The 71,884-nt window shown below is 40.2% G+C and overlaps 2 protein-coding genes across 2 annotated transcripts in view; one reads left to right on the top strand and one right to left on the bottom strand.

Moving 5' to 3' along the window:
• The first annotated feature begins 18,575 nt into the window (after positions 1–18,575).
• Positions 18,576–49,105, top strand: LOC128379871 (kinesin-like protein KIF2A). The gene is made up of 21 exons (XM_053339511.1): positions 18,576–18,637; positions 19,587–19,681; positions 23,246–23,365; positions 26,382–26,436; positions 27,204–27,329; positions 28,401–28,501; positions 28,608–28,703; positions 30,362–30,416; positions 33,246–33,408; positions 36,286–36,376; positions 36,464–36,527; positions 36,638–36,729; positions 37,821–37,963; positions 38,472–38,676; positions 40,712–40,822; positions 40,925–40,992; positions 41,958–42,063; positions 44,060–44,218; positions 46,578–46,679; positions 47,711–47,846; positions 49,020–49,105. The coding sequence occupies exons 1-21, from the start codon at positions 18,577–18,579 to the stop codon at positions 49,103–49,105; spliced, it is 2,235 nt and encodes a 744-aa protein (XP_053195486.1). The 5' UTR covers position 18,576.
• A 10,974-nt stretch (positions 49,106–60,079) lies between these two features.
• LOC128380729 (membrane-associated phosphatidylinositol transfer protein 2-like) overlaps positions 60,080–71,884 on the bottom strand; it is a 55,256-nt gene continuing 43,451 nt past the window's right edge. Inside the window, exons 18-27 of the mRNA XM_053340607.1 lie at positions 71,179–71,340; positions 70,769–71,050; positions 68,780–68,928; positions 66,536–66,652; positions 65,652–65,768; positions 65,362–65,510; positions 65,083–65,232; positions 62,501–62,684; positions 62,282–62,410; positions 60,080–60,454 (exon numbers count right to left, since the gene is read on the bottom strand). Coding sequence (XP_053196582.1) covers positions 60,086–60,454; positions 62,282–62,410; positions 62,501–62,684; positions 65,083–65,232; positions 65,362–65,510; positions 65,652–65,768; positions 66,536–66,652; positions 68,780–68,928; positions 70,769–71,050; positions 71,179–71,340 — 1,808 coding nt within the window. The 3' untranslated portion in view covers positions 60,080–60,085. The remainder of the gene's footprint in view (positions 60,455–62,281; positions 62,411–62,500; positions 62,685–65,082; positions 65,233–65,361; positions 65,511–65,651; positions 65,769–66,535; positions 66,653–68,779; positions 68,929–70,768; positions 71,051–71,178; positions 71,341–71,884) is intronic.

Genomic DNA, 71,884 nt, shown 5'->3' with positions numbered 1-71,884 from the left:
TTCCTCCTTCTTTTCTTGCTTCCTTCCTCCCTTCCTCTTTCCTCCCTTCCTTCCTCCCTCCCTCTTTCCTACCTTCCTCCCTCCCTCCTTTCCTTCCTTCCTTCTTCCCTCCTTTCCTTCCTTCCTCCCTCCTTTTCTTTCTTCCTCCCTCTCATCCTTCCTTGACTCGAGGACAGCAGGAGGGTTAAACAACATTAGCATTCATTTGGAGTCGCGTTTCTGTCCACTCGATGAATGGTGAAGAAAAAAATCACTCTCTTCTTAGTTCTGGTTTGGTCTCCAGCAGCTCCTGAGGGAAATATCTGGCTGTTTAGCCGCTAAATGCCCCACTATGTTCACCAGCTGGTCGTTAACTTTGTCTGTTTGCTGTTTGGCACTGAGCAGGTAGTATAAAGTAGGTTAATCAGAGTTTTTTTAGAGCTGAAAACAGCTGCTTACTATGGTTCAAAATCAGATTTATGAGAGTAAAATTATAAATGAAAATGTTTGGCTGTAAAACTGCTAAAAAATTGTGTTTGTAACTACAAGCGACACCTTTCACATTTCACATTTCATTTAAGCATTTAAGCGTATAAAACTATTGACCTTTAAATTGACAAAATAGGAATTAAAGGGGCCGTATCATGCACATTTTTAGTTATATATCTATATTCTGGAGCTCTACTGGAATATCTTTATATGATTTCCAGTTAAAAACTACTTGTTTATCTTATTCTGGCCCTTTATCAATCCTCTGTCTGAAACAGGCTGTTTTAGCTCATGTCTCTTTAAGGCCCCCCTTCCAAAAGCTTCCACTGGTTCAAGGCTATGTAAAGAAACATTTATAGCAGGATTTCACTTCTTTTTCTTGTTCTTCCCTACATGTTAGAGCCTAAATCAGATCCAAAATATGTGAGTGGACAACAGAAACAACCCATGGAGCAACCTTAGCAACAAAGACTGCAGAGAAGAAGTAGAGGTAACTCTGTAAATATGACTGAAGCCCTGGATTTTGAGCATTTTTAACATATATTCACCTCATGTTTTATACTCTGACTCAGAAATCCAGCATCACAACAGTATAAAAATAACAGAAAATCACAAAAAGTTTGTCATGTCCACATTAAGTATAATAAAAAGTACATGAAGTAGAAGAAATATAACAAACGTAACACAATTTGCTGATAAAACAAGGCTTGCATCAAGTGTTCTAGCAGTTGTTGTTTCAAGCCCAGCAGTGTCACAACACAAACACCAGTCTGAACACACAGTAGCTTTACCGTCACCTTTTTCTCATAAATGTCACAGCAGTGCAGCTCAGAAAATACAACCCGACCACGCTCAACACACATGCTCATACTATTACAAATGTATGGCATTACTCCTGCACTCAGCGTTTCGCGTGGCCTTTTGCAGGCATCCTCAGAGACGTGGCATTGACAAACCTACAAACAGTAATTGGGCCATTATGACTCCCTGCGATGGTATTGATTCCTCTGTTTTAGGTGCAGGCGGGTAATGGGTGTCTAGACAGAAGGGTTCATATTGCAGGCAGTCGGGCCTGTGCAGTATTAGATACAGTAATCTTAATGTTGTCCATGACTCAGGTGTGTTGTTTTGTGTATCTCAGTCCATTTGCTGGACTTTCAGCTCATTGGAAATGATGTAATTTAGTAGCACATTTGAGCACATAACCTGATTGCACAGTATTTCTATGCGTTGAAAGCAGTTTCATTTCGCTGTGAGCTGGTATTTCAGCACGGCGGGAGTTGCTTGGGACAAACCTATAGACTGAGATGAACTCCATATGGAAAGAAGAAGGCAGAAAACATGAAGATGGAGTCCTCTTTTTCCCAGTCCAATTATCACCAGAGTTTGAACTAATCCCAATGGCCAGGAGAGCTGAATGATGACAATCTGTTCCAGGTGGCTTCCCAACTTTGAAAATCCAGTCACCTGGAGAGCAGAAAGCATGTGTGAGGGATCTCATCATAGCCTTGCAGCTGATCTAAATCAAATATTACTGAAGCTGGGTTTCCATGGCAATAATGCACTGCCCCCTCCATGACATTTGGGGGTTTAGCTGTGAAAGGAGGTAGCCCCTCCCGTCCTTGTCTCTCTGTCTTCTCGGTCCAAACGTGAGAGGAATAGATGAGTAAGCAGCATCTCGACCACCTTTTCACCTTGTGTGAATCTACAGAGTTGTGTACACAGCTCTCCCCATGGGCTGCACAGGACCAGGATCCCGCCGTGTGTGGCAAACACTCTCCCTGTACTGCAGAATGCCGTCGGTCCACAGAGAAATGCTGAGGCCATCGATTGCTTTCTCCACTGTGGCACAATGTGCAACCCGTGAGCCCACAAAATGTCAGTGGATATGAATTGTGTAAAGAACTCCTGATCCCCTAATTCAATATTGTAAAGCTTCACAAAAGGTCGTAGTGTACGGTAAAATAACAACAGCAAGATCTAACACAGGCGTTGTGTTTTTGCAAATATGTTTTCAGAGGTGCTAGTATTAGACTTTTCACACTTAATAGAAAATGCAGAAGTACAACAACGATATAATGCAAATAAAGAAAATATAGTAAATTACAGAAAACCCCATTAAATGCAAAAACACAATGAAATACAGACAAATACCAACCAAAATACCAAATACAAAACTATGCTGCAAATACACACAATGCAAGAAAGGAAGAACACCAATAACCACAAACACATAAACACACCGCAAACACAGATAACATAACTACAGAAATGTGCTGCAAATGCGTAAAAACACAACCAAATACATGCAATTAGAGACAATGCAATGAAATACAATTGTGCTGCAAATACTGTACACCCATTTAAGATATGGATAAGGCATTTTTACTAATCATAATACAAATTGTGGACATTGTAATTATATTCTCACTAGTCATAATCAAAATTGATATGATGGATATCTGAAATGCCTTTTCATTTTGGATATCAGAAATCAAAGTTATGACAATTGGATTTTAGATGTATGAAATGGGAGTTTTTCTTTGTAAGATTTCTATTGCTGATATAAAAAAAAAAAGTAGGATATCTTAAATTGAAAGTCTAATACACATAAATGCCTAAAGTGACGTCATTTGTCCCAGGAATAATGTCATTGTGAATGTCTGAAATCATCTTTTTTTTTTACTAAGAACAATTAGATTAGCGATATCTGCAATACATACATCCATGTTGCTATTAAATGTGTAAAAAGCCACTTATACTTTTTAAGGATTCTTAGATTTTTTTATCTTGAAATACAATTTCTACTAGTAAGAATGTTATTAGGGATTTCTTTAATTAATTTCTTTAATATTTTGATATGGCATAGTGCACTTTATTGCTCTTATTGAATACTTCTAATGTTTTTTTATGTATTCAATTGTTTTTAATTGTCTTAAATGCTTTTATGCCTCAGAGAGTGCTATATAAATGTAGTTATATTGTCATGTGACCCTCAATATAATGACGATAAAGCTATTACTACTACTCGTACCACCATTTCGACTAATAGATATTTAAATTGTAATTATCGATAGGAGTATGGATCGATTAAATGGAGTACATGATCATGAGCTACAGCCATAAGAGCGCAGACATGGGGTGGAAGTGCATCATTTCCTTCTCAGTTGTGTTTTTGTGACAAAACGTGGTTTTAAAGCCAGACAGACTAGTCATGGATTGGTCTGGCTGAAAGATTTTTGCAATGTGTGAACCCCCGTCCCCCGTCCCCCTCCTCCCCTCCCCATCCGTCACTGCTCAGTCATATACAGTTTGCAAACCACAACGACTTCAAGACTTCCGACTTACAAGACAGAAAGTTGTGTAGTGCGAAGAGTACAGAGCGATCTGACGACTTTGAAAGTCATGTAGTGCGACCAAGCCATAACAACCAGATCGGGCCGCCTTCCCACCTTCTGCCTGCAATATTCATCTGGGAGAGCGCTGTCATGATGAAACACACGTTTTAATACTTACAAGAACACTGCCCGGGGCTCTTTTCACAGCATCAGTCACCTAACATCAAATCAAAGCTGCTTCTGAGGGGTGAAAGTATGAACAGGCCTCATATAGTCTACACCATATAAAACACTGAGAATAGACACAACAGCCGGACTAGAGAGCAGTGAACATTTAGCTGCTCGGCTGTGAGTAAACATACTGGTATTGGCTCAGTGTGATGACGGTCCAGTTTGGACACTCGGCTCCTTTTTGTTTAGTCTATCGCAGATGTTTCTGCCTCCGTGCTTATATGGAGGAGGAGGAGTGTGCGGGGATAATTTTCACCGTGGTCGACTGATCTCCTCGCAACATTAGACTACGTCACTCTGGTGATTACTGCCAAAGCTGCCAGTTGGCCAAAATGAATGTCTGAGGAGGAGATGGGGAAGCCAACATGATGCATATATATTTACAGGCCAGGAGCAAAACAACACAAAGCTGGAATGAGACTATACAGCGTAAAAGTGTTTTATGACAGCACTGGAGCGGCATTTCCTTGACTTTCCTAATGTTATATTCATAATTTGTTGTTGCGGTCCCTATGAGTTATGTGTATTAGCTGCATTATCATAATTATTAGCTGCGATGCGAGCCGCCAATTAAAGGTTGGATGCGAGCTGCGTGAGGCTCACGAGCTGCTGTGGATTAATATTTTTCTGCTTTTTAAAAATACACAACAAGACCTATTTACCATGAGCTTAACCCCCTTCCAAAAGATTAGCAACCATAACTGGGCACGGCAGGCCTGTCAAGCTTTGGATTTCTACACTCTAGTAAGTGTAATATTAGCATTGAATAGTTTAAGGTAGTGTCTGTTTTTATCCTTTTCAAACCCAAAATTAAAAGTGTAAACAACGGATTAAACCGTGCGTTTGTCTGCTTTAATGATTGCAAAAGTTAGCATGTGCAGCTTATTAGTTTATTAGCTACAGTAGAAATCAAGCGTTACTTCCAAATCCAAAAAGCATAATTAACTAACTATATTAGTTTGTCTGTTATATGTTTACTTTTTCATAAAAAGCCAAATTTAGGGCAGACACATCTACTGTATCAAGGCCTAGATGTTTAGCGTTTAGCGTTTGCGTTTAGCATTAGCGTTTAGCTTGAAATAACAGTCTAATCATACATTTTCCCTTATCATACTCATAATATTTGTAATACTGTATTAACATTTCTTTTACAGGGTTTGCGTTTCAAAACAACATTAAAAAGTCATCAACATACACCGTTTCTAACAATTAAGTGAGCTAGTTTAATTAGCTAGATGGCTAAACCTAATTAAATCTGCCAACAAAAGCTAGTTAACATCAAAAAGCTGGCTATTGTCCACTTCTGACCGATACCAAGGACCAATAGTTTAATAAATTAAGCTTTTTCAGTAGTAAATCTACCACTGTTATCATTTTAAACTACAGGTGTTGTGCTTAAACATAAAGATAGTCACCAAGGTGGCAGATTTTCAGTGTAAAACCCATTGATATATTGAATTCATGGCTATTTTTTTGTAATATTCTTGTTAAGCACCAATTTAATACACAGTCACGTTATTTTACTTTGTTCTATTTACATTTTTCAATATATTTTTTGTGTGTTTGAATCTGTTACTAGCAAATACTATACTTTTTTTTTTGCAAACTTATTTCACTTTTCTCTTCTAGTGTTTTCACAATTGAACAAACTGCAGGTGGTATAAAGTAATATTATTGTGTATTCATTGAAAGCGCCCCACATCTCAGACTCATGTTGGTGGTGATGAATTCAGAAATGTTGGACTGCTGCCAGCACAGCTCAATACTAGAACAACAGGAGCTGCATCATATAGAGTATACTATATATATTATAATGGGAACAAAGATAACAATGGTAGCCTACATACTCAGCAGTGTCATACTTACAGGTCCAGGGTGCATTCATATTAAGTGCTTTGAGTAAATAATATAGCTATAATAATCCTTTTTTCACACTGGTGCTAGTTTGTACTGTGCACTGTTTATAATGTGGGCATTGTTTTTACTTTACGGTGATGTAATTCTGGATTTAAGCATTTTATTGTTTAGTTTTATGTCAAATGTCTCGTGGTTTTGATCGATTTTCATCATTTAGTCTGTTGTTGATTATGTTCTGGATTAATTAGTTAGTTGTTTTGTCAGAAAATGTCACTGTTTCCCAAAGATGATGTCCTCAGTTGTCTTATTTTTATCTTGACCAACAGTGAACAACTCAAAGATATTCAGTTTTGTTTTTAGTAGATTATTAAATATTCACATTTGAAAAGCTGGAATCAAATAATTTTGACTTTATTCCTTAAAAAATGACTCAAAACAATAAAAATATAATATATAATATTATAAATTATCAGAATATTAATGTTAGGGTTATTAATTAATTAATTTAATAGTTGAGTATTTGTTGCAGCCCGCCCCTATTCGTCAATATTCAGGATTATATATATATATATATATAATACTATCAATGGGTATGCTGCTCAATACGTCTGTTCACAGATTGATTAATTGACTTATTGTTGCAGCCCTAACCCATCAAAATTTTAGATTTTTTTAATGTTTGAAAAAATTAAATTAAATTAAATTGCATCATAGATGTTTTGATAAGGAGAAAAATAAAAGTAGTGAATGTATATCCAGCTGGAAGAGAGATAAACGGATGAAGTGAATGAAAAATGAGCGTGTATGTGTGTGCAAGCGTGCATTTGTGTGTGTGTGTGTGTGTGTGTGTGTGTGAGTGTGTGTGTGTGTGTGTGTGTGTGTGTGTGTGTGTGTGCTGGGGGGCAGTATAAATGAATACACAGAGGGCCTCATTCTGTCTGGTCCATTGTCTTAATTGTCATACATTTCTGTTTTGCAGACACTGTCCTGTGATCACTGGAGGAGAAGCTGTATAAACATAAACACACACACACACACACACACACACACACACACACACACAGTTCATGCATGGCTGACAGCACCACTCACAGGTTTAAATGTGTAAATGCATCCACTTAATATCAGCTGCAAATTTTTACCTGCAATATCAGAGCGTGTGAAATAATAAGTTGAGCACACGTCACACTAATAAAAGGAGAGCCGCAAGCTAGTAGCAGGGAGGAAAAAAAGGAGGGAAAAAGCATCACTTTCTGATCATTTCTTAAGAACAAGTGACTGGCTCAGGGTCTTAAAAGATGTGGTTGTCCATCAGTGTCCAAAAGCCCCCCCCTCCAACAAACAGTGTAGACTCACTGCTTAAAAAATCCCAGAGGTTTATGGTTATTAATTATAGCAATTCAGGCATCTCTAATCCAGGTGTTGGTGATTAATAGTTGTCTGAAAGGTGGAGGACGACGAGGCCTTCAGCAGGTTCGTTATAAATCTACTCCTCCCAAGGAAAGACGGACAGACAAATGCATCGCTGTCTTAACTTATATCAATCAATCATGGCATAAAATATAGCTTTTTTACTTTATTTTTGTGAACTTTTATGTATCGTAATTATTGATTTATTAGTGTATTTCCTGGATCGATCCTGCAGACTTTCACACAGGACCGAGATCCTGCAGATTTATTGCGGCTTGTGGCTCCGTTTCATGTATCCTCAGACTGAGCTCGAGGATGTGGGAGGTTGGTCATGCAGAGAGAGGAATTCTCCGCTCTCTCTCTCTCTCTCTCCACTTTATTCAATGTCGTGAGTTTTTTCGGGGAAACCAAATGCATCTGAATGAAGATGAATTATTCCTAGCAGAGGATCCGTGCTTTGATTTCTCCCTAATCGAACTGAAGTTTGGCTGCGCCGAAGTTCTCAGGCACAACAACACATGCATTTTTCATAAAAGACGGATCATGGAAAGCAGTTCAGAGTAAGATAGCGGTGACATATTTTGTGCTGAATACACCATGCATATTTCATAACGAAAAATGTTTTCTCTCCACCAGCTTTGTCGATGCACAGACTCAGAGGATTCGAGTGGGATTGAGCACTGTTCTCCCACCTCCAAATGTGAGAAAGTGCAGTTATTCGTCTGAGGCTGTGTAGTTAACCATTTGTTATTGTTCCTAAATAATAATTTTAATCTTAGTCATCTTAAATTACACAGTTAGAAACAAGTATCCAAGTATATATTTTAAACTATTTTAAATCACCTTACAACTCCGAAGAGTCCCTAAAAATGCAGATACTGTTGATTATTTACAGAGAAAAACATGATACATAATTAAATCTATCACTTTTTTTCCTAGGTGTCCATGAACTATACATACTTTATGTATGATGTATATTACAATATTTATACTGAAATCAATATAATAGATTAACTTGAACCATCAGCTCAACCTCAACAGATCCCATGAAAACCACTGTAGAAGCTAATGGTCAGCTTTAGCATGACTAATTTAACAGTTTTCCCCTTTGATGACTAGTTTTAGCTATACCTCATTTAGTTATGTGAAATATCAAAACGAGTCATCAAAGTTGATATTTTTCAAGTACAGATGAGAGTTATGTAGAGATTTAGCTCAAGCTCATTTTAATGGCTATCATTCTTGCTTTATCTGTCTAGTTAGGTTAAATTATACATTGTGATGATGTCATAGTTCAATCCACCATTTTGGACCAGACTGAAACATCTGAACAACTCGATGGATTAAAATACACAATTTTGTATGGAAAATCACGGCACCACTAGAGGAGTTTATAGATTTGCTGATTTTCCCTCTAGCGACACCAGGACGTTGATTTTTTTTGGGGGGGGGTTTTGTGACACGTCTCAACTACTATTGAAAATTTCGCCATGAATTTGGTACATTCATGTTCCCCTAAAAAATTATTGTACTGAATTCAAGGTCCACTAGCCAGGTCAGAATTTAAACACGTATAAATCATAACATAATAAACTAAGATGGTGACATGATAAACATTATACCTGCTTAGCATCAACATAATAGCATTGCCATATTGAGCACGCGGACATTAGCATTTAGCTCAAACTCTACCTACTGGCCGTACACCACACATCAGCTAGCTTACTTTAATTTTTCAAATCTTATTAACGGAGCAATAATTTCCTAAATGACCACTAGCACACTTATTAAAGGGTCAACATTTAGCAATTGAGACCATAATTACATGTTAAATAAAAGGATAAAATCAGTGTTTCTAGAGAGAAATTGATGCTTTCTAGATGGGAATCAGTTGGAGGAGACATCTAGTGGACATTAGTGGCATTGCACTCTACACTACCTCAGCATTGACTTCAGCCTCAGATGCTTTGTCTTATTTATATGATAAAACAGACATCAGACAGTCAGATCATGGACTTAACATTGACCAAATATGTACCATTTGGCATGTTGTCATTTGACTTTGTGGGGCATCATATTTAAATACATACATTTACATGTGAAGTGAAATACGATGCGGTACTTGTATATCAGTAAATCCCATTTGCCAACAGTGCAGCACAATCGCTCCCCATCATCTTTCAACTGTCATCTGCTGCAGTTTGTCACAATCCATAGCATCCCACTGACTCGCCGGCTGACAGCTCTGGGGCCCCACTGAGGGGAATCAAATGGATTGTGAGCACAGCTATGTGTGCCAAATTGAATGGCACACCCGTTTGTGAAATATACATTTTCAAATAAAAATTGACAAAGAAATTTAATCTCAATTCAGGGAGCGGCTGAGGCGTTGTCACTAGAGAAAATTAATTGTTACCCGCTCAGCGACTGCGCCTGACAGTTTTTGAATAGGCTAGATAAAGGCTTTATCATCTCGCCATGAAACAGCCATATTGAAATAAGTGACAAGCAGTGCAACAGGAAGGGCACACGACGAGCTGCAGATAAAGGACGGGTTGGCAGAGTGGAATCGATGGAATCACGTTTAAAACAGCACGAAACATCATCTGACAAGACATCAATTTTCAGCGTGTTGACAAGTCTCAGAAGTAAAAACGATAAGATTTCATAGCTGCCAGAGACAAAAGACTGCACTAAATTTAGCCCAGTTTATGGCCTAGTTGATAGTGGATTGGTGGAGTGGATGGCTGGGAGTATTGGATTTCTGTGCCACATGATTCTAATGCATCTCATTACTGAACGCTAGTCCAGATAGATTTGGTTTAGAGTGAGTATCAGGTCAAAAAGGAGTGCATTAGATGGACTCAATCAGCTCACAGAGTGTCTGACTTAAAAATAAACTCCCCCTGTTTTATGAAAGCTCTAGCAAGCACTTCATTTTAACCACTGGATGGTACCCCGAAAGTCGAATAAATTATTCTTCTACTCATTCTTAATGGCTTAAACAGGCAGTTTAATACAATTTATGTGGTACAAGTTGTAAAATAGTTTCAGAGGTTAGGTAATTATTGCCTATTACCAAATGATGCTGTATCTCATGACATTTTTGTGTCTCATTACATTATCCATTATGTTAAAAAGAAAAAAAACAGTACCATGGTACCTCTTGATGGATATTTAAGTGAACAAATACATTGATTTAAAGACAAATAATCAAGAAAATATGCAATATCATAAGATAATGTCAAACGTCTGCAAGACATCGTTAAAAAACAAAAGAAAAGACAATTTTGCTGATTTTTTCTTTGGCATTTGTGTGACATAATTTGAATAAAATGCAGGGCTTAGATAAGGAGGCAGGGACAAAAGAAAGAAACATTTAATGCGGGCAAATGAGCATGAAGAAACATAACATGAAGCTAATGGCTCAAGCTCATTATTGGGCTTAAAGAGAGGCAGACTGAGCTGAGGTACAGGCTTGGTTCACATGAGCTAACTCGCTACGACTTGTCAGCGAGGGAATCACAATAACACATTCTTAACATGTCAAGGTATCACCCGGATTCAAAGGAGTAGTTTTGATGTCAGCCACATCAATCCATGTCGACAGCCGACCTGAAAATACATCTCTGCCTCATTCCTATTCCCCTGGAGTTTGTCTCTCCTGGGCCGAAAGATTCTACTCAGGCGTCTCGAAGCAGCCCATGAAAACATAATGAGCAAACATGGCAGTAAAGAAAGCCTGATAGACTCAGGATTGTGGAAGGGGGGGTGGGGGGGATTTGGTGCAGCACACAGTCTCACCACCACACTTCAAAGTAAAGCACCCTATCCCTGGAGAAGTCTTTCTCTCTCTCCTTCACCCTTAAATACTGCAGTAGCATCCAGCCCCCGCCTTCCTACCCCCCCCCCCCCCCCCCCCTTCTTCCTACTCTCACCATTTCTGCCCCTCCAATTAAAAAACCTCCGGCCCGTCCGCTGACAATCACTGTAAAGGAGTAGCTTTTTAGTTTATTTGTGGCCATAATGCAGCTCTCATATATGAATTTTAAATGATCCAATTTCACTTCCGATTGACCTATGCAGTTACACAAGGACATTGTTTAGCTGAGTAGACACACAATAGCCCAGATTTTTTTTTTAATGCATAAAAGAATAGTGCATGAGGTTAACGAGAAGCATAACTTCTTTTCATTAAATGACATCAAGAAAAGAGAAACGATAGCTCTAACTGCCAATGAAACCCTGGGGGGATGTTGCAGCTCCAGTGAACAGGACTAAGGGCCCCGTCGTTGCCAGAAACCATTACCCACTGAAGCTGCTCCACTGCCACAGCCTCCACTGTGGAAATGAAATCAGTAAAATGGACGGTAATTTGATTGCCTCCTTTGTCCTCGCAGAGGGAGCACCGCTGGTTTTTTCGGCTCAGATGTACAGATTTGACAGTGATTATTAATTAGCAGTGGAATAGCTGCCATTAGAGGGCATGCAGTGGATGACATGTGCTTGCGTGGGTCATATCGGAGTCAACAATGTGCTGACCACCACTGACATGGCAGGCAGGTCGTCACATCTCGCATACAGTGGAGCAGAACTGCAGGCTGGCAGCCATGCTGTGAAAACTCATTGGGAGCTGAATATTAACAACTTGCTGTCTGAGCTCACAGTCTGGACAAAGTAACACAAAGAAGACATTTTTATAGCTGTAAAGAATCAACTCTTTACTCTTTCAGTGTGTTTGTTTGTTTCAGTTTATTCTTCCCGGTGTCAGTCACATACAAGAGTGAAACTAAAGTGAATCTTAACAAGAGATTTAAAAGCTGACAGTGAGTCTTTCTGCTTGAGATCTCCAGCCAGGAAGTTGCACAGCTGAGAGCCCAAACAGCAGTCAGCAGTAAAGCAAGATTTAATATTTTACAAGCTGTGAAATCTTAAAATCAATTGTTAAACTTACAGGTAACCATTGAAGGGCAGCAAGGATTCTCTTGTGTGCATGTTAAAAACCTTGCAGCAGCGTTTTGTACCAACTGCAACTGTCTTGTTACGCCTGCCGATACCAGAGTTCATTGCAGTAATCAAGTCTGGAGGAGATAAAAGCCTGGATGACCTTTTCTGAGTCAGCAGATGAAAGGAATGACCTGATTTTTGTTTAGCTGTTTCTGTTTGGCGAAGCAGAATTGAAGCACTTTGGTCACCTGAGCATCAAAAATGACTCTAGGTTGCGGGGCCTCTTCTCGAACATTATTAGATAAGGCGCCCGGACTAGAGGACAGATTGTTAATGCAGGCCTTAGGCAGAGAGAGGGGGAGGAGGTTATAATGTTTTGAAGTCATTCAACTGCAGGGATTTCTTAGACTTCTGAACATAAAACATGAAACATAACATCAGTGGTATCAAGTTTTAATGCAACATACAATTCGGTGTCATCCGCATAGAAATCAACTGAAATTAGAAATCAATGCCACATCTACGCATGATTTCCTGCATGCAGATTTGTTCCTAGCAGTATTTTTTAGATGTCTTAACCCTTGTGTCGTCCTCCCGGGTCAAATTGTCCCCGTCTCTTTTGACTGTTCCTTCTTTCCTCCCCTCTTTCTTTGCTCCCTCCTCCTTCCATCCTTCCTTGCTTTCTTCCTTCCTCCTTTCCTTCCTTCCTCCCTCCCTACTCCTTTCCTTCCTTCCTTCCTTCCTTCCTTCCTTCCTTTCTTCCTTACTTCCTTCCTCTTTTCCTCCTTCCTCTTTTCCCTCCTTCCTCTTGTCCTTCCTTCCTCTTGTCCTTCCTTCCTCTTGTCCTTCCTTGAGGACAACAGGAGGGTTAATACATGCATTCAATATTTTGGTAAAATGCTGATAGTTTTTCAAGTTGTGATGTATGTATTTCGTGAATATGAATACCACACATCATCATACACATTTATAAATCCGGTTTGTATTTTTAGATCATGTAACACACATTTTCCACCATTACTCAGACTAATTTCTCTCCATACATACTTACAGGTGAGTCATACTGTCTGATTGAAAAATAACATTACCTCATAGTGTGAATTCACAGACAGTGAAACACAAAAAGGAAGCTCTTTTACAAAGTGAAGGCAATGTGGAGAAAAAAAAGGGAATTTCCCCGGTCCCAAAACCCCCTTCAAAAGGATATATTTTCATATTTTCATATGCAGTGTCTGTGCAGATCATGAATTATCCATGATTGCAAAATAGCTCCCTTGCAGTAGCTGCACTACATGGAATATTGGTATGTAAAATAATGCGAATGTTCCCTCAGAAATGCATGCGTAGCTGGTCTGAGCTCACGGGTTTGCAGTTCAGTCAGTTATTCCTACCAGACAAATTAGCTCAGGAACACGTTTCCTGTGACAATCAAATGTCAGAGTACTTTGGTAAAAGGAGAGGAGTTTGAATCCTTTTATAGCTCCATAATTGCTCTTGATAATGTTTTTCATTTTCATTGTGCAACCACCCCCACTCCCCCCGTCCCCTCCCTCTATTCATACATACACCTAGACACCAGCACAATAATGTGTGTCCATTAATCCTCTAGAAACCAAAGCAAACAGAGAAAAGCACTCTCTCAAGTCTGACAGGGGAGGCTGTGGTTGCTGGGGAAACGCCTGCGAGAGACAGTGATGGCCGACACCTCGGGGACCGGATGGACTGATGGGTAGCGAGGGGATGTGTCAGTGTTTGTCCGTCTCTCTCTCTCTCTCTCTCTCTCTCTCTCCCCCTCTGTTTTCTATGTAGAGGGAGAGGGAACGTGTGTCGTTAATGAAGGAGTGAAAAAAGGGGGGTAGGGGGGTGTGAATAAGTTGAGGAGCGAGTCTTTAGGTTGTGGGTGGTTGTTACATAGGAGTTGGAGGGGGGTGGGGGTGGGGGTGGCACAGACGGGGAGTGACAGCTTAGGGCAGACTTTTTGGGGGAGGTGGGTGATAGATGTTTGGATGTGGTTCCTCTGTTGTGTCACTCTTTCTACGTTCTCCAGAGTAAACACAAACCGGATTGAGCAGAGTGTGTTTCTGGTTATGGTTCATACAGACCACGCTCAATTAGTGTAACAGATGTTGGGATCTTAAAGAATAAAGGCCCGGCGTCCACACCAAGAACTATAACTATAGAAATAACTATAAGCACATTAATGTGGACCTTGGGTTTTATTTAGTATACTGTTCTTAGTATCTTTATTCTTATTTAACTTGTATTCAATGTGTATCTATCTATCTATCTATCTATCTATCTATCTATCTATCTATCTATCTATCTATCTATCTATCTATCTATCTATCTATCTATCTATCTATCTATCTATCTATCTATCTATCTATCTATCTATCTCCCTCTCCCTCTCTCTCTCTCGATCTATCTATCTATCTATCTATCTATCTATCTATCTATCTATCTATCTATCTCTCTCCCTCTCTCTCTCCCTCTCCCTCTCCCTCTCCCTCTCCCTCTCCCTCTCTCTCTCTCTCTCTCTCTCTCTCTCTCTATCTATCTATCTATCTATCTATCTATCTATCTATCTATCTATCTATCTATCTATCTATCTCTATCTCTCTATCTCTCTCTCTATCTATCTATCTATCTATCTATCTATCTATCTATCTCTCTCTCTCTCTCTCTCTCTCTCTATATATCTATATATATATATATATCTACAGTATCAATCTATCAGTCAATCACAATCCTTCCTATAAACCGTACAGCAGCCTGATATTTACAGTAAAACTTCAAAAACCTGCAAATATCATCTGAATTATGAAAACTGACTGATGACTTATATTTATGTATTTTAATGCAGCGTTGCTCCTCTCTCACCACGGACTGACGTTGCTATAAATTGGAGCAGAATGACACCTAGAGGAGATTTCTTTAGATCAGGGGTGTCAAACATGAGGCCCGTGGGCCAGATCCGGCCCGCGGAGGGGTCCAATCCGGCCCACTTTCCTTATTCCTCCCTTCCTTCCTTTCTGTCTTCTTTTTTCTTCCTTCCTTTCTGCCTTCCTTCCTTCCTTCCTTCCTTCCTTCCTTCCTTCCTTCCTTCTTGTCTTCTTTTTCTTCCTTCTTTCCTTCCTTCCTTCCTTCCTGTCTTCTTTTTCTTCCTTCTTTCCTTCCTTCCTATCTTATTTTCCTTCCTTCCTTCCTTCCTGTCTTCTTTTTCTTCCTTCCTTCCTTCCTTCCTTCCTTCCTGTCTTATTTTCCTTCCTTCCTTCCTTCCTTCCTTCCTTCCTTCCTTCCTTCCTTCCTGTCTTATTTTCCTTCCTTCCTTCCTTCCTTCTTTCCTTCCTTCCTTCCTTCCTTCCTTCCTTCCTTTCATCTTTTTAATGATCCGGCCCATGTGAGATTGAATTATGAAGTATGTGGCCCTTAAATGAAAATGAGTTTGACCCCCCTGCTTTAGATAGGTTTGTCTCTCTTTATTATACAGAGATGCTGAAGCTTTGTTCTCTATTATAATGTGAGGCTTCAGATCTGTGCTCACAACATGTGTTACTTTAGCACATCGCTCTTCAACGTGTGCTGCTGCGGGTCAGTTTGGTCTGTAAATACTGAAACATAACAACAGCTAGTGTCTGAAATACGACACATTGAATCCAAGTACAACATACAGCAGTAACAGCTCATCAAGATTCATATCCATCAACACCGCTGCTTACAGGATGCTATAGTTCAGAAGTGTTGATGCTCACATTCTTATAGTTATCTTTCTGTCCTCGAGTCAAGGAAGGAAGGAAGGAAGAAGGAAGGGAGGAAGAAGGGAGGAAGAAGGAAGGAAGGAAGGAAGGAAGGAAGGAAGAAGGAAGGGAGGAAGAAAGGAAGGAATGATGGAAGGGAGGAAGAAGGAAGGATGGAAGGATGGAAGAAGGAAGGAAGGAAGGATGGAAGGGAGGAAGAAGGAAGGATGGAAGGAAGGAAGGAAGAAGGAAGGAAGGATGGAAGGGAGGAAGAAGGAAGGATGGAAGGATGGAAGAAGGAAGGAAGGAAGGATGGAAGGGAGGAAGAAGGAAGGAAGGGGGAAGGAAAAATGGAAGGATGGAAGGACGGAAGGATGGAAGGAAGGAAAGATGGAAAGGAGGAAGGAAAGATGGAAGGGAGGAAGGAATGATGGAAGGGAGGAAGAAGGGAGGAAGGAAGGGAGGAAGGAAAGATGGAAAGGAGGAAGGAAAGATGGAAGGATGGAAGGGAGGAAGGAAGGAAGGAAGGGAGGAAGAAGGAAGGAAGGAAAGGAAGGGAGGACGGCCCTTAAGTCTCATGACATTCTATATTTTTGTTATTGTCGACATGAAAAGACCAAACAATAAATTGATATCGACTGTATCATCACACCCTGTCACAACGTGGTAGAGCAAGGAGGCCAAACAGCCCCCAGCTGCCCTTGGACCGCCTACAAGGTCTGAGGTAAACCCCCGGATGTTTGGGACTAAAGCCCCAGATGGATTCAAGTCCTAGAAACGCCCCTGGCTACAGAGAGGGAAGACAAGTCGGAAAGTATTGAGAGACAGACTGAGCAATTTGGCTTTAGTGTTTTCATGGTGGTTTACAACACCTGGAAAGACATGGAAAGATGGAAGGAAGGAATGATGGAAGGGAGGAAGAAGGAAGGAAGGGAGGAAGGGAGGAAGGAAGGAAGGGAGGAAGGAAGGAATGATGGAAGGGAGGAAGGAAGGAAAGATAGAAGGGAGGAAGGAAAGATGGAAGGGAGGAAGGAAAGATGGAAGGGAGGAAGGAAAGATGGAAGGAAGGAATGATGGAAGGGAGGAAGAAGGAAGGAAGGGAGAAAGGGAGGAAGAAGGAAGGAAGGGAGGAAGGAAGGACGGAAGGATGGAAGGGAGGAAGAAGGAAGGAAGGAAAGACGGAAAGATGGAAGGAGGGAAGGGAGGAAGGAAAGATGGAAGGAAGGAAGGAGATAAGTGTTAAGTGTGCATGAAAAGCAGTTTTAACTTTCTTACAGCAAACTTGAGAGGCTGAACTTGTACAACCGACTATTATCATTTTGGGGATTATCAATCTTTCATCTGATATAGATCCAACTGACAGAAACCTTCATCCGCAGACGTGTGAGCTGATAAAATGGACAGCTGACTGATGATGGTGAACTTGCAGAGACAGCACAAAATAAAGTGAACCACAAAAACAGATGGACACAAAAGTACTGGAAAATAGAATAAATGCCAATAAATTACATTAAAAGAGGAAGATGACACAGCAGCACAATGCACTCAATAACCCGGGTTCTGTAACAGAGCTCTGCTGCCACCCTGTGGTCAGACAGAGGAATTACAACAGATTAGCTCAGTATTTTATATTCTGCTGTATGTAAAACAAATAATGACTCTACACAATGTACACATCATTATTTTATTCATATACAACATACAGTTTCAAAATATATTAAATAGTATCTATAGCAGCTCTAACTGGCTGGCTGTTGACCGATGTTGAGATTGATATTAGGGAGGGAAAATAATCTGATATCGATATAACTGCTGTTAATATTATATATACAGAATATACATAAATATACACGTAAACAAGCATTTTTATGTAATAATCCTTCAACTGTGGTTATCAAATACTTGTGACAAAGATATGTAATATATACGGTGTAAAAATAAACTTAAAATGAAAAATGAAATCAGTGCACTGAAACAGTAAACTTAACAAGGAATTTAATAATAATTAATAATTATCATTTTAAAAACAACAAAAATATGTACGTATATATACTAAAATTGAATGAATGAATTAATTAATGAACTTTATAGTCATCATAACATCGGTACAATGAGATTTTTATGAGGCTTTCTCTCAATAAATAGCTAAAAAGAGGCAAAGACAAACAAACAAACACAACACTATACAAAAAGGATAACATATACATAAACTTCTGTGTATATAACTTTAAAAATATATATTTTAAAAAAGTAGTAGTAGTAGTAGTAGTAGTAGTAGTAGTAGTAACAGATATTTCTTAATTTATGTTAACATTTTCATGAATACGTATTTCATTATTGTTTTATATCTTTAAAAATGAATTAAAAAACAAAAAAATTTTAAAAAATGGCTTTTTTCTATAAAGGGCTAGAACGGCGCATGCGCAGCGGCTCCCCTCCCTGTGACCGATAGTGACCTCTTAGCAGCTCTGCAGCAGCACAACTTGGACGGGCTCGGCACACGTGCACACACACACGCGCGCACGCACGCTGCCTAAATTGCACCCATAAAAAAAACCCACCCCAACCCCCCGGAACAGGCAGGGGACATGGCCGGGATTTTCGGGAAGATTTTCGTGGGTATTTACGTGGAGATAAAACGGAGCGACGGTACGTAGCTTAGCCGCACACACACACACATTTACACACACACATACACACATCTACACACACGGTTTCTCCTCCATCCGGCGGGTCCAGAGGAGAGCTGCTAACGTTACCGAGCATTTGCTGCTGCAGGCGGCTAACTCACAGCATCTCCACCTTCATTATTAAAAAAGGAAAGAGAGGAGAGGAAAGCAGAGATTTGGGGATGGAGGGATAGAGGAGGAGGAGGAGGAGGCTGCAGGCTGGTCGGGCGGGTCCGTCCACCGGTGCCTCTACCCGGCTCGGTTGTAGCTCACACCTGCACCCCCGCTGTGTCTGCACATCCTCCTATTTTTGCACATTTACACATCCTCACATCTGCACATCATGGCTCCTATATGAATACAAAAGATGCTATTCATACCGATAAGCTGCACTGCATCATCCAGCTGTGGCCTGTGCATCACTGGCTTATAGATGCATGGATGGATGGAGGGATGGAGGGAAGGATGGGGGCCTTTCTTCCTCTAGCTGCATCTTATCCAGCATAAAAAAAACCCACGACCTTAAAGCAAATTAGTGCTCATTTGTGCCATTCATATTGATATAACCAGTGTTAAAATGATGTATTAGCTGTCATGATGTAAATTAAATGAGCACACAGTAATCAGAGCTCTTGAAGTTGTGCATTGACTGATAGAAAACTCTTGTAATCATCCATCAGGGGGGCCACACCCATCAGCATCTCAGCTTCCTTACATCACTGTGAGATTACTCCTTGCTTGTATATCTGTGTGTTAAAGAGCTGTGTGGTCAGTTCATGGTCCATCGGACGTGTTAGTGTCGGCACACACATGCAGTTTATCCTACATACAGTCTCCATGCAGCAGCACTGAGCAGGCCCAAGCATAGCATCTTATATCTCCTCTCTCTCTCTCTCTCTCTGTCTCTGTCTCTGTAACTCCTACTGCAGGACGAATACACCAGGCGATGGTCACCTCTCTGCACGAAGACAATGACAGTGTGACTGTGGAGTGGATCGAAAACGGGGACACCAAAGGGAAAGAGGTAAAGCTGCCACACGTCTCGCCCCCCACCCCCCCATCCCACTAACTTACTTTATTACTGTATGTCACCCTAAAACACACTTAACCCTCCTGTTGTCCTTGAGTCAAGGAAGGAAGGGGGGAAGAAGGAAGGGAAGGATGGAAGGGAGGTAGGAAGGAAGGAGGGAAGGAAGGGAGGAAAGGGAGGAGAGAGGGAGGAAAAAAGGAACGAGGGAGGGGAGGAGAAAGGAAAAGAAGAAGGGATGAAAGGAAAGGAGGGAGGAAGGAAAGAAGGAAGAGAGGAAGGAAAGAAAGAGAAGGAGGGAGGGAGGAAGGACAGACGGAAGGAAGGATGGAAGGGAAGAAGAAGGAAAAGAGGAAGGGATGAAAGGAAAGAAAGAAGGAAGAGAGGAAGGAAAGAAAGAGAGAAGGAGGGAGGGAGGAAGGACAGACAGAAGGAAGGAAGGAAGGACAGACGGAAGGAAGGAAGGAAGGAAGGAAGGGAGGAAAGAAGGAAGGAAGGAAGGGAGGAAAGAAGGACCAGTCAAAACAGACGGGGTCAGTTTGACCCGGGAGGACGACAGGAAGGTTAAATGAAGTGTTCTTTCATTGCTGGGTGTGTAGGTGTATCACAGTGTTGTTAGTGCACCCTGAGGTGTTTAATAACTGCTCCGTCACACCTGCACACATCACTGAGTCAGCAAATAAAGCATCTGTGGTAGTTATTATAATCAATAATGATTTTTTTTTTAAAGAAATATCAGCATATGTCGGCCATCTTTTCTCTATATACTGTCATTTAAGGCTGCAGGGAATAATTATCTTCATTGATGATGTCACTAAAGATGACGTCCTCAGATGTTTTGTTGTTTGTCCACAATCAGTTTCCTGTCAGAGAGGACTAAACACACCAGAGACCAGCTGATACCAGATTTTTTTAGGGCTGATGCCGATGCTGATATTAGGGAATAAAAACATTCCAGTATCGATATATTGGCCGATAATCTTATATATACAGAATATGTAGATAAAACCCAGATGATAAAGATATGAAATGCAGACGTGATATTTTACAGTTTAAATATAAACACAGTGCACTGACACTGTAAACTTCACTTGGGAGTTTAATCATTATAAATTACTATATATTATAAAACACATACAACAACAAGAAACACCCCGTCTGTTTCTTCCTTCCTTCCTTCCTTCCTTTTTTCCTCTGTCCTTCTTTCCTTCCTCCCTCCCTTCCTTCTTTTCTTTCCTTTCCTCCCTTCCTTCCCTCCCTCCTTTCCTTCTTCCTCCCTTCCGTCCTTCCTTCCTCCCTTCCGTCCTTCCTTCCTCCCTTCCTTCCTTCCTTCTTCCTCCCTTCCTTCCTTCTTCCTCCCTTCCGTCCTTCCTTCCTTCCTTCTTCCTCCCTTCCATCCTTCCTTCCTTCCTTCCTTCCTCCTCCCTTCCTTCCTTCCTTCTGCCTCCTTCCCTCCTTCCTTTCTCCCTCCCTCCTTCCTTCCTCCCTCCCTCCCTCCCTCCTTCCTTCCTTCCTTCCTTCCTTCCTTCCTTCTTCCTCCCTCCTTCCCCCCCTCCTTCCTTCCTTCCTTCCTTCTTCCTCCCTTCCATCCTTCCTTCCTTCCTTCCTTTCCTTCCTTTCCTTCCTTCTTCCTCCCTTCCTTCTTCCTCCTTCCCTCCTTCCTTTCTCCCTCCCTCCCTCCCTCCCTCCCTCCCTCCTTCCCTCCCTCCTTCCTTCCTTCCTTCTTCCTCCCTCCTTCCCCCCCTCCTTCCTTCCTTCTTCCTCCCTCCTTTCCTCCCTTTCTCCCTTGACTGGAGGACAACAGGAGGGTTAAGGTGTGACGCTGTGGTTAAAGATCATGGTTTGGGTTAAAATGATTAGAGTTTCTAAATGTCCGTTTCCATTATTTTTCGATTAATTGTCCAGCCCTAAAATAAACTATTAAATATTCACATCTGAGGAGCTGGAATCAGAAAATCTCGACTTTTTTCCCTTTTTAAAAAAGTGACTCAAAATGATTGATTACAACATGCTCAATAAGATTACTTTCAGTCAATTAGCTGCTTTATTAGCCGTAATGAGTCACAACAGTCCTGTTAGCTGTGACGTGATTATTAGACGACACGTTTCAACCTGCTGCAGTGTCACAGGACTGTTGCCGTGACTCCAGGTGGCCGTAGTGACTTTGAGAGGAGCAGACTGGAAATGACTCAGCATGCTGATCTGTGTTTGTGTCATTGAGGTATCATCACAGGTTATATATAGAGCCGGAGTGCTGGGAGTCCAGTTTGTCTCTCCCGACTGCCTAAATTAACGAACTGAGTAAAGGAACACAGAGCTCGTTTAGTGAGTCGACCTTTCTGCTCCGCCTGTGCTCTAACTGATCATTAAAGAGGATGTTTGTAGTGCTGGCGGTCTCTATCTGAGCTGGAGAAGCTGTGGTTAGGTTTTATGATGACAGCATTACAGGTAAAGTCGGACCGATACTGGATTTCAGCCGATAATACCAAATATAAAGAACAGATAGATTTATATAAACGTACAAATACTGACAATAATATACAATAGAGGCTGATACTTAACCTTCCTGTCGTCCTCCCGGGTCAAATTGACCCCGTCTGTTTTGACGGTTCCTTCTTTCCTCCCTTCCTTCTTTTCTTCCTTCCTTCCTTCCTTCCTTCCCTCCTTTCCTTCATTCTTTCTCCCATCCTTCCTCCCATCCTTCCTTCCTTCCTTCCATCTGTCCTTCCTTCTTTCCTCCCTTCCTTCTTTTCTTCCTTCCTTCCTTCCTTCCTTCCTTCCCTCCTTTCCTTCATTCTTTCTCCCATCCTTCCTCCCATCCTTCCTTCCGTCCTTCCTTCCTTCCCCCTTCCTTCTCTCCTTACTTCCTTCCTCCCTCCCTCCTTACTCCTTTCCTTCCTTCCTTCCTCCTTTCCTTTCTTCTTCCTCCCTTCCTTCCTTGACTCGAGGACAACAGGAGGGATAATAGTTTAAGAATCAGTGCAGGAGGGAGGAAGGGAGGAGGGAAAGGAACTAGGGAAGGACAGAGGAAAGGAGGGAGGGAGGAGGGAAGGAAGGAAGGGAGGAAAGGAAAGAAGGAAGGGAGGAAGGAAGGAAAGAAAGACAGAGGAAAGAAGGAAGGGAGGAAGGTAGGGGGAGGAAAGGAAGGAAGGAATTTTGCAGACAAAACCCAATATCACTAATGAATCAACTCCAAACTTAAAAAACAGTATAGATTTTATTATTTTTCAGCTTTAACTGGGAATAAGACACAATGTAAAGTTGCCTCTAACGTTGTCTCTAGACTGTATTTGACCTATTATCTATTTTTTATTTTCTTATATTATTTGTCAGGTACAGTGCATAAAAATAAATAATAATGTAAATATGCTAGAATCAGCCCAAAGGCTCGTTTTCACCCGTTGTCTCTCTCCAGATGTGAGCTGGCAGCCAACATTGTTTCAGATACAAGAAGCCTGTTAAACTCATTATCCAGCAAACAGTAACGCTTTATTTACACTGCTAAGAATTTAACTGATAATAATAACTAATTCTGCATCTCTTTCTCATTTTCTGCCTCAGATCGACCTCGAAAGCATCTTCGCTCTGAATCCAGATGTTGCTCCAGATGAGGAAATACCACAGAGTCCCGAGGCTCCTATTCCTCCCTCCAATGTGGCCAAAACCAGCAAAGTGCCCAAGGTCTGCTCCTCACCAGCTGCTGTCAAAGTTCATTTTCTCATAAACACTGGTCACGCCTTGCTTTGCCCCAGTTTTAGCATTGTGGAGAGAGAGGGGGGGGGGGGGGGGCAGAATAACACAATATGAGAGAGGAAGAGGAAGAGGACAAGGTTAGGTGATGATGCAGTTAAGGTGTGATTTGATTTGCTAAATAAGAGTCAATTAATTTAAACACAACATTTTCTTCATATCTGCTTACAGCTACAATATAATAGTGTCTTAAATATTATAGAGGCAGGTGATTTTAAAGTCTGTGTAAAGTAAGAATAAATATGTGAGTTTGACATACCACAGAAAAGTGTGTTGTTAACCACCCTGCCAAATTTGAATGATTAAAAAAATCGCCAAATATATGAAATCAGGCTTCAAAGTTGTGTAAAAATCAGCCTCTTTCTCTGCTCCCAAACGCTGTGTGCGTGACCTCCGAGTCCGCTGAAACCCCGCCCCCTACCAAGTGTCACCTGTCAATCAAAGTCACCACCTCTACCCGAAACATGGACTCTACGTCTGAGAGCTTTCTGCTGCTAACTCGGCTGCTAGCTCGCCGGCTAACTCGGCTAACTGTAGACTGTAGTAGTAGTAGTGTGTGCTGAATGTATTTATACCTCTACAGCAGCAGGGGCGGGTTTATGCTAATCACTAAATCCTTAACACAGAAATCTTGAAACACAGTTTGTGAAGCCTAGCTCCACAATTCAAATCTAAATGGTTGAAATGCTTTTTACACCTTTTTTAGAAATACATTTATGACCTATTTAATATGTTTAGAAGAAAATGTCTGAATGCACTTTACACGGTCTTTAAGTGTTTAATTTGAGGAGAAACACTCACTTGTTGTTTCTACATCTATAAACTATAGTGAGACGCTGTGACTGAGTGGCTTCTGCTGCAGGAAGCTGTTTAATCCTGATGTTTTATGTGGAGTTTTAGTTGGAAACATCAAACCTGAAGCAAACACTGTCACCACTGCAGCTATAAGAAGCTCCTCACATCATCACCAGGGACACAAGTGTCACTTCTTGCAAAAAAAACCCCCCCAAAAAACTGACAAGACTTCCTCTTCCTCCTTTTTAATCGATTAATCCATCCATCCATTTTTCTGCCGCTCATCCATATCTAGGTCAGCATGGATGCCGCCTGAGGACGAGCGCCAAGCTTGAAACACATTGCAACACAGAGCAGCTGCTGATTCAAGCCTTTTCTGCCTTTTCTGCCTTTTTTTATAGTGCTGGTATTCATGCACATACTGAGCATGTTAAAAATTGAATTTTAATTAAAATAAATTAATTAAAAGCTTTGAATTTGACAGCTCTGTCCCAGTACTTTCCCACTGACCCACTTGGGAAGACTTTTAATTGGATGAGAGTGTTGAACTATTCCTTTAATGTGACTCAGTGACTGCTGGAGCATCACACAAGGCTCTGAATGAATCTACTCCATGCAGATTTTGACTCAAATTGCAAAGAAAGAAAAGCAGAAATGATGAAAGCACAAGTTTTTTTTAAATATACCTCACACCTTATTATCTTAGTCGTAGCTTTTATATGTTTAGTGAAGTCTGATTAGGTCTGGAAACACACTTTTTGCTGTTTTCACGTAAGCATTTGCTACATTAAAAACTAAAATGTCAGAGTTCAGAAAGTTTCAAGACTTTGCAACCAAAGTAATTTCAGTATGAAGCTCTGCATGAAGGTGACATATGTATTTGTCACATATATTAATGATTATGATCTGGATCAGTGGCCTCAACAAGTGGGAGACGCACCAATATAGAGCTTTAACCCTTTTGTTGTTTTCCTGTCAGCTATGCAACTTTTGTCTGTGCTATTCCGGGTTAAAACTGACTCGATCTGGTTTGTTTTTAAAGCATAAAGCCCAATTTCCACCGGGTCAGTTAGCAGTGCGTTACAGCTGCACCATGGTCACCGGAGCAGATAGGTGCCTCTATAATCAATGAGAGTGTTTCCACTGGGAGCGTCTCAGCAGCGTCTCAGCAGCGCTATCAATCTGCAGCATTTCTATTTCTGACAGAGCCGTTTCTAACTCGCGACAAGCTCAACAGAGCAGATTGCACCAGACAGGAAGTCAGACACTGAATCTGCATAATAAAACTTCCGTCTTTCAAAATAAAATAAAAAACGTGCAGCCTCCCGATCTTATTTCAGCAACAAACAGGTAATAAAACAGACAGATAAAGACTCCATCTAGCTACGTAGCTACTGACACATGACATCAGCACAAACATCAAAGAAAATTACCAAATCAACTGAATTTGAGCAAGTTAACAAAATCAGGCCATTTAGTTGTGCTGCTACTAGAGTAATTACGGTAGACTAAAGGCTCTTGTTCGGATTTGATTGGGCTGCCGTAATTACTGTATTAAGAGTGCAACTTCATTTTAAAAGGCAGATTTCTCTCCCAGAGCTCCGCTGCTGTAACGCTCCCGGTGGAAATCCCCAGTCAGATAGAAATAATCACCAAATTCTGTGTTAGACCTTTTAACCAACTTCATTCCAACTTATTACCACAGATTTTACACATATTTATGGGAATTATGGTCAATAAGCCTCATTTAAATTGAATTATACCTCACACCTGTTGTTGAAAAGTGACCAAAAGCTAAATATTTAACAGATCATGGTGTGTGGATGTCAGTAGAGTCAGTAATATAAAGTGTGCATGAGTGAAAGATGTGTGTGCATGATGATGTAAGAGGTGCAGAAAAAGAAAAAGGAGGAGGAGCAGAGAGGTGCAAGCAGTCACAGGAGGGAGAGAGATTATCACAGCTCTGGATTTTAATAAGCAGAAGGTAGGGAAAATGACAAAGACAAACAGAGATGACAGCAGGTTTCATCACACTGTGTAAGTGTGTGTTAATATATTAGGTTAAAAAGCACAAATAGTGTAAAAATTATATTTATCTTGAAACTTTGTCATTTAAATTTTTCTGTTTTTTTTTTTTTGTGTTTGTTTTCAGACCAAAAGAACTACAGCGATACCCAAACCTGAGAATGCTCCACGAGAGAATAGAGGTATGTTTGATGTACATTTTTAGTTTAAATTGTGTGTGACAAAAACTAAAACTACTTAATCGCTTGTTAAACTAACTAACCCTAAAATCAAATAAAAAAACAAACTGAAAAACTAAACTAAAAACTAATAAAACTATAATAACTCTGGTTTGTAGTAGTTTTGATCACAGTGCGTCTTGGTGGTCGTCTTATTTAACGATTTCACTCGAGACACCCGTTAACTCTGAGTGTAAAGAGTTTGTTTGTTAATCTGTATAATCCACAAACATCACTGTAAACTTTCCACATGAGCTGTTTCTATTTCTTCTCTATAAAGTAGTTACATAAACTTTCTAAATGATCTGAAAAACAGACTTTTATTATCTAAATGTGGGTGAACTGAGCCTTTTAATGTGTCTTCTTCTTCTTCTTCTTCTACTTCTTCTTCTACTACTACTACTACTACTACTTCTACTTCTACTACTTCTACTACTTCTTCTTCTTCTTCTTCTTTCTCCTCCTCGTCCTTCTTCTTCTTCTTCTTCTTCTTCTTCCTCCTCCTCCTCATCCTTCTTCTTCTTCTTCTTCTTCTTCTTCTTCTTCTTTCTCCTCCTCGTCCTTCTTCTTCTTCTTCTTCCTCCTCCTCCTCCTCGTCCTTCTTCTTCTTCTTCTTCTTCTTCTTCTTCTTTCTCCTCCTCGTCCTTCTTCTTCTTCTTCTTCTTCCTCCTCCTCCTCGTCCTTCTTCTTCTTCTTCTTCTTCTTCTTCTTGTTTTCTGTGTGCTCCTCAGCTGCAGCAGTAGGAACCACTCGGGCCCGTCCCAGCCAGCACACCCAGCCTGCAGACCCCCCCCCTCCAGCCATCACACCCCAGACTGCTCTCAACCAGACGCAGACGCTCCTCCAGCAGCAGAACGGTCAGCGTTTCATAAACCTCTCTATAATACAGTCCTGTGTGTCAGCTGTTGTTGTTGTTGTTTTCGTGGTGCTGTGGAGGCCAGAGGCGATGATGTCATGCGAGGCGGTGATGTCATGTGAGGCGATGATGTCATGCTCCCTGCACAGCTGTGTGTGACGGAGTCAAAGGCTCTTTCACCCGTCGCTGGCTGGCTCAAACCTCTGGGCTTCATCTCACACTGCAGAGTTTGTTTTCTGCTGGATTTATATAAATGTTTGCTGCTGCTGAAAATATATAAATTAAATCTTTATAATATGTGTTGGCAAGGAAACGGATACAAGTGTAAGATTGTTTTAATGTTTATTTAACCTTCCTGTCGTCCTCCCGGATCAAATTGAACCCGTCTGTTTTGACTGTTCCTTCTTTCCTTCCTTCCTTCCTTCCTTCAGTCTGTCCTTCCTTCCTTCCTTCCTTCCTCCCTCCTTTCCTTCCTTGATTCCTCCCGCCTTCCTTCCTCCTTTTCTTCCTTCCCTCTTTCCCTCCTTCTTTGCTTCCTCCCTCCTTTCCTTCCTTATTCCTTCCTCCATCCTTTTCTTCCTTTCCTCCTTCCTTCCTTCCTCCCTCCTTTCCTTCCTTCTTCCATCGTTCCTCCCTCCTTTCCTTTCTTATTCCTTCCTCCATCATTTTCTTCCTTCCCTCCTTCCTTCCTTCCTCCCTCCTTTCCTTACTTGATTACTCCCTCCTTCCTTCCTTCTTCCTTCCTTCCTCTTTCCTCTCTCCTTTTCTTCCTTCCCTCCTTCCTTCCTCCCTCCTTTCCTTCCTTGTTCCTCCCTTCCTTCCTCCTCCCTCCCTCCTTTCCTTGACTCAAGGACAACAGGATGGTTAAAGACATTTTGACTGCTTTCTTACTATAACTTTTTTGGATATTTAAAAAAAAATATATATATACTGTATTTGTGAGCTGCTTTTTAAAGATTTGCATCTGAAGTAGAGTGCCACACATGTGATGGGATTTATTAGCAATAATCTTCAGGTGTTATTTTGTTTAGTGAGATTATTATTATTTTTTTCTTTCTTTCTTTCCTTGCAGCACGAAGGAAATCCAACTGTGTGAAAGAAGTGGAGAAACTGCAGGAGAAACGAGAGAAGAGGCGACTTCAGCAGCAAGAGCTCCGAGAGAAGAGGGCACAAGTGAGACACACACACACACACACACACAATAAATCACATTTTTTAATAAGACAAGATTATTTTATAAGACATATTCAGCATGTTTGTCTTCTTCTTCTCATTGCAGGAGGTCGATGTGAATTTACCAAACTATGAAATCATGTGTATGATCAGAGACTTCAGAGCCAGTCTGGACTACAGGCCTTTAACCACTAATGATCTGGTGAGTCTGCTTCAGGGCCGTGTTTCCGGATTCCAGTGTATTTAAAAGTTCTGTTACACAATTAGTTAGAAACAAACGTCCAATTTAAGGATTATCTCCTAAAAATGGGCTCAGTATGAACTCTGGGATTTAGTCTTTGTAAGTAGGAGGCAACAGCTACTCAGCATTAAGTTCTTATTCCCAAAAATATAGAAGAATAAACTATTATAATGAGATCAGGATCAATAGATGATGTAATAAATGTGTATTTCATGTTACCCAAGTTAGGCTTTAACCTTCGTGTCGTCCTCCCGGGTCAAATTGACCCCGTCTGTTCCTTCTTTCCTCCCTTACTTCTTTCCATCTGTCCTTCCTTCCTTCCTCCTTCCTTCCTTCCTCCCTCCTGTCTTTCTTTCCTTCCTTCTGTCCTACCTTCCTCCCTTCCTCTTTTCCTTTCTCCCTCCTTCCTTCTTTCCTTCCCTCCTTACTTCCTTTCCTTCCTCCCTTCCTTCTTTCCTCTGTCCTTCTTTCCTCCCTTCCTCTTTTCCTTTCTCCCTCCCTCCCTCCTACCTCCCTTCTTTCCTTTCCTCCCTTCCTGCCGTCTTCCTTCCTTCCTTCCTTCCTTCCTTCCTTCCTCCTTTCTTTCCTTCCTTCCTTCCTTCCTTCCTCCTTTCTTTCCTTCCTTCCTTCCTCCCTTCCTCCCTCCTTTCTTTCCTTCCTTCCTCCCTCCTTTCTTTCCTTCCTTCCTCCCTCCTTTCTTTCCTTCCTCCCTCCCTCCCTACCTCCCTTCCTTCCTTGACTCGAGGACAACAGGAGGGTTAAACATCATTTAGCTTCATAGAAGAGCTTTAAATAACTCATAAAGTAAATAAATATGTTGCTGCAGAGTGGAATAAGATGATTTTTACAACCTTTAAAATACTTCAGGGGGATTTAGAAGAGGAGCATTAGAGTTAAATGGAAAATTACATTAAAGCAGGGGTGTCAAACTCATTTTCATTCAAGGGTCACATACAGACCAATTTGATCTCATGTGGGCCAGATCATAAAAAAGATGGAGGGAAAGAAGGAAGAAAGGAAGGAAATAAGAAGGGAAGGAAGGAAAGACAGGCAAAAGGAAGGAGGGAAGAAAGGTAGGAAGGACAGACAGTGAAGGACGGACAGACAGATGGAAGAAAGGAAGTAAGGGAGGACAGAAGGAAGGGAGGGAGGAAGGAAGGAAGCAAGGACAAATCGAAGGAAGGAAGAAATGAAGGAAGGAAAGAATGAAGGTAGGAAGGACAGATGGAAGGAAGGAAAGAAATAAAAAAGGAAGGTAGGGAACAAATAAGGGAGGAAGGAAGGAAAGAAAGGAAGGAGGGAGGGAAGAAAGAAAGAAAAAGGAAGCAAGGAAGGAAAGGAAGGAGGGAGGGAAGAAAGAAGGGAGGAAGGACAGATGTAAGGAAGGAAAAGAACACAGGAAGGAAAGTGGGCCGGATTGCTCCTCTCAGCGGGCCGGTTCTGGCCCACGGGCCGCATGTTTGACACCCCTGCATTAAAGCATTAAGGGGTTTGATGTTCATCTGTGACTATACAGTTTAAATGAGGGGCAACTCCTGAGAAGAGCTGCTGTAGAAGAGTTTAAATGACACGATATAATACAACACATGATAGTTAAATTCTGCCTCTTTATGTTTCAGATCGAGGAGCACAGGATATGTGTGTGTGTGCGAGCGCGTCCTCTCAATAAAAAAGGTAAGTAGAGCTTCATCCTTTTTCCTCATAGAGTATAAATCTATCATTTGGATAATATTAGTGTGAACAGGAAGTGTTAGTATCCAAAGCAGGGAGACTTTTAATGATGCAGATTTACTAAAATTAGATCAAATAAAATATGCTTTATTGTTGTTTTCAGCATCACTGCATTAAAGAGCATTTTTATATACTTGGCAACATTATACATACATATATATACATTTAACCCTTACATACTGTTCATATTCTGACTTATAATTACACCAATTCACATTAATTCCCCATCAGTCGTTAAAAAATGTTTATTTAATCCTTCTGTAAATGGAAAAAAGACTATTTCACGGTCCAGGAGAACATTTTATAGAATATGAAGAATTCAACATGTTTTAATGCTGATTCTTGAATATTTGTTTAATAAACACATAAAGTTTGTACATTTGCATTTATAAAAATGTGTATCAGCTGCACAAAAATTTAAAAAAAAGATGCATTTTATTTCTATTTTTGTATATTTGGGGTCAAATTAAGAAAAGTCTGTCTAAAATAAATGTGTATATTGTGTTTTTACAGCTCTACAATGTAATATTTGACCCTTGAAACAGTATGTAAGGGTTAAAAAAAGGCTAAAAGATCATGCATTCAACAGTCAGATCAATAAAATCAGTAAAATAATAAAACACTTTCAAAATAAAACTGGCAGCTCAGGTATTTATGTATTTATTTATTTAAGTATTTATTTACACATGCTAATACAGACTTGACTGCATGCATATAATACTCTGTCACCATGTGATGTTTTAGCAACTCAACATTTAACTGCTGCTATTTAAAACATTTAATGGAAGATTAAACAAATTAAGTTTTATAAAGGTTCAATCTGCATACACTCACATTCAGATTAGAGGTGGAAATTTTGGGGAATCTCACATTTAGTTCAGATTATTTGGTGTCTGATTTAATTCAGAGTCGATTCTTAATTGAATTAATATAAAAGTGAGGACTATTTTCTGTCTCTTGCTCCAGTATACTGGTTTCACTGGTGTTCTTAGTCCACTGAAATCCAATATGAAACATATCTGTCAGTTAAGATAAATGGTTTCCAGCTTTTTTACTGCGTCAATTAAGGAATGAAGTAATTAATTTAAAAGCATCTTACAGTGTTTGCCTTTATGAGAATAACTGAGAGTAACAGTCTGATGGAGGAGGAGGAGGAGGAGGAGGACGAAGGCTCCGCTCCGCTGTGTTGGTATTAAAGTCACGTCTCCAGCTGTGTTGAGCCGCCTCTCTGCTGCACCGTTAGCTTCGGGGAAAGTCACCGTTGTCCAAAACGCTGAGTGGCTGCAGGGTCGTCGAGGTGAAACAGACGGAGCTCAGAGTTATTATCGTCACCTTGTTTTAAAAGCTGCAGTCTGTGTCGGTCAGTCGGTCTCGTTGTTGCTGCTGTTTGATGCTTTTCTCTCCGCTAACGTTAGAGTCTCTGAGTGACGGAGGAGAAAGTCCACAATATTCTTCATGATTATATTCATTTGGTAAATCAAAACATGCTCACAACTTCTGCAATCGATGTTTGACTTTTGTAAATTGATGCAGAATCGTCCATAATTCAGATTGGAGCATGTCAGGTTGATCATTTACTATCTTCTCTGCCTCTATGTGCACCAACTCATACACATTATTATGGCACAAACACACTAAATGAGGCTTGAGTGTACAGGTGAATTCAATCAAAAATAATCAGGAATGAACCAACCAACCAATCAGTGAGAAGGAAAGGAGAAAACAGGAAGTGAAGTAAAGGAAAAGGAAGTTGAATAAATAAGAGGAAATGAATCTTTACTACAGAGTTGATCAGTACAGGACATAAAACGTTAGTGAATATGCAATAAACAGATTCAAATACTAAGAACAACCAAAGACGTTCTCTCTAATGTCTCTAAAAGAAGTTTAAAATCTCTAAAAGGGGATCAGCTCTGGACTCAGCTGCAGCCAGTTCCAGCTCGAGGAGGCAGAGTAGGAAAATTAACTTTTCCTGAGGTCTGGATGGAGAAAGGAGACTGTGAAGGAAATTAAATCCTGGGAACATTTTGGGAAAAATGTGTATTTGTCCACCATGTAGAAGCCGATAACGTAATAAGTTATTACGCTTTCGCAAATGTAATAACTAGAGCCGATAATGTAATAATATACTAACATCACTTTATTTAAAGTCTGCAAGTCAATTAATTTTGACTTGATTTACTTCTAAACAAGTTACACACACAGTACTGAGTTGTGGAGATAGAGCCTTAAACTGTTTCTCACTCGCTCATTTTTCCTGATTTTCTGAGCATGTACCCTTGGTCCCTCCCCTACTATAGAAGACGGAGAGGCTGCTCACCTCAGTGGTTAATCTGCCTAGTGGCCAGTTATTGTTACTACATCTAGTACTACTACTACTACAGTCTATAGTTAGCTGAGTTAGCCGCTGAGTTAGCAGCAGAAAGCTCTCAGACGTAGCGTCCATGTTTCTGGTAGAGGTGGTGACTTTGATTGACAGGTGACACTTGGTAGGGGGCGGGGCTTCAGCATTTGGTAGCAGAGAAAAAGGCTCTGCAACTTTGAAGCCTAATTTCATATATTTGGTGGGTTTTTTTTTAATCATTCAAATTTGGCAGGGTGGTTAACAACACACTTTTCTGTGGTATGTCAAACTCAGAACACATATTTATTCTTACTTTACACGGACTTTAAGTTTCATTTATTGGATATAACTGTGACAATGCGGTCTCTCTCTCTGTTACATTACATTATCGGTCATTATTATTCATTTATTTATTTATTTTCCTCCAGAGCTGTCAGTGAAGGATTTGGATGTGATCACCATCCCCAGTAAAGACGTAGTAATGGTCCACGAGCCGAAGCAGAAAGTCGACCTGACCCGCTACTTGGAGAACCAAACTTTCCGATTTGACTACGCCTTCGACGAGAACTCCACCAATGAAATGGTTTACAGGTACGTACGACTGTCACGATAATCACGTTAGCTAGCGACCTATCATACAATGACGTGGAGTTTTGCTGCTGTCGTGGTTGTGATTTTATTTTTTTAAGATGAATTAATTTGATTGTAAATGTTTTTAACTCATCGTATCTTGTAACTGTTTAACTTTATTTATTTGTTTTATTTTTTCCTCATATTTTATATTATTTTATTTCTTTTCTTTTCTTTTCTTTTCTTGTACCTCCATATTGTTTTGTGTTTTGTTGTGTTGCTGTAAATGTTTCTCGACACCATTGATTCCTCCTCAGTGATCTTTGGAGGTAAAATAAAGGTGAATAATAAGACAAACAGAAAAGGACTGATGTGTATATCAATTATTTAACTTATTAAATCCCTTTTTTGTGAGCATCACACTCTCCAACATATAAAAATGGCTCCTGGGGTTGAGCATAGCTCAGCGGGTAGTGCACCCGCCCCATGCGTTGAGGCTACAGTCCTCGTTGCAGGCGACCCCGGTTCGAATCCCGAGCCGAGCGGTCTTATCCTGCGTGTCATTCCCCCTCTCTCTGCCTCCTGTTTCCTGTCTCTCTCCACTGTCCTGAACATTAAAGGCAAAAAAGCCCAAAAAATATACTTAAAAAAAAAAAAAAAAAAAAATGGCTCCTGACGGGGTTGAGCATAGCTCAGCGGGTAGAGCACCCGCCCCATGTGTTGAGGCTATAGCCCTCGTTGCAGATGACCGTGGTTCGAATCCCGAGCCGAGTGGTCTTATCCTGCGTGTCATTCCCCCTCTCTCTGCCTCCTGTTTCCTGTCCATCTCCACTGTCCTGTACATTAAAGGCAAAAAAATAAACGAAAAAAATATATACTTAAAAAAAAAAAAAAAAAAAAAATGGCTCCTGACATTTAAAAAAAAAAAAAAAACAATTCTCCTAAAACTCTTCACTCCCACCATTAAATTTATACTGGTAGTGTGTATTTAAGCTGCAGGTATGATGTAAATGATTACGGTGAAACATATTGTACCCCCTGAAATATTTCTGTTGGATTTAATGGAAATGAAAATAAAAATTTGATCACAAAAAAAAAAAAAGATTAAGGTGAAACTAAAGGTGATGCTAGCACCTCTCAAATAAGTTAGTATGTTATTTAGTGAAAGATCGATACAGCATAGTATTGTGATATTTTGCGTGGCAATATTGTATCGATACACAGACGCCAAGTATTATATAAATTGCAAATGAAAATGTAGGTTTTTGGTACTAGAATAATAAAATCAATTACTTCTTCAGTCCACAAGAGGGCTCTACTTTGTTTTCTGGTGAAGTTAGCAGGGTTATTATAGTTAACGAAAACTAAGACTAAAACTAAAACTAGCGATGAAAAAAAAATTTGTTAACTGAAATTAAAATAAAAACTACAATTTAAAAAAAAAAAAGAAAACTAAATAAAAATGAAATTAAAAAGGACTTGATGATAAACCATATTTAGTGTCACACATTCTTTCATCCTTTTCAGCTTCTACAAGTCAAGGCTTTCTCTTCATACCTGAAAAACTAAAACTAAATAAAAACTAAACTAAAACTAGTCAATCACTTGTTAAACTCACTAAAACTAAACTGAAAAAAAAGCAAACTGAAAAACTAAAGAAAAATAAAAACTAAAGAAAATGTCAAAACTATAATAACCTATGCCAACAGTGTATGAATGAGAATGAATGGTTAAATTCCCCCTGATGAGCAGGTTGGCACCCTGCGTGGTAGCTCCTGCCTTCAGTGTATGAATGTGTGTGAATGGGTGAATGAGATGTAATGTAAAGCGCTTTGAGTGGTCGCAAAGACTAGAAAGGCGCTATATAAGTACAGTTTAGTTAGGTCTTAAATATGTACGTTTATTTGCCGCTTCCTTCGTCGCCTTTCTAGTTTTAGTTAGTTTTAGTTTTAGTTCTTTCTGAAGGATCCTGGTTTTAGTACGTTGAATTAAAACTACTGTACAACTAAGACCTGCTGAGGAGCTCTAAGCTTGCAAAGAGAAACTAGCAGAACTTAAGATCATAGAGGAGACGAGCTTAGATACTTAGACACACTCGCTCCTTTTTAATATACTAGATTTGTTCTTAATCTTTCACGAGTTGCTCTGTACTTTGTAATTCTGGCATTGTGATTTTCCTTACTTTTTCATACTTTGTGTAGCTGTAAATTTAATTTGTTCAAACCACAGACTGTATAAAAGAAATGGACGTAACATCCGTGACGTCACCCATTGGTTTGTGGACTGCTGCTTGGAAGCCAATAGTTTCGAATCTAGGCAGCGCCATCTTGAAAATATCAGGTGCATGCTGGGAAAAATAAAAACACGGATTCTACTTATATGGGCATGAGGCGGAGCCATGGGCGGAGCGGGGAGGTTGCTATGGTTGCGAGGGCTGGATCTTGAGGACATTGGTCAATCATCCTGTCAATCAGGACGTAGCCACGCCCTAATGCATACCCTGCTTTATCGTCAAATATAAAATCAGGGAGGCCAAAATGTCCCAAATGAACATCATACTGCATTGAAGAAGGCTTTAAACTAGCGATTGAGACCATAAACACATTTTGAAAACGTTTACTGAGGTTAGAAATCAAGTGAGAAGTTGGTGAATTCTCCATTGACTTGTATAGAGACGGTCGCCCCCTGGTGGCCTTTTGATAGAATGCAGTTCTAAATTACTTCCGCGTTGGACTCATTTCAGAGGACAGGAAGTCCCCGCCTGGTTCAAACCTGCAGAAACCCTGTAACTGCAATGTGGCATGAAATGATCTTTAAAATGACAATAATCATTTATCATTATTATTTCTAATGTTATCATGACAGGCCTACAGGTAACTGAAGCTCTTCCTCTCTCAGGTTCACCGCTCAGCCGCTCGTGGAGACAATCTTTGAAAGAGGAATGGCGACTTGCTTTGCGTACGGACAGACAGGAAGTGGAAAAACACATGTGAGTGGTTTTATTTTGACCTGGTAGAAATTAAACTTCTCAGTTCTTCTTATTTGTTTTAACTCGTGTCTCCTTTTTTTTCATTAGACGATGGGAGGAGACTTCTCAGGGAAGAACCAGGACTGCTCTAAAGGGATCTATGCACTGTCGGGTTAGTTTCTCCTTTCATCACTCACTGCTCTGATGGTTTAATGTGCTTATCTTTATTTTATTCACATCTCTCTTCTTCTTTTTTTTTTCTTTCTTTCTTTCACCGTGCAGCCCGAGACGTCTTTCTCATGTTAAAGAAGCCAAACTACAAGAAGCTGGATCTCCAAGTGTTTGCAACATTTTTTGAGATTTACAGCGGGAAGGCGAGTTTCTTTTTAACATGAAAACATATTAAACAGATTTAAACTTTATGACCAAAAACATTCCCATCATCAACCCCTTTGTGTTTAGTGCTAATTAGAAAAATGTTAGTCAGGTTGCATTTTTATTATCAATTAATCTGCCAGTTATTTTCTCACTTCATTTTTTAGTCTATAAGACATCAGAAAATTACGAAAAATGAAAATCACAGTGTTGTTGAGCATATATATATATATATATGTGTGTGTATATATATATGTGTGTATATATATATATATATATATATATATATATATATATATATATATATATATATATATATATATATATATATATATATATATATATATATATATATATATATATATATATTGTTATTGTTATTAACCCTCCTGTTGTCCTCGAGGAAGGAAGGAGGGAGGGAGGAAAGAAGGAAGGAAGGAAGGAGGGAGAAAGGAAAAGAGGAAGGAAGGAAAGAAGGACAGAGGAAAGAAGGAAGGGAGGAAGGTAGGGGGAGGAAAGAAAGAGAGAAGGAGGGAGGGAGGAAAGAAAGAGGGAAGGTAACAAAGAGGGAGGGAGGAAGGAAAGAAAGAGGGACAGAGGAAAGAAGGAAGGGAGGAAGGTAGGGGGAGGAAAGAAAGAGAGAAGGAGGGAAGGTAACAAAGAGGGAGGGAGGAAGGAAAGAAAGAGGGACAGAGGAAAGAAGGAAGGGAGGAAGGTAGGGGGAGGAAAGGAAGGAAGGAAGGAAGGAAGGAAGGAACAGTTACAACAGACTGGGTCAATTTGACCCGGGAGGACGACACAAAGGTTAATTTCTATTTTAGTGTCAACATTAAACTTTTTATGAGCCGACGTCCTTCTCTCAGCTGAAAGTCAGTGTCTGAGGTTTTATAAATAACTCAGACTAGCTATTTTTAGCTCCTACCTTATCTTTTAATGTGACTCTGAGATATCTGATAAATACAGAGTCTGCTGTATTTGTGCACCGGTGTTTGTTAAGAGAACCATTAGGTGAGTCAGTAAAGCTGCAGAGATTTAAAATGAAACACTGAAACTGATTGTGTGTGTTTTTTATGTTTTTTTTGCATTGAAGGTTTTCGACCTGCTAAACCGTAAGGCCAAGTTACGCGTGCTGGAGGACGGGAAGCAGCAGGTGCAGGTGGTGGGGCTGCAGGAGAGGGATGTCAAATGCACAGAGGACGTCCTCAAACTCATCGAAATGGGAAACAGCTGCAGGTAAAACAGCAAAATACAGTTTAACATATAAAAAGACTAATGAGCAACGAGCCAATAGCATCGATGCAAAAGGAAAGCATCGATCAGACATGGATCATATAAGACGCGCTTTTATTTTGAAATTCCCCTGTCTCTGCCTGAGCATGCACACCTCTAAACAAAGTGCCAGCGGTGCCATGGCAACGGACAGAGATGGTCATATGAGGCATGTTAGCTTCCATAGATGTTGTCACACCATAAATCAAATTTCATTCATATAGTTTATAATAATTATTATTCATTAAGTCAAATGATATTTTAGTAGCTTTTTGTGATTTGATATCAATATGAATGTGATATCGTCTCATATCGATCGCTGCTTCCTGATCGTATCGTGTCAGACTTTGTGATATCAGCAAACATCGAATCATCGTCCATTAAATTGATATAATATCATATCATAAAGAAACTTGTAATTTACACCATCAGTAAAAACATATAATAAAAAGTTTTCTTGTCTCTCCTTCAGGACTTCTGGTCAGACCTCGGCGAACGCACACTCCTCTCGAAGCCACGCCGTGTTCCAGATCATTCTGCGTCGGAGGGGAAAGATGCACGGGAAGTTTTCCCTCATCGATTTGGCGGGAAACGAGAGAGGAGCCGACACCTCCAGCGCCGACCGGCAGACTCGCCTCGAAGGAGCCGAGATCAACAAAAGCCTGCTGGCGCTCAAGGTTTCTCCTCTTCTGTGGCCTAAAATATAAAATCTATCAGTGATATCCGTCCAAACTCTGACTGGAGATAATATTTATGTCAGTTTAGGTTTGATTGATTCGTAGAGAACAAATATTAAATATGGAGAGCAGAAATAGATGAAGCAAATAAACAATTAACACATGAAACAATTAAAACAATTAATTAACATATAGATATCCTTCACACAACTTCATTTACTCTGATGTGTTCAACCAACAGTCTAAAACTCAACGATGTGACAGTGAGGCCTTCAAACTGTCACATGATACATTTTAAAGTGATGAGTGTGATGAGGACTGAAAGCTCCTCGGGAGGAAGAGCGGCTCGTCCACTAATCAGAAGATCTGCGGTTCGATCTCCGGCTCCTCTTGTCTGCATGTCCAAGTGTGTGTATGTATATGTGTGTGTGTGTGTGTGTGTGTCTCTGTGTGTGTGTCTGTGTGTGAGTGAGTGAGTGTGTCTGTGTCTGTGTGTGTGTGTGTGTGTGTGTGTGTGTGTGTGTGTGTGTGTGTGTGTGTGTGTGTGTGTGTGTGTGTGTGTGTGTGAGTGTGTGTCAGTGTCTGTGTCTGTGTGTGAGTGTATCTGTGTGTGTGTGAGTGTGAGTGTGTGTCTGTGTGTGTGTGTGAGTGTGTGTGTGTCTGTGTGTGAGTGAGTGTGTCTGTGTCTGTGTGTGTGTGTGTGTGTGTGTCTGTGTGTGAGTGTGTGTGTGTGTGTGTATATGAATGCAGTCCATTTACCATTTAACTGGATGGCGTTTCTCTTCTCATGTGATCCACTGAGCTCATAAACCCTCCAGCAGAGACTCAGAGACTCAGACTCTCATCTTATAAACATTAAAACATTGAGAGGAAACATTGTTGAGGCAGTTTGAGCTTTAAATGTTTCTATAGACGCTCCTTTGAGAGAAGTAGGTCGTAGAGATTCGCTCTTAATTATAAGCATTACAGAACATGTGACTATAATCTGACTTCAGCAAGGCTCCATTTATAGTTAAATAATCAACTTGTTGTTACACAGAAAATTAATAGGCTTTTATTTTGAAAGTCAAATCATCATTTTAGGCCAATTTTCTTTTTCTTAACACCTTTAAACTGAATATTTTTCTGCTTTTCAACTGATGATTGGACAAAATACGTTATAAATGTTATAACTTCACCTTCAGCTATGGGACATTTTCATAGTTTTTTTATGTTTTTATATCCACCTTTCTTCCTTCATTCTTTCCTTCCCTCCTTCCTTCCTTCCTTCGTCCCTACCTTCCTTCTTTCCTTCTTTCCTCTGTCCTTCTTTCCTCCCTTCCTCTTTTCCTTTCTCTCTCTCTCTCCCTCCCTTCCATCCTTCTTTCCTCCCTACCTTCCTTCCTTCCTACTTTCCTTTCCTTTCTTGCTTCCTTCTTCCTTCCTTCCTCCCTCCTATCCTTCCTTCTTCCGTTCTCCCTTTCTTCCTTCCTCCCTCCTTTCTTTCCTTCTTCCTTTCTCCCTTTCTTCCTTCCTCCCTCCCTCCTTTCCTTCCTTATTTCCTTTCCTCCCTCCTTTCCTTCCTTATTTCCTTTCCTCCCTCCTTTCCTTCCTTCTTCCTCCCGTCCTTCCTCCCGTCCTTCCTCCCTCCCTCCTTCCTTCCTCCCTCCTATCCTTCCTCCCTTTCTTCCTTCTTCCCTCCCTCCTTTCCTTCCTTCTTTCCTTTCCTCCCTCCTTTCCTTCCTTCTTCCTCCCTTCATCCTTCTTCCTTCCTTCTTCCTCCCTTCATCCTTCTTCCTCCCTGCCATCCTTCCTTCTTTCCTTTCCTTTCCTCCCTTCCTTCCTTTCCTTCCTTCTTCCTCCCTTCCTTCCTTGACTTGAGGACAATAGGAGGGTTAAATAATTGTTTCCTTATGTGATAAAACCATTTGAAGAGTTTTAAACAAGATAATATCTTCTTTTTATTTCCTGATGATGATGATGATGATGATGGTGATGGTGATGATGATGAAGGTAATGATGATGATGATGATGATGGTCTCGTCTCTCTCTGCAGGAGTGCATTCGAGCTCTGGGCCGAAACAAACCTCACACTCCGTTCAGAGCCAGCAAGTTAACCCAAGTGCTGAGAGACTCGTTCATCGGAGAGAACTCCAGAACATGCATGGTTCGTCTTACCGATCACGTTACCGATCACGTTATCGATCATATTATTGATCATGTTTAACACCAGTTGGATGATGTCATAATCTGATCTAACCCTCTGCAGATTGCCACCATCTCTCCTGGGATGGCGTCCTGTGAAAACACCTTGAACACGCTGAGATACGCCAACAGGTAACACAGATCCTTCTCAACTCAAAGAAAATTAATGTTTAGGCAGGAAGGAAGGAAGGAAGGAAGGAAGGAAGGAAGGAAGGAAGGAAGGAAGGAAGGAAAGGAGAAAGCAGGGACGGTGGGAGGAAAGAAGGAAGGAAGGTAGGTACAAAGGAAGGAAAGGAGTAAGGAAGGAAGGAAGGGAGAGAGGAAGGATGGAAGGAAGGAAAGGAGAAAACGGGGAAGGAGGGAGAAAAGAAGGAAGGAAAAAGAAGGAAGGAAGGAAAGGAGTAAAGAGGGAGGGAGGAAGGAAAGGAGTAAGGAGGGAGGAAGGAAGGTACGGAGGAAGGAAGGAAGGAAGGAAGGAAGGACAGGAGAAAGCAGGGACGGAGGTAGGAAAGAAGGAAGGAAGGTAGGTATGAAGGAAGGAAACGAGTAAGGAAGAAAGGAAAGGAGGGAGGAAAGGAGAAAACAGGGACAGAGGGAGGAAGGAAGGAAGGAAAGGAGAAAACAGGGACGGAGGGAGGAAAGAAGGAAGGAAGGAGGGAGGAAGGAAGGAAGGAAGGAAAGCAGTACGGAGGGAGGGAGGAAGGATGGAAGGAAGTGAGGAAAGAAGTATGGAAGGAGGGGAAGAACAAAGGAATAATTAAAGAAAGAAGGAGGAAGGAAGGAAGAAAAGAAGGAACAGTTAAAAGAGAGATAGGGTCAATTTGACCCGGGAGGATGACAGGAGGGTTAAACTGAATTCATTTATGTTTTAACCATCTAACATGCCCGTCTCCTGTCTCTTCTTCTTCTTCTTCTTCTTCTTCTTCTTCTTCTTCTTCTTCTTCTTCTTCTTCTTCTTCTTCTTCTTCTTCTTCTTCTTCTTCTTCTTCTTCTTCTTCTTCTTCTTCTTCTTCTTCTTCTTCTTCTTCTTCTTCTTCTTCTTCTTCTTCTTCTTCTTCTTCTTCTTTATTGTGTGTCTCTCCTCTGTCGTGTTTCAGAGTGAAGGAGTTTGGGATCAGTCCTTCAGATATTCCCTTCACCCAGAGCGGAGGCGGAGGCGGTCGATCCGAACTCTCTCCTACTTACGAGTATGATCACTTTTTTATTACATCTCTCCATCACTTCTCCAAAAAGGCAAATTACACTTTTCATTGCTTCCTTGCGTCTTGTCAGAAATCATAAAAGCCATAAAACATATATTTAAGATCTTCTATTTTTTTATTTATTGCCACTAAATAAATATAAAAAGCATAAAAAGACCAAATCCAACAAAGATTTGATCTAAAAACACAGATTCTAAAGTCTGGTCCACGTTATTGTCCTAAAACTAAATTTAAAAATATATTTAAAACATCAAAGTGTCAACGAGACACTTTCCTGCACTTGGTGACTTTTTCTTTCATCACCTTGAACACACACTCAATCTCAGTCACACACACACACACACACACACACACAGAGACACTCACACACACACACACACACACACACACACACACAGAGACACACACACACACACACACACACACACACACACACACACACACACACACACACACACACACACACACACACACACACACACACACACACACACACAGAGACACTCACACCCACACACTCACACTCACACACAGAGACACTCACACACACACACTCGGAGGAAGGAAAGGACTAAGGAAGGAAGGAAAGGAGGGAGGGAGGAAGGAAAGGGGGGAGGAAGGAAGGAAAGGAGTAAGGAAGGAAGGATGGAAGGAAGTGAGGAAAGAAGTATGGAAGGAGGGGAAGAACAAAGGAAAAATTTAAGAAAAACATTTATTTGAGATCTTCTATTTTTGTTCTATTTATTCACCTTGAACACACACTCAATCTCGGTCACACACACACACACACACACACACACACACACACACACACACACACACACACACACCATCCTGCTGTTAAAAATACCCCCCATTGCACCAAATCTGGATTCATCCTCCTCTGAAAATAGTCATGAACAAATGATTTGGCTCTGTGTGACGTCTGCTAGAAACTACAGAGTCCAGCTGTTTTACATTTATAAAAGAGGAGGAACTATTTTTATATTCTGAGGCTCGACTGGAATAGAAAAGGCAAGGAGACGATTTGGCTGGGTGAATATTTTTGGAACTTTTTAATTATGATGAATATAAATAAATTTGTATGTGATAGATTTGAATCATAGTTGAGCTGATACTATATAATATTAACTGGTAGGAGTTAGAAGAAAACCTAGCAGAATTATCTGTTTTTAAAATATAAATTGTGCCATCGAGAGATTTTCTTCTGTGCTACTTGATTAGATGACCGACAACAGAAAATAAATCAACTATTTTTATTTAGTTGAAAAATCATTTTAGTTGTATTTTTGTGATTCCAGCTTTCCAAATGGGAGTATTTTTAGTTTTTCATTCTCCTCTGATAATAAATTGATTATATTGGGGTTTTATTTATTTTGTGGAATTGATTATATATTTTTGTGCTAATCGATCAGCATAAAATAATTTGATTTGATTCATTTTTAAAGCAAGAATTTAGCTGGGTGTAGCTTTCCAAATGAGAGTACGTTCTGGTTATACACTCCTCTATGACAATAAATAGATTTTTATGGGGGGGGTTAGAAACAAGACCTTTTTTAAAGTAATCATGGCTCCTGGGAACTTGTGATGGACATTTTTCACACCAAACAAATCAATGAATCTGGAAAAGAGACCATATATCTAAAATGCACATGAGCACTTGAATGCATCATTACTGCAGTTTGAAGCAGTCTCGTTCTTTCAGCTGCATTATTACACAACAATGAAACAACTTGTACTTAGAGAAAATCACACAATGTTCACTTTGAAGGATCATTTATCTCAAGCAAGTTTCAAGTCTTTGTAAGTCGACATTATTGTGACATTATTTATTCATTCGTTTATTTATATATTTATTTAATTTTCAGACTGCATGGACTCCACATTGTTTACGAGTGTTTCCACCTGCAGCATCTCTGTCCATCGCATGTTGTTTCTCATGAGATTCTTCTTCCCAGCAGTAGTTACAGTTAGCCTGTTAGCGCTGTTACATTTACCCATGTGTTGTCAGGGTGAAGGAGCTCGCCGTGGATCCCGCCGTGGCCCTGGAGAACCGTCAGGGAGGACACGTCAACCAGCTGGAGGTGCTGGAGGCTCAGTGGGGAGTCGGCAGCTCCCCGCAGAGAGACGACCTGAAGCTGCTCTGTGAACAGAACGTAAGACAGAGAGAGACAGACACACACACACACACACACACACACACACACACACACACACACACACACACACACTCTCATCTGTTCACTCAGGTGTCTGCTGGCTTCATTTACAGCATGTCCACACTTAAGATTCGGCTCATCTCTTCTTCTGGCCCTCCGTTCAGACTAAAACAGAATATTTCTCTCCTGAAAATTGAGCTTTTGAAAAAACAGCCTCCAGATTTTGTAATTTGGAAGATGGAAGAAGAAGAAGAGGAAGGTGGAGATGGAGGAAGAAGAAGAGGAAGATGGAGGAAAAAGAAGAGGAGGAAGATGGAAGAAGAAGAAGATGATGGAGATGGAGGAAGAAGAAGGAGAAGAAGGAGATGGAGGAAGAAGAAGAAGAGGAAGATGAGATGGAGGAAGAAGAAGGAGAAGAAGGAGATGGAGGAAAAAGAAGAGGAAGGTGGAGATGGAGGAAGAAGAAGAGGAAGATGGAGGAAAAAGAAGAGGAGGAAGATGGAAGATGATGGAGATGGAGGAAGAAGAAGGAGATGGAGGAAGAAGAAGAAGAGGAAGATGAGATGGAGGAAGAAGAAGGAGAAGAAGATGATGGAGATGGAGGAAGAAGAAGAAGAGGAAGATGAGATGGAGGAAGAAGAAGGAGAAGAAGAAGAAGGAGATGGAGGAAGAAGAAGAGGAAGATGGAGGAAGAAGAGGAAGATGGAGATGGAGGAAGAAGAAGAGAAGAAGAAGAGGAAGATGGAGATGGAGGAAGAAGAAGAGGAAGATGGAGGAAGAAGAGGAAGATGGAGATGGAGGAAGAAGAAGAGGAAGATGGAGGAAGAAGAAGAAGAAGAAGAAGAATCTGCAAAACAGCCTCCAGACTTTATCATTTTGAAGTTGCCAGCTTAACTTCTTTACGTAACCCTAGAAGAAGAAGAAGAAGAAACACAAGAATAATAACAATGGTGGACAGCTTCATGCTAGAATCGTCTACTTCAACATCTTGTTTAGAGTGAATCGCTGCTATCTTCTACATTTATCTTAATAAAACTGTTATAATCTGTTCACAATAAACTAAACATCAGGAAGCTGCAGCAGAAACAGAAATACTTTACCTTTTTCTCTTCTCTGGTTTTCTGTAGCTGAGTTACTCATCTGTCCTCCTGCGTGCCCTGTAGCAGGATAATGACCCAATTTGTTGTTTTTAATATGAACAGAGGTCAGAGTCACGCAGTGGATTCATGTTTTTCATGCACGAAAGCAGAGTTTTGGAATTTAATCAGCCTAACATAGACGACATATCCTTAGACTACACTGCCTAACTTTTAAACACACGCAAGCATTTCCAGGTTAAGAGAGATTTCTGTCTTTTAGTCAAACGCCTGGACGAACGAAGCATCACAGTCAACATCTGCTAGAGGAGAAAAGAGTCACTATTTTATGGCACAACATCATCCATCAAAATCATCATAAATTTAGGATAATGACAACAGCTGTGCATTATCATCATCATCATCATCATCATCATCATCATCATCATCATCGGCTATACCAACATTTAAAAAGAACTATCCGTCATCCAAGAAAGTTTAACTATAATATTTAGGGGAATTGCGCAATACTGATAGCAGCAAGTGGGATGTCCATTATGTGTTTTAGTTAGTTTAGTACTAATTACTCATTTAGTTTATTATTTTACAAACATCTTCTTTCTTTCTTTCAGTTTTTTTACTTATGATTTCAGTTTCGTTGTGCATGTACAATGACAATAAAGACTATTCTTCTTCTTCTTCTTCTATAGGTGATTTATTTTACATATGTTTCTATTTCTGTTATCAATGATTTAATCATAGAACCTTAAACTTCCTGTTGTCCTCCTGGGTCAAATTGACCCCGTCTGTTTTGACTGTTCCTTCTTTCCTTCCTTCCTTCCTTCCTTCCTTCCTTCCTTCCTTCCTTCCTTCCTTCCTTCTTTCGTACCTTCCTTCCTTCCTTCCTTCTCTCTTTCATTTCTTCCTTCTGTCCTCCCTTCCTTCTTTCCTCCCTCCCTCCTACCTTCCTTCCTCACTTCCTTCTTTCCTCTGTTCTTCTTTCCTTCCTCCCTCCAACCTTCCTTCCTCACTTCCTTCTTTCCTCTGTCCTTCTTTCCTTCCTTGTCTTTCCTCCCTCCCTCCTCCCTGCCTTCCTTCTTTCTCCCTTCCTTCCTCCCTTCCTTCCTTCCTTCCTTCCTTCCTTCCTTCACTTCCTCCCCCTTCCTTCCTCCCTTCCTTCCTTTGTTTCCTTCCTCCCTTCCTCCCTTGACTCGAGGACAACAGGAGGGTTAGACTTTACTGCACTGATGTTAAACTTGACTCAATGGTTCTTTCTGTAGGAGGAAGAGGTTTCCCCGCAGCTCTTCACCTTCCACGAGGCCGTGTCTCAGCTGGTGGAGATGGAGGAGCAGGTTCTGGAGGATCACAGAGCCGTGTTTCAGGTACAGCAGAGCCTCACAGAGTTTCATAGAGCTTCATAGAGCTTCACAGAGCCTCACAGAGCTTCACAGAGCCTCACAGAGTTTCATAGAGCTTCATAGAGCTTCACAGAGCTTCACAGAGCATCACAGAGCTTCACAGAGCCTCACAGAGTTTCATAGAACTTCACAGAGCTTCACAGAGCTTCACAGAGCATCACAGAGCTTCAAAGAGCATCACAGAGCCTCACAGAGCTTCACAGAGCATCACAGAGCCTCACATAGCTTCACAGAGCCTCACACAGCATCACAGAGCTTCACAGAGCTTCACAGAGCTTCACAGAGCCTCACAGAGCTTCACAGAGCTTCACAGAGCCTCACAGAGCTTCACAGAGCATCACAGAGCCTCACAGAGCCTCACATAGCTTCACAGAGCCTCACAGAGCCTCACAGAGCTTCACAGAGCCAGGAGCTTTTACTGTAATGTCAGTGTTGTAACTTAACTGCTTAAATCTGCTGGTGAGGTGAGCTGCACTCAAACTATTCAGTGTAAAAACGTTCAAAGCTGATATTGTGACATTTCCGCTGAGTTTCTTCCTTCCTTCCTTCCTTCCTTCTGACTATCCTTCCATCCGGCCTTCATTTCTTTCTTCCTTCCTTCCTTCCTTCCTTCTGACTATCCTTCTGTCCGTCCTTCATTTCTTTCTTCCTTCCTTCCTTTCTTTTTTTTTAATGTTATGTCATCTTCATCGTCACTTTTCCTTTTAATCTCTGTTGCAGGCGCGTCTTTCTCAAGTGCTTCTGCTTTCTTTGTAAATACATTTGCTTTTATACTCTTTATATTCCACCTAAAGTATCACTGGAATACATGTTTGTTGTAGTAAAGAGCTAAACTTCCTCTAAAATACCAGAGAAAGTCCTTCAAGTGTCTTTTTTTTAACATGTTATAATTACGTGAAGTCATTGCTCACATTTATTCCCATCATGTTAATTAGAAGTGTATAAAGTTTAAACAACAGATAAGTGAGTTAAAGTTCATCTCTTTGTCCTTGTAGGAGTCGATCCGCTGTCTGGAAGAGGAGAAAGTGCTCCTGGAGATGACGGAGGAAGTGGACTACGACGTCGAGTCTTATGCAACTCAACTTGAACAAATCCTGGATCAGAAGATCGACATCCTGACCGAGCTGAGAGGTAAAAGTCAAAAGCTTTGTAGTGTTGGTATGTAGGGTTTAATCCTGGGAAACAGGACCAATCAAAACCAGTTCCCAGGAAATTTAATGACGGGAAACGGGAAAAAATATTATTATTTAAAAATAAAAATTCAGGAGAACATAGGCAGACAGTTTGCTTTCTTAAAACATAAAAATGATCAAATTAGTGCATAAAAAAGTTCAGATCAGGAACCCATATAAGCATAAAATAAGCATAATGTCTCCTTCTTGCATTTAGTGTTTATTGAAATGACCAGGGTTTAGCTAATGTTTATCGATACAGCATAGTATTGCGATATTGTATCGATACACGGACACCAAGTATCAGTCTTTTATTATATAAATTGCAAATGAAAATGTAAGTTTGTTTTCTGGTGAGGTCAGCAGAGGTTAGAGTCAGAGTGCAGGAGGAAGTTTTCCTTTGGGGTTAGTAGAATTTGCAGGTGAAGAAAGGAAATAAATTGCAATATATCGCAGCGTAGCGTGATAATATCGTATCGTGACGCAAGTATTGTGATAATATCGTATCATGGAGCCTCCATATATATATATATAACTTTAACCTTCCTGTCGTCCTCCCGGGTCAAATTGACCCGTCTGTTTTGACTGTTCCTTCTTTCCTCCCTTCCTTCCTTCCTTCCTTTCCTTCACCCCAGCTTTCCTTCCTTCCTTCCTTCCTGCTTTCCTGTCTTCCTTCCTCCCGCCTTTCCTTCCTCCCTCCCTCCTTTCCTTCCTTCCTGCCTTCCTTCCTCGCTCCCTTCCTTTCGTCCTTCTTCCTCCGTCCTCCCTTCCTTCTTTCCTTCCTCCCTCCTTTCCTTCCTTCCTTCTTCCTTTATATATATTTCTACTATTATTATTGTTTTTCATACTTATTTATTGTTCTTTATTTTTTCTTATTAATGGTCCTCCATTTATTACTGTAAATTACCCCATTGTGGGACTAATAAAGGAATATCTCATCTATCTTATCTTATGATTCCCACCTCTATTAATGATATAAGCCTTTTAAAAAACGTTTATTTCCCAGTTTATTCCTGGTAAAAATGTGCTTCTTTTTCCAGGATTTTGGGGAAAATCTGGATCCCTAGTATCTGTGTTAAACTTGATTATATTATCATATTGTGAGTTCTGTTTTATTCTTTCTTTCTTTCAGATAAAGTCAAGTCTTTCCGCTCTGCACTGCAAGAAGAGGAGCAAGCTAGCCAACAAATAACTCCCAAGAGGCCTCGTGCACTATAGACACATCAAAAAAAAAAGAAAGAAAGAAAAGAAGATATTTCACTGTTGATGAAAGAGCTGATTTAGCTCAGCTGTGATTTTATGACTTAACGTCTATATGTGTGTGTGTGTGAGTGTGTGTGAGTGTGTATGATCTCTCCCCCCTCTCCCAAAAAAAAACCTTTTGCTGTACAGGCTGCCATCGCTTCCTCTCATCCGTCCGTTTATCCGTCCAGCTGTGAAACCAACGAGCAGGACAGTGTTTGCTCTTCCATTCCTCCTGTGAAGTGTATTTAAAAAAAAAAAAAGGTTTCTGTATGTGTGATAAAGTCACAAGTGCTTCATTATAAACAAAGAAAAAAAAAAAGATAAATTATTTGTTTTAAATACATTTTTATAGGGTCAATCATAGGATATCCTCATTTTGGCCAATTTTATAAACAGCTGTTGCCATTTTGTGCAATATCGCGCCTCGTTTGGAGGATTTACTTCCTGTTCTTCCCCCTTTATTTCAGCTCAGGGGTGAAACAGGGCTTATATCAAGATCATGTGTAAAGAAGAAAAAAGAAAAAAAGAAAATGAGCCAAATGTGTGTTTGTGTTGATACTGTATGTAATATATGATTGATTGAGAGAAAGCCTAAAAACACAAAACTAACCGTTACATTACATTTATCGGCCTAACGGGGGCGCTATAATCAAAGAAACTGAGACGCAAAACTTTCATGTCAGAGATCCATAAAAAACATCTACAGAGAAAAAAAAACTGATTTTCATTTGCCATAAATAAAGACAGGCTACTTCTTCTTCTTGCTGGACTCGTTTCTTTCTTTCTGTAAAAATGTTAACATTATATAGATGATGGTTCCTTTTTGTTACTACGTAAAAAAAGGAAGGAAAGGAGGATGGAGGGAGGGAGAAAGGAAAAGAGGAAGGAAAGGAAATAAGGAGGGAGAAAGGAAAAGAGGAAGGAAAGATAAAAATGTTAATATTATATAGATGTTTCCTTTTTGTTACTACAGAAAAACTTTATTTATTCTTGACGTATTACAGACACTAAATGTTTATAAGGTAATTAATCTAATTAGCTTTAGGCATTTGTGGGGACTTAAGGCTCCTTAATGGGCTGATTATGTATGATTTGTTGTCCTCGAGTCAAGGAAGGAAGGGAGGAAAGGAAAGAGAAGGATGGAGGGAGGAAGGAGGGAGGGAGGAAAGTAAAGAGAAGGATGGAGGGAGGAAGGAAAGGAGGGAGGGAGAAAGGGGATTGGAAGAAGGAAGGAAAGAAAGGAAGGTAGGACAGAAGGAAGGAAGAAAGGGGGGTGGAAGAAGGGAGGAACAGACGGGGTCAATTTGACCCGGGAGGACGACATGAAGGTTAAAGGGTAACCATAGTGATAATTTATATGAAATGACCAAACCAACAATGTGTTCGCCTGTCTCAATACGTTTCTTCTACTTCCTGCTAAAGAGATATAATATTTAAAACCTTGTGCTGGTTTCACACAGACAGACTCTTGACTCTGCCTGACATCTAACTAATAATTACCCTTCATAATAAAATGTCTAAATTACAGTTTCAAGGATATTTTACTGAGAAAATTCAGACAAAACTTTAACTAAACTTTAAAAATGTCAGTATGCAGAACAGGAAGTGGAAACAGCTCTTAGTGCTGAGCTAACGTGTGAAGGTTTAAAACAAGCCGGTCTTTTATTCTGGTGACCTTTCAATTAGTGAGAGACCAGTCTGAAATGAATCTTTGTGAATCTTGCTTACTCTGTTTTGACTTCATTGTTAACCCTCCTGTTGTCCTCGAGTCAAGGGAGGAGGAAGGAAGGGAGGGAGGAAGGGTGGAAAGGAGGAAGGGTGGAAAGGAAGGAAGGACAGAAGGAAAGGAGGAATATGAAAGGACAGATGGAAAGAAAGAAGGAACAGTCAAAACAGACGGGTTCAAATTGACCCGGGAGGACAACACAAAGGTTAAAACTGTGTAAAGCATTTTTTAAAGTAAAGGTTATTCAAATAGTATAATGCAATAGAATAAATGGTGCATTTGTTAAGGATCATTTTCAATATTCTGCCAGTTACTGTGGGCTGCCTATGAAGATTATCCTGAAAAGTAAAAAAATATATATATAAATTATAATTTTTAAAGCAAAAAGACATGCAACACATATATACACGTGTATGTTTATGAGGAAAATCAACATAAATGGGTGTGGTGGTGCTCTTTAAAGGTGCAATGTGTTAGATTTACTGCCATCTAGTGGTGAGAATGCAGATTGCAGTCAACTGAATAATCCCGACTCTCCATTTCCAAACCTGTAGAATAATTTATGGTGGCTGCAATTATAATTTTTAAAGAAAAAAGATATGCAACACATATATTTAAGAGGAAAAATCAACATAAATGGGTGTGGTGCTGCTCTTTAAAGGTGCAATATGTAGGATTTACTGCCATCTAGTGGTGAGGTTACAGATTGCAGCCAACTGAATAAATCCGACCCTCTATTTCCAGATCAATAAGTATAGTAATAAAGTAAACATGCTTTTTCATCACTGGTAGAAACCAGGCGGGGAGTTCTGGTCCTCTGAAATGAGGCCAACGTGGAAATAACTTAGAACTGCATTCTATGAAAAGGCCACCAGGGGGCGACTGTCTCAATACAAGTCAATGGAGAATTCACCAACTTCTCACTTGATTTCTAACCTCAGTAAACGTTTTCAAAATGTGTTTATGGTCTCAATCGCTAGTTTAAAGCCTTCTTCAATGCAGTATGATGTTCATTTGTGACATTTTGGCCTCCCTGATTTTATATTTGACGATAAAGCAGGGTATGCATTAGGGCTTGGCTACGTCCTGATTGACAGGTTGATTGACCAATGTCCTCGAGATCGAGCCCTCGCAACCATAGCAACCTCCCTGCTCTGCACATGGCCCCGCCTCATGCCCATATGAGTAGAATCCATGTTTTTATTTTTCCCAGCATGCACCTGAAATTTTCAAGATGGCGCTGCCTAGATTAAAAAAAATATATAAATTACATGTATGTATAAGAGGAAAATCAACATAAATGGGTGTGTTGCTGCTTTTTAAAGGTGCCATCTAGTGGTGAGGTTGCAGAGTGCAGCCAACTGAATAATCCTGACCCTTTATTTCCAAACCAATAAGGAAATAAACATGCTTTTTCATCACTGGTAAAATCCTATAAATGATAAATAAAGGGAGTAAAATAAGTTATAAAAACACACACACACACACACGTTGAATAACTGTCCAATTGTATTTATTCCACAGTACAGACAAATGTAGAGCGAGCTGGAGTCGGGCGCAGATCAGACGCCCGCCTGAACAAATATGAACTAACAGACATCAGTACTTCCTGTTTCCTGTGTCTGGAAACAACAACTGTATGCCCAAAACCTCTGGGAGAAGTCATTCAGATACCGGCGTTGTTCATTAATTAATTAAGTAATTAATTAAGTACACACAGTGCTTTTTTTATCAGCAGCTGTCAATGTCATGGATAAAAAGATATAACACTAATACAGAGAAATACTGGTTAACACTTTGATTATAAACCCCTCTTTGTTTTAGCATTTATAAGCAGAATATAAACACTTAATAAATAGTTTAAAACACATTATAATATACTGTAGTTGTAATCAGTTATAACAAGATTTTATTATAACCCATTTTATGGTGTAAAAACAGTAAATTAATGTATTAAATATGTACAAATCATTCACAGGGAGATTTAATACTGTTTATAAATATGTTTAAAAACTCATTAAGACATATTATTAAATATTTATTAACAATTATATGGATACTTAAAACTGCAATAGGAGTTAAAGTTGCAAATAAATATAAAATACAAATTTTAAGTATCTTTATAACTGCTTACAACTCCATTATAATGTGTTTTAATATGTTATTATAAACCAAATGTTTATATAATGTCTATAAATGCTATATATAAGGGGGTTTAAAATAAACTGACACTGAAATAGTTTTAAATTTGAATGTGTGAAACTTGAATCTAATTTAAAACACTGCATATATCCAAAATATATATGAATTATTGCCACTATATAGTTATAACAACTCACTGCATGTCAACAGCTGTAAAGTAGTATTTCTGATGTTTTTATTATACCGGTTGTGTATTTACAAAGTCACTGTAGCATGATACTGTATATCATATCATATAATATAATTACTCATTAACTGTAGGATAAGTGTCAGGATGTTATTAATAAAACATATCAGTACCACTTTCTTTATAAAGGGTTTATATATTGCAATTAATGGCTTTATTAATGGTCAGTAAATCATTAATTAATACTTTATGAATCAGTTTGGGTTGCCAGGTTATGTATAAATCCTCTTTGGCCGGTGTTTCTCTTTTCTATTTGGTAATAATGCAATTCAGCAGCCTTTTATTTTGAAAAACCATTAATAAAATCATTAAAGTTGCCCAATTGTGATATTAATCAATTATAATAAAGTCTGCTATTATAAATGCAAATAAGGCATTAATAATCACATTTGGGTTGCCAGGTTGTGTGAAAAATCCTCTTTGGCTGATGTTTCTCTTTTCTATTTGATAATAACTCAATAATTAATGTTGGTAATATATTAGTTAATGTTAATTGGTTTCTCACTTTCTTAAAATATAACAGTAATTTCTACAAATCTGGGCGTCATCTTTGACAGCAGCCTTTTATTTTGAAAAACCTAATAAAATCATTAACGTTGCCCAATTGGGATATTAATCAATTACAGAGCTGAATTGTTTTATCTTGATTTTCTCATGTAAAGCACATTTAAATGGTGCTGTAGAAATAAAACATTTTTATTAGGAGTAAGTCTGCAATTAGAAATGCAAACAAGTCATTAATAATCACATTTGGGTTGCCAGGTTGTGTAAAAACCCTGTTTCTCTTTTCTATTTGGTAATAATGCAATAATTAATGTTGGTAACATATTAGTTATTAGTTCATTGGTTTCTCACTTTCTTAAAATATAACAATAATTTCTACAAATCTGGGCGTCATCCTCGACAGCAGCCTTTTATTTTGAAAAACCAGGTTGTGTAAAAATCCTGTTTCTCTTTTCTATTTGGTAATAATTCAATCATAAATGTTTGGTAATTTATAAGTAAATGTTAATTGGTTTCTAACTTTATTAAAATAAGCCATCTTCAGTCTACAGAACAATCATTTCTACATATATAAAATGTAGATGTGACCATTTTTTCAACAAACCATTAATAAAATCGCATTATTCAATTAAAGTGCTGCATTATTTTCCTCATATAAAGCACTTTTAGATAGTGCTGTATAAATAAAGGGTAAAATATTTTTATTATTAGTACGTTTACAGTTATAAATGTAGAATTAAATAATTAATAAAGGGTTTTAATCAAGTCTGCAGGTGTAATTAAATGTAAATAAATTGATTTTAGTCACTTATCTGACCAGTCAAGTAGGTTTTTCACCTTGAAGTTGTTCCTATTCATGACTTTTAATTGATTTCTTAATAAAGCCATTAATCACAACTTATAAATCGAGCTTCATTAGAAAGCGGTACCAAAATGTTTTGTTGTAAAGTGTCAATAACTAACTAAAATCTCTCTATCCATCCAATAAAAGTGGCAATAATTATAAATAATCTTACATATAATCAGCAGCATATTCTGATACATATTTGATTCAACAGTGAGGACATAGTGGACAACATGACTGCTTTATTATTGTTAAGCATGACGGTTAAGTAGTTTCCAATCTGGCTGGATGACATGCAACAGCTGGTTAAATAGAGCTGCTTCCTTGTGGAGGGGGGAGGGGTAGGAGGGAGTGGGGGGGTCGGGGGTTGGGGGGTTGTTTCTTTTTTTTATCATCATGCACCCAATACTGACTAAAAAAACCAGTCTGGAGTTATATTTCAAAGGTTTTTGTAAAATATTCCAGTTTGAAAAATAGGTACAGTAAGTCCTATAAAATGCTCATCAGCAGTTGACTGTTGTAAAGAGAGACAGCAGAGGTCAAAGGTCAACAGTATCTGGAATACAAATTGTTTTCACGAGAGGTGTGAAACTGAACTGCAGGTGGTGTGAATGTGTATGATTTCGTACTGTGATTCGCCTGAAGCTTATGTGTGTGTGTGTTGGTGTGTGTGTGTGTTGGTGTGTGTGTTGGTATGTGTGTGTGTGTGTGTGTGTGTGTGTGTTGGTGTGTGTGTGTGTGTGTGTGTGTGTGTGTGTGTGTGTGTGTGTGTGTGTGTGTGTGTGTGTGTGTGTGGTAGATTGTGCCCCTGCTGTGATTGGAACAATAATATTGCACTGTTAAAAAAACGAAACAAAAACAACAACAAAATAGAAACCTTCCTGTGTTGGTCCGTTTTACTTAATGACAAAGAAAATGCTACATATCTCAAATATATTTCACCTGAAATTTCCATAATAACATCATGATCTTTAGGTAAATAAATAACTCTCAACCATATAAGTCCTACATATACATCTTTACAGTATGTACACTCATCCATGGCTCCTGAACAGTCTCAGAATGCAAATGGGCGGACATTCAACTCAGCAGCCAAACGGCCAAAATGGGGAGGGGGTGGGGGGGGGGGCAGTGTTTGTATCCAAAAAACGCTGCCGCCCACAGCACAGCAGAAACTCAACGCAGAAGTCCGAGACTTCTCGTAAAATAGCTTATTGTCCACGATTACAGCAACATGCTCTCTCGATAAAGGTTAAAGGACATCTTCAGTTTTCAAAGCCACTTTTCTTTCTGAGACAAAAAAACCTAAATAAGAAGAGTAAGTAATGCACTCATGCTGCGTTCACGTCACGTCAGATCAGGTCAGGTGATTCAAATCGTAATTAGGGGCAGCGGAGTAGGAAAAGGCCGTTCACGTCAACCTACGACCTGCTATGCCAGATCAGAGATGTCGGGAGTTTCTGACAGATTTGGCTAACACACCAGAAACCACCACTGTTGAAAGTTCAAGCTAACTAAACCTTCTTAAGGCCCATTTATGCTCAACGTTAAATTTGGATATGGACGGAGCCTTCTGTCCGTGCTCTGCGTTCATTTCGTCCGCATTTCTGCCAGGCGGGGAGTTCTGGTCCTCTGAAATGAAGCCAACCAGGAAGTAACTTAGAACTGCATTCTATCAAAAGGCCACCAGGGGGCGACCATCTCTATACAAGTCAATGGAGAATTCACCAACTTCTCACTTGATTTCTAACCTCAGTAAACGTTTTCAAAATGTGTTTATGGTCTCAATCGCTAGTTTAAAGCCTTCTTCAATGCAGTATGATGTTCATTTGGGACATTTTGGCCTCCCTGATTTTATATTTGACGATAAAGCAGGGTATGCATTAGGGCGTGGCTACGTTGTGATTGACAGGTTGATTGACCAATGTCCTCGAGATCCAGCCGTCGCAACCATAGCAACCTCCCTGCTCCGCCCATGGCCCCGCCTCATGCCCATATAAGTAGAATCCGTATTTTTATTTTTCCCAGCATGCACCTGAAATTTTCAAGATGGCGCTGCCTAGATTCGAAACTATTGGCCTCATTGAAATTAAGAGTGTTTACACCTGTTTTAATCTGTTTAAAGAAAACAGCCAGTATAAAGGTATAAGGCTGGTGTTCTGTAGTATATTTTTCTGATTGTTAACAAATCTCATATTTAGAGCCAAACCAACAACCAACTGATCTACTTACAAGTATTGTGTGCCTGATATATCTTATTCCTCAGTGCTGTAAACCTCAAACTATTAAAAACATGCAAGTGAGCCACAATGTGACAAGTTCCTTCATTATTAAGAGTTTGGTTACTTTAGTTTGTTTGGAAAAGGCTCCAAAGACTAATAACAGCAATCACGTTTTCAGTCTCCAGAGAGTAGTTAAGTGTAAGGCAGACGCTACTGAGCATGTGCAGGAATGCTCGCTTGTTTTTACGACCTCATGACTTTGCTCACATTTTGACTCAGGCAGTATGTAAAATATTTTAGTTTTTACACAGAACTACTCTCTGGAGATTGAGAATGTGATCACTGATGTTAGTTTTGGAGCCGTTTCTTAACAAACTTACGTGACCAAACTCTTTATGATGAAGGAACATGTCACCCAGTGCAGCAATGAAGCTCACTGATGTGTTTTTATTATAGTTTTTGGACAATAATGGAGGTTTAAAGCAGAGAGGAATAAGATATATCAGATTTTGGATACATGCACAATACTTGTTAGTAGATAAGTTCATTGATGGTTTGGCTCTGCACATCAGATTTGTTGAGTATAAGAAACATTTCCAGCCATATTCATTAAATTTGTTAGCATTATTGGGCGTGACACATCTTCTCAACTATAAGATTATCTGTAACTTAACTCTTAACTTTCTCATCTATCCTGTATGACGTGAGCGCAGCATTAGTGCATACTACACAACATCCCTCCTCCTTATTATAATAAAAGTTTGGATACAGTCTAAATACTTCTCTAGAAGTGTCTACTGTCTGTTTGGCACATTTACTTACATTATTTTCATAATCCTGACAAAATGTACAGACGTGTGCACAACTGCACATACCCTGAAATAAATAAAAAGGTATCATGCACTACAGAGGTGTTCAAATGTAGCAACATGAGATGGTAACTACACTATATTTCCACCGTTAGCTAGTGCAAAAAACAACATGAGGTTACACAGTTGATTAACTACAGTATTAGAGAATGATTTTGGCTTTTGTGGTGGATTGAAGACATTGCTGATCACACAGAGTGGACACAGGCACGCCCTTGTGTTGTGTGGAAGCTGGGCATAAAACAACAGCATAGTTGAATGACTTGTACAACACATCCTTACTCCAAAAGCTTTTATGGGTTTTAATGAGTGAAGGTGGCATCCACAAAGGGAAATCTGATCATTTTGTGCATGTTAATGTGTGTTTTTTGAGTTGAAGAAGTGAGGTGGCTTCTCCTTCCGTGTCCTCTTTGTATGAAAATATACAGTTCAGAAGACTGAAGCAACAACAAGATGTTTGCTTTCATCGGTTCCCACCTACACATTCACCAACAAAAAGCATCAAAGCAGTCTCTTCAACACTTTTAACATTCAGGCTGATCCGCTTTCCTTCATCCTTCAATCCATTTTGGTAAAAATATTGAAAGATTAACAGGTTCTCTGCAGGTGAAAGCTGCTGTATGTGGAAATCCTGCTCGACGTGAAACAGGCTCCTCAGCAGAAAACACCAGGTCCGTCCTGTACGAGCAAATACACCAAAAAAAAAAAAAGCAGAGGAACACCACACAAGTGTTTCCCAGCAGCAGCAGCAGCAGCAGCAACAGCAGCAGCACATGTGGGAAACAGAACACCACCTACAGGTAGATCAGAGGTATTGCAAGCAGATGAATATATAAAGGGATTGTTGCTGTGGACTGTACATAGTTTCAGTTGTTGCTTTGATGCTGCATGCCCTGTTTTCTGCTTTCTGGTCCATCTGTGGAGCAAGTGTCTCACTGGATATTAAGGCCTTGGATGGCCCAGAGGCCACACTGAAAGGGATAATACTACAGAGTCTCACACAGGGTGGAATGAAAACTGGACCTGCGAGCAGTCCGACTCAGACACTCAGAAGTATGTTAACTGTATTTAAATACAAGTGGTTTCTCGGTGGCAAAGTTGTTCTGTGACAAGACAAAAAAGGAACCCTCAAATCCAGCTCTCAGACGTTTAAAGGGTCAGTTCACCCAAATTGAAAACAATACATATTTTCTCCCTCACTTGGTATCAAGCCATGCAGATAATTGTGGTTTTATGTAAAGCCTTTAAAAGTCAATCAACAGGAAGTAAATGTGCAACTATTTTAAAGATCTAATAATCGTTTCTGTTATTTTTCAAGCAAAAAGGACCCAAAAAATAATCTGATTTTAGCTTCTCGAATGTGATCATTTGCTGCTTTGAACCTCTCAACGCAGTTTTTTATATATATTGAACAGTTACTCGTTGTGTCCTCTACTTCTGCAATGGTTGAAATGGCACCACCAACACCTAATATTCACATAACAGCATTAATTCTTATTTTCTGTTACACATTTTTTGGAAACTCACTTAAATTTTAAGCTGAATTTGGATGAGAATTAGTAGAAAGAAGTTCAGCTGAAATTACCATTTACCTTTGGAAAAAATAGAGTCTATATTGATGGCTAGATACAGATAAGTGAAGAAATGTGTTATTATTCCCTAATGTGGACAAACTGACCCTTTACAGTATGACGTCCATGTTGATTTCCTCTCTCGTTACATATGTGTGTCTCTTCTTGCATTGTGAGGGTCTTCTTTGCTTATTGCCAGTCATCGCTGGGTCGAGTGTTGTCTCTCAAACATGTCGCTCAGTTGACAGCGGGACAGACACAGGTTGGCTTTTTGCCATGGCTGCCAGCTAACTTGGCCTCAGACCCGTGCTTGGCTGTTTGAAAATGAATCTGGCTCTGCAGTTTGTCCTGAGCTCATGAGTGCGACTGCTTGGACAGTGTCTTGTATATTTATATCTATGTATGTGTGTGTGTGTGTGTATATGTGTGTGTGTTGAGAAAAGGGGGTCCCGTTGTACGAGATTAGTTTAAGGCTTACATTATTTCATTTAATCCTTCCTTGTCGTTTTTAATAGTTAGTTATGTATCCTATAAAAGTATTACTGTAAAAGAGTCATGCTACAGGACTTCTTTTGTTCGCTTGGATCCCTCTTGGCCTGATTAGTCCACTCCTTCTGGGCAGATCCCTCTCTCTACCTCCTTCTCTAATCTCCTCTCATCCAAACAACAGTATGAGTCATGCTCTACGGCTAAAATACAAACCCTCCACCCACTCCCTCCTGCGTTTCTCCTCTCTTCATCCACCCTTCATCCTTCTCTGTTTTAGTCCAGTCCAGAAATCATGGTGGTTCAGGCCGGGTCCGTAAACACCGTAGCTCCATTTGAACCTTACTTGGGGCCGAGCAACCCTCCGCTCCCCTCCCTGGTGCTCCCAGTGCGGCCCCAACACCCAGCTGCTATACTCATACTCCTCTGCGTAGATGCTGCCGCGATGCCTCGGTCCCGATCCATTTCGCACTGGCTCAGCGTGCGCTCAGTCCGGCCCGGCTGGTTGGGAGAGCCAGACCCAGTCGCTCCGGGTTGGGAGGAGATGGTGCGAAAGATGTGATTGCGTTTGCGGAGGAAGTCTCCCCCTGCTGCTCCCAACCCAAAGCTGCCCTTGCGGAGGACCATGCGAGTGCTGGCGGACTTGGCAGGACGGGACCTCTGGTTGTACTCCAGCTGGGACAGGTGGGAGGCGTAGCCATCCGGGATGAACTGGAAGAGATGTATGAGCAGTCGATCAGCCAATCAATCAATAATTAATTAGAGAAAGCTCTTAAGTATCAGGCTCTTTATTGTCACTAAAACTGTTGTTTTTTAAACCTGCAGTAACTGATTTTTGGCCACTTGGGGGCAGCAGAAATAAGTAGTAAACACAACACTGACATATCATCAGCTTTTAAGTTGATAAGTTGAACAAAAAAGTTGCTTATTTCCACATTAAGCAGTTACTGATCAACATTATCTTTCATTAGGAGTCATGTTTCTGTCCACCTGCTGAATGTAAAGTCCAATATTCTCTCTCTTTAGCTCTGTTTTATATTCTCTACCAACTCCTGAGGCAAATATCTGGCTCTTTAGCTGCTAAATGCTCCACTATGTTCACCAGCTAGTCTACAACTAACTGTGTCTGTTACTTCTCTAAAAACGACGCTATGAGAGTGCTGAGAGTGAACCAAAACAGCCGGACAGCTAAACAATGAGCTGAAATTCAACTATAAAGCTCCGTATAAAGAGTCACTGATAATTCTCTCTGGGTTCATCACCACGAGCCAAACACATTACCCAATGACTTATCAGATACTGTTATAATGAAAAATATCAATTACAGCCATTATACTACATGTATTATGAAATGATTGTTGATTTTTCCTCACTTTCACAATTTTGTTTATCAACCCTTGTGGATTAAAATCGTCTGACAGTGCCGTAAATGAGCTCAAACACTTACACACAATAATCGGGAAGTGCACACCTCATTACATTAATGCATTTTTTTCATAGCATTCTAAAAAACAACAGCAGTACTGTACTTAACCCTCCTGTTGTCCTCAAGTCAAGGAAGGGAGGGAGGAAGAAGGAAGGAAGAGAGGAAGGAAGGATGGAAGGGAAGGAGGAAGGAAGGAAGGAAAGGTGGAAAGAAGAAGGAAGGAAACGAGGGAGGGAGGAAGGAAGGAGGGAAAGAAAGGAGGGAGGAAGGGAGGAAAGGAAAGAAGTAAGGAAGGAAGGATGGATGGAGGAAAGAAGGAAGGAAGGTAGGATGGAGGGAGAAAGGAAAAGAGGAAGGAAGGAAAGAAGGAAGGAAGAAAGGAAAAGAGGAAGGGAGGAAGGAAGGAAGAAAGGAAAAGAGGAAGGGAGGAAGGAAGGAAAGACGGACAGGAAAGAAGGATAGGAAAGAAGGAAGGGAGGAAGGTAGGGGGAGGAAGGAAGCAAGGAAGGAAGGAAGGAAGGAAGGAAGGAAGGAAAGAAGGAGGCAGGGAGGAAGGAACAGTCAAAACAGATGGGGTCAATTTGACCCGGGAGGACGACACAAAGGTTAAGTAAAGTTTTGGATAACCTGTACTTTACTTCAGTATTTTCATTTTATGCTACCTTATACTTCAATCCATCACATTCAGTTACAGTTAATAGAAACCTCCCTTTCTTCCTTCCTTCTGTCCTTCCTCCCTTCGTTCTTTCCTCTGTCCTTCTTTCCTTCCTTCCTCCCTTCCTCTTTTCCTTTCTCCCTCTCTCCCTCCTTCCTTCTTTCCCCCCTCCCTCCTTCCTCCCTTCCTTTTTTCCTTCCCTCCTTCCTTCCTCCCTCCTTCCTTCCTTCTTCCTCCCTCCATCCTTCTCTCCTTCCTTCCTTCCTTCCTTCATCCCTTCCTTTCTTTCTTTCCTCCCTTCCTCTTTTCCTTTCTCCCTCCCTCCCTCCCTCCTTCCTTGTTTCCTCCCTCCCTCCCTCTTAGTAAATCTGTGCAGAGAGGAAAATGATGTATAAAATATTTAGAGGGGTGTTGAAACCCAAAATACACTCCTTTGCTATCAGGTTATCCTCCATACCTGACACTGGTTCTGCATTTTCTTCGTGGGCCTTCCAACGATGTAGATATGAGACGCAGGCAGACCGATGGAGGTGTACACAGAGATATCCTTGGTGGAGCCGTAAGCAGCGAAGATCCTCATATGAGCCTAAATCAGACAGGGGGAGATCAGCTTTCAGAGACTTCAAGGATTTTTATTACAATGGCGCTTTAAACTCACTATGTCGACCTCCCTTACCTCGCCGATGAGGGTTTTGAGGAAGTTGGCCTTGTGTCTGAGCGGGTCGTGAACGAGCCCGTCGCAGAAGGAGACGATGCCGTGAGGAAAGTTATGCTGAGAGAGCCACGCTACCACACGCTGCTTCTGCATGTCAGGACGACCCGTTACATAAACTATCATGTAGCCCAAATCCTGCCAATACCTGCACACACACACACACACACACACACACACACACACACACACACACACACACACACACACACACACACACACACACACACACACACACACACACACACACACACACACAAACAGAATAGAGATATTTAAGAGCTGAAGCTGAAAAGCAGGAAGTAAAGGTGTTGGAGCCAAATGCTTGATTTATTAATCTGATTAACCCTCCTGTTGTCCTCGAGTCAAAGAAGGAAGGAAAGGAGGGAGGAAGGAAGGAAGGAGGGAGGAAGGAAGGAAGGAAAGGAGGTAGGGAGGAAGGAAGAAGGAAGGAAAGGAGGGAGTAAAAAGGAAGGAAAGGAGAGAGGAAGGGAGGAAAAGGAAGGAAAGGAGGGAGGAAGGTAGGGGAGAGGAAAGAAAAAGAGAAGGAGGGAGGAAGGAAGGGAGGAAGGAAGGAAGGAAGGAAGGAAGGAAGGGAAGGAAGGAAAGAAGGGAGGAAGTAAGGACAGAAGAAAGGAAGAAAGGGGGGATGGAGGAAGGAAAGAAGGAAGGAAAGAAAGAGAGAAGGAGGGAAGGGAGGAAAGAAGGAACAGTCAAAACAGACGGGGTCAATTTGACCCAGGAGGACGACAGGAGGGTTAAATACATGATGTACGTAGTGTGAAATTTACAATAAATACAGTTTTCAAAATGTGTTAAAGTTGCAGTACATTACATTCAGCCACTAGATGTCGCCCTATAGCACCAACATCTCAGACCAAAACAAATGTGTGTTTGTTGGGGAAAAGAAATAAAAAAAACAACAATATGAGGTCCTTGAACTGAAACTCAGATTAACCCTCCTGTTGTCCTCAGGTCAAGGAAGGGCAGAAGGAAGGCAGGAAAGGAGTAAGGACGAAAAGAGGAAGGAATTTAGGAGAGAAGGAAGGAAGGAAGGAAAGAAAGGAGTAAGGAGGGAGGGAGGGAGGAAAAGAGGAAGGAAAGAAGGAAGGAAGGAAAGGAGTAAGGAGGGAGGAAGGAAGGAAGGAAGGAAGGAAGGAAGGAAGGAAGGAAGGAAGGAAGGAATTTAGGAGAGAAGGAAGGAAGGAAGGAATTTAGGAGAGAAGGAAGGAAGGAAGGAAGCAAGGAAAGAAAGGAGTAAGGAGGGAGGGAGGGAGGAAAGGAGGAAGGAAAGAAGGAAGGAACGAAAGGGGTAAGGAGGGAGGGAGGAAGGAAGTAAGGAAAGAAGGAAGGAAGGAGGAAGAATGAATGAAAAATTAAAGAAAGAGGAAGGAAGGAAGGAAGGAAGGAAGGAAAGAAGGAACATTCAAAAGAGACAGGGTCAATTTGACCCGGGAGGACGACAGGAAGGTTAAACTGTCAAACTAAGCAGTGCTGATCACATATTCCTTCCTTCTTTCCTTCCTCCCTCCTTCTCTCTTTCCTCCCTCCCTCCTTCTCTCCTCCCTTCCTCTTTTCCTTCCTTCATTCCTTCCTTTCTTTCTTTCTTTCCTCCCTTCCTCTTTTCCTTTCTCCCTCCCTCCCCCCTTCCTTGTCGTAACATCGGTTACTCTTTGTTTTCAAATGTATTTAACTTTATCCTTTATACATAAAACAGCTTTTTAGTTCCAATCAGATCAACATATTCAGTCAGACGCAATTAACAACCTCTACTTTTTATTTTTTTATTGTGCCTTACAGAATCTGGGAGACATGCTTTTAAGTTTAAAGCAGCATCAGACCGGAATAATTGGCCTAATTCGCTCAGATAGACTTAAAAATGTCTTGTTTACCTTAAATCTACTCATTCTTCTTGTTTTTGATTGAGACTCAGTACTTTGACATAATGTTATTTAATCTATTCAATTATTTTAGTTATTGTTCATTCATTCATTTGTACAGATGACACATTTAACAGACAAGGTGTGAATGTCCGTTGTGATGTTACTACTGTATGTGGATTGCAATCTCGAAAATGAGACGGTTCATCCTCCCCGTCTGTTTTGACTGTTCCTTCTTTTTCCCTTCCTCCCTTCCTTGTTTCCTCCCTCCCTCCTTCTCTCCTTCCTTTCTTCCTTCCTTTCTTTCTTTCCTCCCTTCCTCTTTTCCTTTCTCCCTCCCTCCTTCCTTCCTTGTTTCCTCCCTCCCTCCTTTCCTTCCTTCTTCCTTCCTTCCTCCCTCCTTTCCTTCCTTCCTTCTTCTTCCCTTCCTCCCTTCCTCGCTTCCTTCCTTACTTCGTCCCTCCTTTCCTTCCTTCCTTCCTTCTTCCCTCCTTTCCTTCTTTCCTTCCACCCTCCTTTCCTTCCTTCCTTCCTTCCTTCCTTCTTCCTTCCTTCCTTCCTCCTTCCTTTCCTCCAAGGAAGGAAGGGAGGAACCCTTCCTTCCTTGACTCGAGCACAACAGGAAGTGTTAATTAAACTACAGACAGTGTTGTGTAACTTCCTCACCTCACCACATCCACAGCTCCAGCTCGGACCTTCGGGTCGCTGCCCATGATGGACACGCTGGCAGCGAACGATCCGTCGATACTGAACACAACAAACTCGGTTCCTCGTGGTACGATGGTTAGATAGCTGTCTGCAAATGTATGATCCCCCCTGAAGTGAAAGAAGGAAAAAGAAAAGATGAGTAGTTATGAAAAGGAGCAGAAGTGAAAGTTGAATTATGCATTTTTAATGAAGCCTAATAAAAAAAAGGGAATGAAATAATAATGACTTATAGAGTACCTGACCACCAGTTTGACAGGATAAACTCCGATACCGAGCTTTTTATTCTCAGGGATTACATAAGAGACACGACCGCTGCTGTTGGTGAGCTCCGTGTTAAAGTACACCCACTCTCCAGAGGGAGGCTGGGTCATGATGTGGATGTCAATCTGCAGGAAGAAACAACCAGGAAGAGCTTTTTTTTTAAACATGACACTCCTCTGAGTGACCTTGCAACGACACAGATGGTGACTTCATTACGTAACTTTATGATTTTATTTCTGGTGCGTCGCAGCTGGACGTGTCATTACCTTCTCTCCAGTAAGGGTGACCATGTCCAGAGGGCCGTACATGAAGCGTCCAGTCACCATCTGGGCGCCGTCCTCCGTGAACACGGCGTCATTCACACGGTGGTTGGCCGTCACATTCTGACACACAGAGGAAGACCAAACAGGAAGTCAGAATGAAGTCCTCCTGGTTTCAGTTTTATTGTTGTTATTTTATATTTTACATTTCTAATAATAAAGAGATGTTTAACATTTTGGAAAATATGCAAAAATTTGCTTTCTGGTAGAGAGTTAGAGGGAAATATGGACACCACTTTCATATCTAGCATATATAGGTTCTCAAAGTGGGGTCTAGTGACTCCCCTGAGTTTTTGACGGGGTGCGAAGAGGTCCCCAGAGGAAATGGGAATCATATATTCTCACTATAACTCCATGCATAAGTAACTATTTTGGTCAATGCTTTCATAAACCTTATGTAATAAAACATCTAAAAGCAAAAAAAATCAGTTCTGATGGGGGTCTGTGGTGTGATTTGGGTCATTTTAAGGGTCCTTGACATGAAGTTTGAGAACCACTGGTCTAGCAGTTACAATATCCACCTATACCACGATATCTAAAGCTCACTGATTAACACTTAATATCTAATTTCTTTAATCCGTACCGAAATCAAGGAGTAAAAAGAAGACGATTCACCTTTTTTCTTATCAGGTGGTTGACATTTTATCAGAGTTATAATAATTCTGAGTTTCTGTCCAAGTTGTAATTAAGACTCTCCACCAGAAAGCCAATAAGCCTTTCCCAAAAGTACAGTGATTTATCCATATTGTGGCAAAAATGAAAAGAGACAAAACATGTAGCTTCTCAGATCATTCCACTTAATGGAGGAAATGAATGAAGAGACATCTCACCCTAATTTTAACATGAGTCCTCTTGCGGAGCCACTTCTCTCGAGGTTTGGACGGAGTGAATTCAGACACTTCTTTACCATCCAGCTCCAAAATGCTGGAGTTCTCATGTCTCATCACCTAGAAGAGAAAATGAGTTTAAAGAACTTCTCATAATCTGTAACGTCTCGTACTTAAGGACTGTTAAATAGTTCCTGTCAGTCATTCTGATCTTCTTGGACGTCTGAAGTGACTTGTGAAAAGACACTTCTGCATGTCTCAGCACTCCGAAGCTGATACTGTATGATGCTACAGTAAGTCCGCAATTACAAAGTACTTAATTCAAAGTTTTAGAGTTTTAGAGTTTTAATTTACGTAAGCACTTTCTCCACTCCGCTTTCTTGGCATCCATCTGTTGCAATTCTTCATCCGTATATTCTGGTTCATTATAGAAATGAAGATAAATGTATATTTATGAAGAAAAAAAATATAACCATTAAATGAATGATGTATTGCTGTCGCATCATGTTTGGCTGGACTGTGCAGTGCTTCGTTTCACTCAGAGAGGTTTATGAGTTTGTCCTCCATTTACTGCACTAAACTTCTACACTGCAGCTACAGTAGAGATGACATGAAGTTTTTTTCACTGAATTTGGGAATGAAAAAATACACCTCATCCCTTCATTCCTCAACCTTTCATCCCTTCATTCTTCATCCTTATATCCCCCAGACCCTCAAACTATCTCTTCTCCTTCAATACTATCTAATGCAGAGGTGTCAAATTCATTTTCATTCAAGGGCCACATACAGACCAATTTGATCTCATGTGGGCCGGAAGGAAGGAAGGAAGGAAGGAAGGAAGGAAGGAAGGCAGGAAGGCAGGAAGGCAGGAAGGAAGGATGGAAGGAAGGAAGGAAGGACAGATAAAAAGAAGGAGGGAAGAAAGGTAGGAAAGACAAATAGTGAAGGAAGGACAGACAGAAGGGAGAAGGAAAGAAGGAAGAACAGAAAAGAAGGAAGGACTGATGGAAGGAAGGAAGGAACAAAAAGGAAAAAAGGAAGGTAAGGAGGACAGATGGAAGGAAAGTGGGCCGGATAGTACCCCTCGGCGGGCCGGTTCTGGCCCATGGGCCGCATGTTTGACATCCCTGATCTAATAAATCCTTTCAAACACACATTCTTCTTGGTCTCATTCTTCTAAATCTACTTATAAACTACATTAAAGATGCAAATATGGCTATATGTATATTTTTGCTCTGATTCTGTGATTCAAAGTATGATTTTGACCTGATAATGGCACTACATGAAAATTTAAGCCATCACCTAAGTTATCCTAAGGGGGGCATGAAGTTCCATCCAACGGTTTTTGAGACATTTCAACTAAAAACCACCAAAGTCAACTTCATGGTGGCGCCAGAAGCAAAGTCAGGGGATCACCAAAGTCAGTACATTTCATCCTCTGGAGATCATTAATGGCTTCACCAAATTTCATAACGATCCATCAAAGATCGGTTGAGATATTTTAGTCTGGACCAAGCGGGTGACATTCCCAACAGCAGAGCCCTAACCGAACCCTAACCCTGCTAACATGGCGAATATAAACTCTTCATTTAACAGCATGAAGCACTCATCCAATCTCCAAAATTTAAAGACCATGTAAATTTGACCGTAAATTTAGACATGTTCTTCTAAACATATTGAATAGGTCATAAATGTATTTCTAAAAAAGGTGTAAAAAGCATTTCAACCATTTAGATTTGAATTGTGGAGCTAGGCTTCACAAACTGTGTTTCAAGATTTCTGTGTTCAGGATTTAGTGATTAGCATAAACCCGCCCCTGCTGCTGTAGAGGTATAAATACATTCAGCGCACACTACTACTACAGTCTACAGTTAGCCAGTTAGCTGAGTTAGCCGCTGAGTTAGCCGCCGAGCTAGCAGCTGAGCTAGCAGCAGAAAGCTCTCAGACCTAGCGTCCATGTTTCTGGTAGAGGTGGTGACTTTGATTGACAGGTGACACTTGGTAGGGGGCGGGGTTTCAGCTAACTCTGAGGTCATGCCCACAACGTTTGGGAGCAGAGAAAGAGGCTAAGTTTTACACAACTTTGATGCCTAATTTCATATATTTGGCAATTTTCTTAATCATTCAAATTTGGCAGGGTGGTTAACAACACACTTTTCTGTGGTATGTCAAACTCAGAACGCATATTTATTCTTACTTTACACAGACTTTAAGGTCAAAGAAAATTAAATTAAGGATTTTATGTACCTGTCGGAGCAGAAAAGAGACGGCATCTGTAGACTCCCAGTAGGAAGCGTGGAAGAGATGAGGCAGAGCCACCGTTGGAAACGCTGTGAGAGCATCAGGACAGTAGAGAGCGTAGTCCATCCTCTTACTGCCCCACCACCGAGAGGCAACTACAGCGGGGACACAACGAGGAAAAGATGGAAAAAATAAAAAATAGATAGAGGAAGAGAGATTAGGAAACAGTGCATCCAGCACTTGTTTGAGGTGTGGTGGAAAAAAGAGTCTAGAGCTGCAATGATTAGTCGATTAATCAATTATTTGAGCAAAAATGCCAAATATTCTCTAGTTCCAGTATCTCAAATGTGACGATTTACCATATATGATGATAGTATATTCAATATCTTTAGAGTGTTAGTTGAAAAAAGTTAACATTTCAGCTAGTAAATGATTAAAGGAGAAAATCATCACATAGTTGCAGCCCTGAAAAAAAAGAAAAAAGTCCACTGCAGACTCTCCTCATTTAGAGATGAGGAGCTCAGGATTATCACACAGAGGAGGAACATCGAACATAGAGCAGCTTCAAGGGTTTTATTAGGAGGCATTAAGGCGGTGATGAGTTGTAAAGAGGTTAAAAAAAACTCTTAAGAAACTCGTAAGTAAACAACAGCTCAGACTCTGTAAGGACGTCTTGTTAAGGAAGCACAGGCGTGGATCTCATAAAACTGAGCTAAGGAACAAGAAGAAGGATTACGGGTCTATTGAGTACTATTTTTTTTGGAAACAGGGTTACTGAGGAGGATTATCAGTGACACTTTATAATATAGCCAGAGATTTATAGTGCCAGAAAATACTTAGTTTACTTATGCAAACATAAATATAGTGGAAGAAAATGACTATGGGGAGCAACAATTGGGCATTTTGGAGGATTGGAGAAATAGATTATAGTACATTTATGTTGTACTATAGAGTAGTTATTATAGTATCTTTTGGAAATACTTGAAGTTGGTGGATAATTGTGTTACCAACATTTATACCACTTTAAACTACAGTCAGTTTAACTATATATTTTATTTGTATATGATGTTTTAGCTTGTTTTTAAATCAGATTTAATTTATTTTAGAATCTGAGACCTGAGTACTATATCTCGCTCACATGTCTGACATGATGACTGACAAATAAAGCATCTTGAATCTTGAATCTTGAATTTATATTTTGCATTAGATTGACGTGATAATGTTAGGATATGCCACCAAAACTGCAGGAGTACAAAAATGACTATGAGGAGCAACAATTGGGCATTTTGGAGGATTGGAGAAATAGATTATAATATATTTAGGTTGTAATATAGAGTAGTTATTATAGTATTTTTACAAATATTTGGTAGCTGCTAGCAAATAAAACTGAAGTTTAGAGGAAATTGTGTTACCAACATTTATATTTTGCATTAGATTTAAGTGATAATGTGTTTAATTGTTAGGATATGCCACCAAAACTGTAGAGAAAATGACAATGGGGAGCAGCAATTGTGCATTTTGGAAGATTGGAGAAATAGATTATAGTGTATTTATGTTATAATATAGAGTAGTTACTATAGTATTTTTACAAATAAAACTGAAGTTTGGGGGAAATAGTGTTACCAGCATTGATATTTTGCATTATATTTAAGTGATAATGTGTTTAATTGTTAGGATATGGTGAAGCCGCACCTTAATATTTACAGTATAATTTATTTATCCGGTCAAATTGAGTTCCTTGTGTTCTCATTAGTCTTGTTTTCTTCCACTCTGCATACATTACGCTACCATTAGGAGCCATTAAGTAATTTAGCGGTATCTGTTTTATACTCTAAAATTACACTACAAACCCTCGGCTGTATTATAATGTCGTAACCAGACTATCTGAGAGAGGAAGATGTCTGAGGAGGAAGGAAAAGAGCTCAGGTAACGGAATGAGGAGGAAGTCTAAGCATCCTTCCCTCATCGTCCTCGTAACTACAACTCCCAGGGTACCTTGCTCTACGTTCTTCAGCACCCCGAGTGACGGGGGTGTAGAGCTGATGTCAGTGATGTCAGAGGAGACATCGGAGAGATCAGGGGTGACATTGGTGAGATCAGAGTTCGTGTCAGAGCTCAGGGGGGCGTCTGAGACACCGTTGGATCTCGGGATCACCTGACGGATGGTGGATCTTTTCTTGCGTAATCGAGGGGAGGGGCTCCGACATTTACTGTAGGTTAGAGACAGCTGGGACAGCAGGCTGGGCCTTTTAGTCGGGGTGACTTCGTGTTTGTGTGCTGAGGGTTTATTTGGAGGGAGGAAATGAGAACATCAACATATAAAATAAAACATCAGCTACCAGCGTGCAGACCAAAATAAAAAAACAAAAAAAAAAGTGCAGGTTTTTGTGCAGGTGTGGACTTACTGGTGGCGATGTTGGAGGCGGTGTAAGAGTCGGCTAAGCCTGACACCTGGCTGGCTATGCTGGCCTCGCTCGCCCTGCGGTTGTAACGAAGGTGAGGGACCCCCGGTGATGTGGATGACGGGTACGGGCCGTCAACAAAAATGTGAGAGTGAAGACTGTCCACTATGGAGGTAAAAAAAAAAAAAAAGGAAAAAGAGAGGAGAGAGGAGAGAGGAGTCAGAGTCTTCACTGCAAAGATGAGCAAGCAGATGATGAATAAATGATTATGAATGGGTGCAGTGGTTCCCGAGGTGCCTTGAGGACAAACTAAAGGATGCTGCAATGCAAGAAGATCTGCTCACTTCTGTTTTTTTTATATTTTAACATCTAAAAACAAGCTGACAATTTTACATGAACTACATTTTAACATTTTGTTTTCAGACACATTAAAATGTAGAGAAGTACACCCAGAAGTTTCAAAATCAGTGTGTTAAAAAGCTTTGATAAAATATGCAAAAGTAGGTGACATGACAGCTCAAATTTGCCTGTTGTCATAGTAACACTTTCTGGCACGAGTTCACAGACTCTCAGGTTCACAGACTCTCAGAACACATGCTGAAAAGATTTTATTACAGTACATAAAAATAAAATATATGCTGATATATCTCTCAGCCTTTAACACAGTGTGACAAGCGAACCTGAGCCGGTCAAATCACTAAAATCAGAC

The sequence above is a fragment of the Scomber japonicus genome, chromosome 19, assembly GCF_027409825.1.
Source record: "Scomber japonicus isolate fScoJap1 chromosome 19, fScoJap1.pri, whole genome shotgun sequence".
Classification (NCBI taxonomy): domain Eukaryota; kingdom Metazoa; phylum Chordata; class Actinopteri; order Scombriformes; family Scombridae; genus Scomber; species Scomber japonicus.
Note: the sequence above shows the minus strand (reverse complement) of the source record. Positions and strands in the feature narration are given on the sequence as shown.

Excerpts from the sequence above, each read along its gene's own strand:
- LOC128379871 (XM_053339511.1), top strand. The coding sequence starts at position 18,577 with ATGGCCGGGATTTTCGGGAAGATTTTCGTGGGTATTTACGTGGAGATA. Across the intron at positions 23,366-26,381 it reads AAACCAGCAAAGTGCCCAAG|ACCAAAAGAACTACAGCGAT; the intron begins GTCTGCTCCTCA and ends GTTTGTTTTCAG. Across the intron at positions 44,219-46,577 it reads AGCTGCTCTGTGAACAGAAC|GAGGAAGAGGTTTCCCCGCA; the intron begins GTAAGACAGAGA and ends TTCTTTCTGTAG.